The following is a 68,014-nucleotide window of genomic DNA, read 5'->3' on the forward strand; positions in this document are numbered from 1 at the left end:
ACCAATCTCAGCATTAATATATGGTTTGATATTTGTTGTTATTTGTTTGAGTATTGTTGCCCTTTAGATGAAGGTGTGTTAGAACAGGTGTGTGGACTGTTGCTCTCTTCAGTGTTCTCTGCATAGAGGAAAGCAGAAATGCTCAAATGTCTGCTCTGATGTCTTTTTTAAAAAAGCTCCGTCTGTCATACCTTGTTTCTTTTTTCAGTGTGCGGCACAATATTGCTCACAGTTTTAAAGGTTACCACTTACATCCTAAGTCTTGAATAATAACTTCAACATTCTACCTTGTGTGCTTAGGCCCGACTATACATTATAAGTGAAGGTGTCCCAGATGTGAGAAATAATACAAAGTAAGGTGACAATTTTTCTGTTATTGTATTTACAACACGGTCATTACATTTATGTAATCTAGGAAGGAAAGTAGCCACACAAGGCCTGACAGTTATGGTTTTATGGCAAAACCAGTTGGCGACTCATGCATTCATAATGCATGTAATTTACATCAAATGCTTATATTTAGTCAGCTATAGGCTGTATTGAGCTATATGTGTAGTAGTGAATGGTAAGGCTTATCATTTCAAGGAGGGAAGGAAATGCCTTTGGCAAATAACGTGCACACAAGAAGTAGCTGGAATTTCTAGACTGGTAAGTGCACTTACTATAGGTCCCTTTCTCCCTGATCAGTGATCACACCTTGAAGCATGCCATATAGAATACAAAGAGCAACAGGTAGCTAGGAGTACGTTTCCTCTCTTAAAAATATGGCAGCGTTTGGGACAAAGGTCGGCCCAAAAAAAAAAGCCAACTCATGATAAAGGAAGGGGTGGAGGGGGAGAGGTCTTCAGGATATGGACGCATAGAGCAGAGAGAGGATACAAACCCTAGTCTTCATTAACCCCTTAGCGCAGAGCCTATGTTATAACCTTAATGTCACCAACAGTGTTGGGAGTAACGAGTTACAAAAGTAACTAATTACTGTAATGCATTACATTTTTGAGTAACTCAGTAATGTAACTGATTACAGGGAAAAAAATCGGTAATATGTCCTCGTTACAATGCAAGTAACTTGCACATTACAACACATTTTTTTTCACCTACATTTTGTGTGGGTATTTTGTTTTCTTTATACAATGTTCGCGGATCACCGCGAGATCAGCTATTGCATCTGATAGTAGCTACGTCCGCGCAGAGATTTTAAAGTTCCACGCAGAACATTGCTTCCTCCTTCACGCTTCGTCTCTCGAAATGGCAGGCTGACAAAGGATGACCGATCCAGAAGATCCAGCTTGCTCGTTTTCAAGATGGGTATATGCCCACTACTTTGACTTCATTGAAAATAAGGACGCCAAGAACATTTCAGTTAAATGCACACTGTACTTGAAACCCAAACCGTGTTCCACATCGAAAAACAGTAGCCTACAAACAATTTGACGATTTGAAGAGGTGCCATAGCACCACCAAATTAGTCAGGAAAGGAGGGGATGCATCCCATTCTCACGAGACAGGGACACGGCAGGGTATCCGACGGGGGGGATGAGAATAATAGTTCTAGAGTTGTGAGTGAGTGACAAACTGATCTCCACACAAAGTCACATGATTCAGGCGAGCCACGAGCTTGCAAACTGACTGACTGGTATCCTCGCAATCATTTTTTTCGCCTATAATTTCGTTCATTGATAAGACATTTTCCCCGGTGTGCTGTAGGCTATATAATTGATATTCAAAATGGGCCTACTGTGGCAATGCATGCATCTGCTCTTTTATCAATAATAATTTTCAAACTCGTAGTGCAGTGAGGTTTTTAAAAAACGACGCTGGTGTGCATGGTAAGGTGTGGTAAGAAGAGAAAGGATTAATCATTGTATTGGTGAATCAATATTGTATGTGGGTAAGATGCAATTCCTGAAAATGTTGGTTTTTAGTCTGCAGGCTTCCAAAACGACTTGTGGATGGCAGGTGAAAGTCATGCCACCTCATAGATTTGCACTGTAGATTGCCAAATCCTTATTTCCAGTCATGTTGGCTAAAGTAACTAAAAGTAATGCAAAAGTAGTGTAATGCCTTACTTTTCAAAAAAAGTAATGTTGTAATGTAAGGCATTACGTTTAAATGACAGTAACATGTAATAAGTAGTGCATTGCAGTTTTTGAGTAACTTTCCCAACAGTGGTCACCAAATGGTCTTAATCTGTTACTTAAGGCTCTCTGTACAGTCATAGCAATGTTATTATGATGTAGTTGAGTATTTTCAGCAAATAGTGAAAAGGCCCACCTGCACGCCATCTGCAACTAGAAATGCACTCAGAGAGTACAGACCTCCACCAAGGAAGCTGAATTTGTTCTAATATTTGTCAATAAGAGGCTACGACACTGACAAATCCATCAAGATTTTTGTGAACGACGCCCTCTATGCAGGGTGTGGCATTTTCCTATAGCAAAACTCTTGATGGCTAAAAGTCACCGCTATTGTCTTCTACACCCTTCATTATTGTCAACTTTTACACACATCCAATCCAAAAATGAATCTAGACTAAAAGTGCTACACTGGTTATATGATTGAAATAAGTAAGTGCAGAGGCAATAAACCAAAGCTACTGAAGTCAGAATACCAAAGCAGTCTAATAACTTGCACAATTCCTCCAGTGGAACACTTTTTGTTGAAAAATAAAAACCCCTCTTTACTACCATGGTACACTACTACAACATTGCGCTACTCTTTAGTAATACATTACGACTTGGTCATTGGCATTAAAGGGACACTGTGTGAGATTTTTAGTTGTTTATTTCCAGAATTCATGCTGCTCATTCACTAATGTTAGCTTTTTCATGAATACTTACCACCAGCATCAATTTCTAAGTAGCCTATTCATTATGAGTGGAAAAATTGCACTTTTCATACATGAAAAGGGGGATCTTCTCCATGGTCCGCCATTTTGAATTTCCAAAAATAGCCATTTTTAGCAGCAAAAATGACTACTTGGACCATACTAGAAAATATGTGTTCAATACTTAGTAAACTTTCATGTAAAGATCAAATTTGGCAATAGGCAGCCCAATTTCAATAAGCAGCATAGTTGCAGTACCTTTTTTGACCATTTCCTGCACAGTGTCCCTTTAAGGTAGTGGCAAACTTATAACAGGGGTCATGTCTTAACAGTTAAGCAGCATAAAACAAAGTGGCACCAAAAACACTGAAGTCTCAGAGCTCAGTACAGCTCATTGCTATAGCTTTCTGTTTTCAGCCTACATGTAGTCTAGTTCACACACCATGTGCAACACAATTAATGAGTCCCAGATCTTTATCTCACACACACAGGAAATAGTAGTGTTTGCAACACTCAAAACCAAATCAGCCCTCCTGCTCAGACTTGAAGTCAGTCCTTGTAAAATCTCTTATGGTGCTACGCCATTTCAGCAGTAAATGTGCAGCACATTTTCACATATCACGAGGCACATGTCATGTAGATACAATGTCCATTTCAGAGCAATATCAAAATGACCCTGACTAGTTATTAACCATGCACAACTGTAAGAGCTGTTTGCCAGCAACTCCAGACCACACTAACCATTACTGTGGAATGTACACAATGTAAAAGAATGGTGAACAATGGCCAAAAATGAATGTGCACTTCACATTATACTGATAACATGTGACATGGTATACTTTGTGGTAAGTGTCTTATCTCAAACTGTGGAAACTTGTGAAAGTCTCTGCACCTTGAAGTTCAATGACGCTTGCTCATTCAAGTCTCACACACCACATCAGGCACACAAAATCATGTCATTATATTAAAATGTACCTGTTAAAAAAAGTAACGAGTCAATTTGCATAATTCAGGTCTTTTTTGTGCAAAGCTTTACTGGACAAACTTTTGGTTGTACCCGTGGTGGATTATAGTAGGCTATCATTTTCAGAACAAGGCCCGGCATGAAGACCACAGTGAAAGCAATGCAGGGCATGGCCTGGAAGACTGTCCATTTCCAAAATGCGTACAGAAAACATTAAATGCTGCAGATTGCATAAACTGTATATGAAAACGGAGCACAGCATGCATTAACTCCCTCGCTGCTCTCTCTAATGCTTTCACTCGGCATGCCGGTGACAAGCAGTGTCAAGGTTAAGTATGACATGCACTCCCTTGCCGAATGGATGGTCATCTTCCCCTGCTTAGTAGTTTAACATTAATGTAATTAATAGCCTGCTTGCAGTCATTACACTGCCGTGCAGTCCAGATTTAAAAGAGGGAATACCTTTGAGTAGCAAAAAAGCATACAAAACATTTGCTTGCCATAACTTATAAATGTGGACTATTACATTAACAGAAATAGATTTGTGGCAAGCAGGGGCCTCTTTGTAGTCATCAACGTCATCACACGTGGTTATAGTGCTGCCGTTTCTTCACTTACACCTTCCCTGCACACTTCCTCTTTGTAAGTTCAGAGACAACGTTCATTGAGAATGTTTGCACGTGCAGTATGTGTGAGACATAGAGCACCGGAAAAACAGTTAAACACACTGTGAAAAGAAACTAGGCCTACAGGCCTGTATGCAGTCGGCCATGACTGCCAGAGGTGTATGCCCGCAACCCTACAAACCTTGGGTTGGTAGTACATAAAGGTACTGCCATTTTGACAATTTAAGCCCTCCGAAATGTAATCCTGTATCAATTATAGAGTGCATCATACAAAATTAGGTGGAAATATATCCACTAGTTCAAAAGTTATGCCCAAGAAAGAATTGGCCATCTTGAAAGTCAGTCATCATTAAAGAATTGGCCTCAAAAATTCAAACTGTTCATGAATTATGAATTAAAAAGAATATCTGTGATATACAGTATATATCATACATATTTTCGGGTATATATCCAGGGTGCGATTTGTAGGGGGGATGGGGGGGATTGACCCCCTTCTGGTTTTGATATCACCACTTTTACTACATGATTTTAATCACAATTTAATGTAACTCCATTGATATTGCTCGAAATCTGAAACATATCTCCCCCTCTGGTTTTCTGACAAATCGCACCCTGTATATATCTATAAATCATAATATGCCCGACACATCACATTTTGGGGATATAGCAAAATATCCCAAATGCACCCTGTTTTTGGATACAAATAGGGGCCATAATAAAAAAAAGAACATCCAAGATGCACAGTATTATACAGCAAACTGTGTAATGACAGGTTCCATCACAGGACCACCTAATGAAAAAATCAACTGAGAGCCAACGAATAGGACCATCAGTTCTTCAGAAGGTTCTGCGTAAAATATTGTTGCGGACCACATTGAAATAACATGTTTGTAAAGAACCATTAGACAGCCACATGAAATAACATAGCCAGTAGCTCACATCTCAGGGCCAGACTCAGGCCCTCACTCTCGAACACAGTTCAAGACTCTCACTCCTTCAACTCCTCCTGCCTGGACTGAGGCAAGGCAATCCTGCTTGGTCTACTCAACAAGGCCAAAGACAGACTGCAACATGTCCAGACCTCTGCTGCCAGGGTCCTCACAGGCACTGGCCCCTGGCAGCGCATCACCATACTCAAACAGGCTCCCTACAGGCACCCGATGAAACTACAAAAATCACTTCCTTTCACTTCTCACTGCTGTTTCACACTTGTTTCTGGCCAGAAATCTGTCCACCTAAGTTTCATGCTATTGCCTTTACATAATTATTACAATTCATTTTATTTTGCTCAACCCATATATAATTCATTCTTGGTTATATTTCATCTTGTTATAATTTTCAAAAAAATCCGTGAAAAATCAATAATCGTGATTAATAATCGTGATTACGATTTTTTCCATAATCGTGCAGCCCTACTTGGGGGTAAAGATTATTCTCAAGTTATATTTGTGATAGGTTAGGGTTTTGAGAGTAAGGTGGTATTAACACATTGGATGTTTTTTTCTCAGATGTGAGTGGATGTCTAAACTACTCCCTTGAAAGTCAAGAAGTCAATTAAAAAGAATACCACAATATTCAATAGTCCCTGTTACAGTTTTATTTTTCACTATTTCCAATAGCCTGTCCTATTTGTGAATGTCCCAATTTATGAAAAAAAATCAATTGTGCTTGTGCTCTCTTTCTGAAACTGTCAACACTGTCGTTGATGACATTAGCCTAATGGCTGATTCTGAGGCAGTAGGTTGTTTGCTAAGAGATAACTTTGGCAAACACAGTTTGTTCACACACAACCTTCCCAGTGGTGGACATATAGTAAAACAGTACAGAAGCTATGGCACGAAACGCTGTGGAGAGCACGACCAAAACCATGGAGCAGCTTACTACTGTCCAATCACGTGGACATACTGTACATAGATCAATGTTGGCAGACTTGCAAAATGTTGTGAGACCTTGGTCCATGAATTTCAATCTAAAGGAAAGAACTACTAACATTGAATTGGCTGTGCTTGACATACTCAAACACCCTGTAGTTTGGTGAGCCTTGTGTTTTTTGGCTAAAAATGTGAAGATTCATCACTATTTTCAGCATGGTTAACAAGATAGATAATTAATTTTCCTTCTATTTTCAGTACCTACTTACATTTTTATGCACATTACACATTTGGTCAGTAGAATTGCAAGCAGATAAATAAATAAAAGTCTACTCTGCAGTATTCTGCCTCCAGACTTTTCCCCCCACTATACGTTAACTATCTTTGCCTTTAAAATGTAGAGGTATGATAAGCATGTATGGCATGTGCTACCTAGGCATCTCTTGCACTGCAACGAAAAGACAACTTCAAAGGTCAAAAATCTAGCCAGGTGAAAGAGGTTATGTAGTTTGGCTGCCATCCCACACTGCACACCACATCATCATAAAGTAAAGAACAAGGAAGGAAATGGGATTTGACAGGGGATTTTATTCAACAGGACAGCAATCGGCTTTTTGTGATCTAATAATCTAAATCTGTCGAGAAATATATCAGGGCTAGACGAAAAAGAACACTAAATTCACAGAGGAAATGAAAGCAGCTAGATTGTGAGAGACCCTCTACAGTACTTTAGGCCATATACTTAATTTAGTATACATGACACATTACTGTCTTGCTGTTTCTTTCAGAATCAATATGAGGTAGGTTTTAAGTTGCCACCATATCTCTGCCATGGCCCTTTAGGAGACTAGCGGAGGTTCAGAATACATAGAAGGGCCTGAATGAGCTCATTGGGAAGGTCACATCCATTTTGGAGACCAGAATTTCTCCCACTTTGTTGCATTGCCACTTATTATACTTTACATCTTGGTTACCATATCCATACCAATATCTCAAGTTTACGAACATATACCACCAAACTCTGCTTGTTGGCATACAGGTTAGGTGTTCTGGGCACTTCCAAAGTCAGGTCAGGGAGAGAATCAAATATGCAACCCTCTGAACCGTAACCAGCTCTCTAACCATCAGGGCATAGCTGCCAGCAGCACAATACTTCACAGGCTTAGGTTAGAAAGCGAAAGCCCGACTGGGAAACTCCAACTCCCATTGTAATTGTGACACAGCACTCCACAGCACACAAGTGTTCACTGCACACAACGAAATTGCATTTATGCCTCACCCGTGCAAGGGGGCAGCCCCCCAATGGCTCCCCAAGGGAGCAGTGCGACGGGACAGTACCATGCTCAGCAGTGCTTTACACTAACTTTTTCGCTTACCAGCCATTTTGGCTAGTGGTTTTCGTGACTCACTAGCCATTGGGCCTTTTCACTAGCCATAATTTTCTTAACCATCATAGCAGCTTTAATGAATTATATAATAGGCTGTAATAATGTAATGTAGGATAATATAACATAATATAACATAATATAATATAATATAATATAATATAATATAATATAATATAATATAATATAATATAGGGCCTAATAACTAGAATTGTTGTTAACTGGTCCATGCATGCATGCATGCTATAAGAACAGATTAACTCATCTGAGGAATGGCATAGCCGTGCAGAAACACCAAGCACAGTGTTGTGGAAGGGCACAAATGTAAGCTACATGAGAGCAAAATATTTCCGTCTTTGATCTGAAGGGCACTTTCGATGCGCAAAGTAGATAGTGCAAAGTCATTGCCAAGCTTCGCATGTCCTCGGTCATGGATGTGGAATAACGCCTCTTCTGGAATATTTTCTCACAAAGTAGGCTATCTACTAGAAGGCACACACATATGCGGCCGGTAACTACAGAAGGAGCTACGACTTCCTTTCATTCCGCTTAATATTGAGTTCTTTAAAATATAAACGGACGCAAAGCAAGATGGGCACATGCGAAGGGACATGGGACATGATTTTGTACTGTCTGGAAGGCTACTACTGCGCGTTGTTTAAGCCCCGTTTGACAGTCGGGAACAACGGCACAAGAAACATGGAGGAATATTAAGGTATGAAGACATACAGGCAAATCAGAAAATGATTTAAACCTAACATTATTAATGCCGCATGTGTCCTTGTCTTATCACTGCGCTAATTAGTCTCAAGACTTTCTCAAGACTGAGGTGTTCTCCTGGTCATTTTAATGTCCACTACTACTATGCATTGTACTAATGACAGATCCCAAAACAGGTCAGTTGAGATGAACTTCGCTACTTTATTTTCACGTGAAGGTTTTCAGTGGCATTTCCAAACGCGCGCTGATGTGCCGGTAGCTCGCTGCTGCCACTCATATTCGCAAGACTAGCTCTATCAGATTCCTGTCGTGCGTAAGACACAGGTGACACGTGACACAGGTGCTTCATGGGTATTGTAGGCTCGCGAAATCGCATTGCATTGCGTTTGTAGCAAAGACGGTCCGAGGGAAAAAACTACAAAATGCGGTGCCTCATCATTTAGAATAGTGACGGACCCGCCAAAATGGCTAGTGAACCTTCGGTATCTACTAGCCAACGCCGACTTTCACCCGCATTTGGCTACCTGGCGTGTGTTAGTGTTAAGCCCTGATGCTCAGGGTACCTAAGTCAGAGGAGGATGGGGGAGAGCACTGGTTCATCACTCGGGACGGCTACAAGTCTGACGCCCTAACCACTTCTCCATGAGGGTCTGCTAATGAGTGTATGGTACTGGTGCTTTGTATTGGAGCAACACAGAGCCATGCAGATTTTTTTTTTTTTTTTTACTGTACACGTGTCTCACATATCAGTGGTTAGTCTCGTGTAGAGATGCAACAGGGAAGGCAGACACCACGTGAGCCATCCATATAGTGCCTTTGAGGAGTTGTTAAGCTAATTCAATGAATCCCTGTCGAAGTAAGGTGCCTGACAGAAAACCCCAGCCACACTCTCACAAAGGCCATATTGTTGCTGCTATACCTCATCTTGCCTCTCGGGGTCTACAGCCTATGGTGAGGCAGTCATGTTCCTGAGCTGAGGAACTGTGGGAGAGTGATAGTCACGCAGTGCCGTGAAAAAATGCCTTCCTGGTTACAGCATGTTTAGGGGCTGTCTGTCATACTGATGCTCTTACACTCTGTGTGATCAGTTGTGAGGAACATGTTCTGGGCTGTAGTTGATAAAATTGAGAACGGAGCAGTCATAATAATTGTGTGTAACTATTGAATACATCATTCACACTGACAGTAGCCTAGGCCAATGGTTCACAACCTTTTTCTTCAGGGAGCCATGTTTTTTAGCATTGTAAGCTTTGGTAACCCAACCGCACAAGCGCCCGCATGCGAGGGAGTCACATGATACCCTCTGTTTCCTGCAAAAACTCATTTTAGTTATCATTTTATTCCTCAATTTGTCTGCGGTCAAATTAATACATGTTTAATTTAATGTAGCACTTACATTTTATTGCTTCTATATAGGCTATAAGTTAAAGGCTTTGTCCTTTAGTTTATTCAACATGGGCTATATGTGGTATTTAAAATGAAACCCCTTAAAATCAAGAGGGCTTCGCGACCCTCTGTGGATCTTTGGCGACCCATATGTTGGGTCCCGACCCATAGGTTGGGAACCACTGGCCTAGGCTATGCCATGTTCTGAAGTTTCTTGAGATAGGCTATTGTAACAACAACAAAAACAAAAAAGTGGTACACAACTGTGACTAAGTAGTGAAAGACTTTGACTAGGGCCCATTCTGGTCTTCTTTATGTTTGCAGACAGTGGTGGTAAGTGTGAGGCAAGTCTGAGATATTGCCCAGGGAAGGGGTCATTGTTCTCACTGTAAATTGTGTGTAATGAGAAACCTGTAGGTCAAGGGTGTGTGTGTAGCCTAAAGTAACCGGAGATAACCATTAGGTAACTGCTTCTCAAACTGGATTATTTTCTTAATTTTAGCCCCAATTGTGTTCATAGCCTACTTAAAGTGTGGCCATTTTTTTTTTAACAAAGAGAATGATAAATGTTAGGTGTTAACTATTGTTAGGTGTTATTGACTAGGTATACAGAAACGTTCTCATGGGCCTAGGTTATTAACAAACTCATCACAACTAAAAAAAAAAGTTCTCAATTCACTTAAATAATCAGAATGTCTGCTATCTGAATGCTTAGAGTAGGAAGCAGGTGTGTGGTCGTTTATTTGGCGGCAGAAGAACCAGCAAACGACATTCAACAGGTATGCAATTTACCTTCGCTCTCTCTCTCTCAGTCACACTGCGTCTCGAGACTCATTACATAACATGGCAGAGATAGTGCGTGGAACAACAAGTTTTCGAGTGGATTCTGGCGGGACCTCCATCCTGTGGGGTAGGTTGCTGAGGAGACCGTGAGTCATATGGATGTGACGCAGTGGAGAGTTGAGTAATTGCAAGCAAAAGCGCGCGCGTTTTTGAGTCAGGGACCGGCTGGGGTAGTAGCCTACACACAGCATGCCGGTTCACGTGGACCGCTTCACGTGGACCGGCTGCGTGTATGTGGGAGCTGTGGACTCGCAAGGGGTGGGATCGAAAACACAATTGGACAATTGCTTGGAAGCGGGTGATTCAGAGGTGGGGTTCAAGGAATGACAGCGCCTGGGGCAGGAACAGCGCTGCGCAGCTTTACCATTAATGGCAGAAACTCGAGTGTGGACATGTGCATTGTTTGAAGAAGTTTATGAAGAGATTGACGAAAATTGTTCACATCTTCAGGTTTTCTATCATTACGACAGAGCATTTAGGCAAAGTTTAATCAGAGTACTATTAGGCCTACTGTTTGTTTATTTATTTGTGTATTTATTTTTAAGATTTTGCGGCATTGAAGATTTACAAGCCTATGCTTGTTGTCTTGTTTTCAGAAATATTCAGATTACATTTATGGACATTATTAAGAAGGCATGTGACACCCCCCCCAAAAAACACACACACCAACACCACCACCACCACTACCACCATGCCTTACCCTTGAATTTCACTATAATGTGTAACAAACACCATTTTACAATTAGGAATTATATCATTCAGAAGAGTAAATTGATGGTGTGATGATCTCAGATTGTTCAGAGATTGAGTGGACAGAACAGCCAAGTGACTCTACTGAAGTGAACTGCCCTGAACTCTACTTAAGGCGAGCAGCAGAGTCATTCTATGCAGAGCGGTGAAGTCTAGACTAAAGTGACTCCTCTCCTTGCTGAAAGGGTTAAGTTCCCACTCCACTCTGCTCCCGAGGTTACATAACACACCAGGCGGCGTGGCGAAGAACTCTCCCCTGTTCAGAAAAATGGAGGGAATTCTGCTGTCAGAGGACTTTGAAAGTCACTGCCTTTAAGTTATGTTACGTAACTAGGGCCTACTATCTGTCTTGTGACCGAATGTTTGATTAGCTTTTGTATAGTGTCTTTATATGAAGCAAAACAAAAAACAAAAAAAAACAGACCATCATGGCTTATCCATCTCAATGGTAGCCCATAGTCCCACTCACGCCTATAACTCTGAAATATAAGGATAGATTTCCATAGGACAGAAGACTTTACTTCCACACAAGTCTTTCAACACACACCAATAGTAACATCATACTGCTACTGACATACACATCTAAACACTCCTGACTGTTATAACATAATCATAGTAATCATACCACAACCTTTCAAATTGGAAAGCAGCTCCCCAAATTCTGAGTTATCCCTTGATATTCAGCAAGGTGATAGGCTACTACATCTGACAGCAAAAGGGACAGCAGCATCAAACTGCAAACAAAAAGGACTGATTGTTGGCAATAGGCCTATAGGCTGAAGTGTTTCTAAAATGACATTACAACAATTTAAAAATATCACCACACAGGTATAATATATGAGATGTCAAAATCAGTGCAATGCAGCCCCACTACAAAAAGGAACAGTCCAACCCTCGACTACATAGTGGGCCTTTCTCAAAACCTAGTACAGTGCACTTCCAAGTGTATCAGCCTAATTAGTCACACCCAGTGATTGGATACTCTTTATTAGTCACACCCAGGGATTGGATATTCCGTAGAGTTCACCAAAGAGTATCCAATCACTGGGCGTGACTAATTAGGCTGATACACTTGGAAGTGCACTGCACTAGGTTTTGAGAAGGGCCCAAAATCTCAGCTCGAGTTTTCTCCCTCAGTGCGCTCTATGAGAGTGGGTCATGCAGTTCAACCCCACGCTGGTCTCGGCCTGATTAGAGAGTGATGACTGCCCCCTGTTGGCTATCTTAGAAAATGCATGCCTTCACTGCCACCTGGTGGTTATTATGTACAGTATGCAATCAAAGGGGGACTATAAATATAAACTATTATATAAACTATAAATATAAACTACTAACTGATAATGGTTTCTTATAGCCTATGCATTCCCTTTCAGCCCGTGGGACTGTTAACCATTCTTTGAAAAAACTTGACTACCTTAGTACTCCACCACTATTACATAGTTACTCTACTCTACATTACACAGCAGCTTGATAATACACAACAACTTAGTCATTGCCACTGGCTATTATACATTTTGCTCCCAACATGGCAATGTCCTAACAGCACCTTTGTCTCTAACTTGTGCAAGGGGAGGCTAGACTATAGCATATGGATATGATAAAATGTTTAGTCACGTGTGCATAAAAAACAAATGGAAGAAAATGACACATGTTCAAAACATGTCCCTTCTGCATTCCTTCTGTATGATCACTACCATCACACAATATTTCAAGCTTCATTTAAAGGAAATTGAGAGATGGAACCCATTACCTGATTATGGGTAGGTGCTAAAAGTAACCTGCCAGGGAGGGGCATAGGTAGGCCCAGTCCAGCCCATGCACTGCCACTAGAGGGCGTAGGTGGGCATGAAATACCTTGTTCACAACTCTGGCCTTGAAAACAGATGTTATGTTAACTCCTTCACACTCTGTATTTCATCCAGTGTTAATTTCGTCAACCATGACTATGACTAAAATATTTCGTCAAAGCCCTTTTTTGATTTTCGTCATTTAGACTAAGACTAAGACTAAATTGGGAAGGCAATGACTAAAATATGACTGAGACTAAAATTGATTTTCGTCATTGTGACTAAGACTAAGACTAAATTTTTAAAAGCTGACTAAATTAACACTGGTATTAAATAAAATAGAGAAAAAGAGAAACAGTGTATGAAGAAGTTTCATTTTGCACAGTGTGATATGTTAAAAAGAGAAGCAGTGTGCGGAGAAGTTTTATTCTGTACAGTCAATGATAGATGTTAAAAAGAGAAGCAGTGTGTGGCGAAGTTCAATCATGTACAGTGTTGACTAAAATGAGTAAAAATTGACTAAGACTAAAATTGATTTTCGTCATTTAGACAAAGACTAAGACTAAATTGGGAAGGCAATGACTAAAATATGACTAAGACTAAAATAGATTTTCGTCATTGTGACTAAGACTATGACTAAATAAAAAAAAGCTGACAAAATTAACACTGATTTCATCTACTTTGTTTTTAATAAAGTGGCCTTGAGAAAATGTGTCAACGTTTTTGGATTTGGCCAGGAGTCTGTGGTAGGCATAGGCAAAAGGTATTTATTATACTGTGTATGTTTTTATGATTATCATGTGGCTATAATAATAATAGTTAATTAAGGTTTTTTTTTAAATTATAGTTAAATTATACCCACACATCATAGTAGAGATAACATTCCTCTTGTGATTTTGTTGTGTTGTAATGTCGTTGTTTTGTCCTTTCTGGATCTGAGAGCTACCCAAAGAATAAGAAATTGTAAAATTGAAATTGTCAAAATGTTCCGTTCAAAATTAATAATTAAATCACACCATAAGGGCATACTTGTTTATAGCCTGGCTCTGCCGGAGAGTGACTTGGTCACAAAATGTGGTGCAGCAACAGAGGAAATATGGGTAGACCCAGACCAATGACATGCTTTTAACCTTTTAATCTTTTTTTTTTTTTAACTCACTGGTTTACCACCACACATGCTTGACACCATCTAAAGAAAATTTGTTTATCTTGGTCTCAAGAGAGATTAACAGACCAAGGATATGGATCACTGGAACCATGTTGTGTGATCTGAAGATCTCAAGATAAACAAATTTACTGTACTGTATTCCTCTCAATAGCCAAGCATGGTAGTGAGACTGACATGGTTTGGGGGTGCATGGATGCTGTCAACATTGGCAATCTGAAATACACCTAAAAGAAACATGCATGTCAACATGCACTGTGACTACTGAAGCAGATCATGATATTCTCCATAGGATTGCATTCAAATCTCACACCAGTCTATTTAAGCCAGGTGCACACTCAAAATGTAAAAGTTCAATGCAAAGAAAGGTTGAAACGCACACTGATGACCTCCCTTTTAATCCCTTTTCATTTTGAGACGATTCGAGCCAACACAGCCCCTTCTCTACCGGATTTTAATCTGGGGTGTACTCACTTTTGTGAGTACATGTTCAAACATTAATGGCTGTATTTTGTTTTTTTCTGAGTGAACAAGAAATTTAAGCGGTTAAATATGTTGGTAAAAGGTCACTAATCATTGCGTCAAAGTGACATTTCTGTAATGCTTTCCTATGAAAAGATATACTCACAAATCTGCAAAAACTGAGGGGTGTACTCACTTTCGTGATATACTGTATAGCGATGGGATACAATAATTTCCAAATTACAGTAGCCTAGGACCTATAGCCTATGGCATGACCAAGCATATTTGCCAATCCCACGATGACAAGGGAACTAATACCAAAGCTAACCAGGTGACATAAGCCCTAGCTAATAAAAGACACATAATTTGGTTAAAATTAAAGGTTCACTTCTCTGAACACGTATGTAGGCCTAGCCTATATGCCTGCATGGATTACACCCCAACATGTCACAAATATTACAAAAAATTCAGCTTCCTTGGCGGAGGTCTGCATTCTCTGAGTGCATTTCTAGTTGGGGTTTTTCCCTTAGCTGTTTTCTCTGTTACTGTACTAGTAAATATATTGATCCTGAAAGAAATTATTACATCAATTATATCAATATCACTTTCACAGACACTGGAGGGGACAATACAACATAATACATATTGATCTACGAAACACTTAACGCAGGACAGGCGTAAAGAGAGCAGCCTGAAGGTGTATTTAGAGGGTTTAGTGAAACTGGATTTACCGCCACCCTCAGGCCATTGTAAACCTTATAGAGGAGCATTATGCCGCAAATTACTGTATGTAAGAACAGGAAATGTATTATAACGGTTTATTGCTTTTGCTGTAGGCCTAATGGTATTGCAACTGAAATGCAAATTATCAGAAGTCAATTAATCACTTGGAATTGCTTAAACTTTAAAGGGTAACTTCTGCCAATTTCGCCATGCAGTTGCAATGCTCACACCACCCTGGACTTGTCAGTACCTGAGACCTGAGAGAGGGCAGGTGTTTGTTAACATTTCAAAAAAATATCTTGATTTATTCCCAATAACATCCAAAAGGTTATGCAACATCAGCAGAGAACTAGCAAACAGTGATACCTCTTGGGATAATATTTGGAGTAGGCCTATGTTAAGAACGTTTTAAATGTAAACAAAATCATTAGCTCAGATCTCGTAAAGGGCTGGGTCGAAAAATGCAACGTTACCGGGTACTGACAAGTCAAGGGTAAGGTGAGCAATACAACAGCATATTGAAATTGGCTGGAGTTATCCTTTAATACCCTGTATTAAAAAGCACTAAGAATGCACTGACCAAAGTATTCCAGTCCTGCGTCCCTGTCAAGCACATGGATTGACTTTGGAGTGTTTTGACTTCTTTACAATTTCACATGACATCACCTCCCACGCCATGTCACTAGGCGAGTTTATGACTAAGACTTTCACTGCACCTGTAACCAGCACCTAAAACAACCAAGTACACTACCTTTTTACAAGTACACTTACCAGTTACTTTTTGCAATTGAAGTTGTAGATCTCAGTTGAATAGGCTTGAAAAGGTACAAAGATAAGTACTGGACAGCCAGAGGAGTGTGGTGACCCTACACCAGGGGTGGGGAACCTATGTTTCGAGGGGAGTTTACGGCCCTTGAGGCAGTCTTATCTTAATTTTAATGCTTTGCAGTTTCACCTGAAATATGACACGTTTTGTAAAAAAACCCAAAATGTTAGAAATTACATTTGCAATACAATTAAGTTATATTTTCAGGGGACCTAGTGAAGGTGGGGTCTGTTTTAAAGGTGGGTGCCTTCAATATAGGCCTAAGGTGCAGTTGCAAATCCTGGTTTGTCTTCATAGTACGGCCCTTGGAGGGCTTCGAAAATTTGAAGTGGCCCCTGAAATGAAAAAGGTTATCCACCCCTGCCCTAAACTGTTGACAGGTAGTTTATCCAGAGATTCTTTAAGTATATATTTATCTACTCTCTCTGGTTTATCTGTGAAGATCCTCATTCTTCCAGGTCAAGAGTTTAGTTGTCGTAAACTGCAGATCTTTTTGAAGCTTGAACATAATCTCTCCATCATTGCCAACAAGGAAGTTCTGAAGCCGCTGAATGAAGAACTACTGAGGGCACTGATGATACTTTTCGCAGCAGCGGTTTGTGGGCATTTGGGAAAATATAGATATGGGGCCTTTGAATTAATTTTGCTGGTATTTACCATGGTGGGGGCACACTGTTGGGGGGGGGGACTTTTTGGACAGACTCACTTAACCAGAGGCGCATCTTGCCACCAGGCAGCCGCTTGGGGCCCCCAAGCTCCAAGATAGTAAATAACAGCCCACATTTTACCACAGTAGTGGCGATTTTAGTTCAAATGCTCATTCTTTTGTATTTTCGCTTGGGGCCCCACCTGACCCTTGAATCGCCTCTGCACTTAACCAATAAGTCTGCTTATTGGTAAAAGCGGCTGACTTGTCGACTGCAGCCAATAACAGGGAAGGGCGAAGGCATGCAGTGTTGCGGAGGTGGATGATGGGCATTATGATGTGCTTGACGTGTTAAAAAGGATAGGGAGCGGCAAAAAACAAAAGGATTCCGAAGCCAATAGTGCGGGTGGCGGCAGAAGTTATAGTAGGCGGTGTGTGTGCCAGGGAACTGGCTTCTTTTCTATTTGGGCACATTGTATGAATTCCAAGTCAGGAGGTTGAGTAGGCTGGGGCTTTGTTGCCCTTTTGGTTTTAGGGAGTAAAGCAGAGCTTTTAAGTGGGTCTTTGACAGACACTGATCAAGACTGACAGACTTGCAGAGGCTGGAGCACACTGCAGCTTAGTTTTCAAGACTTTATTTTGTGCACACACCCGACTGTAAAGGTGTAGCAACACCGAAACGTTAGTCGGGCACAAAATAAAGTCTTGAAAACTAAGCTGCAGTGTGCTCCAGCCTCTCCTTTCCAGTGATGTCTGTCCCACTGTCCCACTGTGACGCACCGGCAAGCTGAGTGAGGGATGATGCGTAGAGTCCCAATTCTACTCAGACTTGGTGAGGCTTTTGTTTAACTTAGAGCAAAGAAGAATGCAGTAAATCAGTGCCACGGACAGCTATGACCAGGCCCGGGACAACATCATCTGAAAGGACCCCCTTTTCAATACATACAATGTAATGGGCTTCAAATTTGACCTGCCCCCTTCCCTTGGCCCGGGACAACTTAGCCCTTTGTCCCCCCTGCCTGTGGGCCTGGTAATAGTAGTGGATGCAGGTATGATAAGCATAGCAGTGGATAGAATGGATGTGTCGTCAAGTGTGCCGCCTCGATATCTGCCAAGGTGCAGGAAGTGCAGAACAATAAGATATGAGACAAAAGAATTGAAATCTGGATATAGCAATGCGTGACTGGGATGTTGAAGGAATGCTTAAGATGTGATGAGACTGGTTCTGAAGGAGGCCAGGGTGGTATCAAAGTTATATGAATGGAGGGCAGAAAGTATACAAGTACAAGAGAGGGAGGGAGGGATGAAATGCCTTGATGGTATCAGACATGGTGCTGCCAATAGGGGGTTGTTGAAGAATGGCTGACAGGGTTTATGCCAGGAAATAAGAGAGATAAATATACAGAAAATGGCTGGGGAGATCAGATCTCCTTGCCCAGTTTTGGAGAGGTTCTCAAAGGCACATGCGGGTTTGGAGTTGAGGGACCGATAAAAAAAAAAAAAAAACCTTGTTGCCACAAAATAAGATCAAGGGGTTTAAGATGTACTTGATTGTTTTGTCGCATCAGGTGTCTTCCCAGTACACCGATACTATTGTGAATTACAAACTCAAAGCAATTTTACTAATGCAACATATTAGCCTTTGCAGCATGAGTAGCATTACTAGGCTCACTCAGCACCTTACTTCAGTTGGGGATGATTGAATACAATTTTTGGACCAACTTATCTGGCTGTTTTACTGAAAGCCTTACAAAGTCATTAAACAGAGTTTGTGCTGCAATGGTGTGCTCTACTAATATTAATGGTATACCGTCTTTGGGGTGCCCACATTTATGCACAAGCCTATTAGTTTAAGTCCACATAAAATTGTTGGTTACACTATTTAAGTGTTCACAACGCAATTGTGTCTTTTCCCAATATGGTTCCGCAATTGTTTAACACAGTTGTTCTTAACCTGGAGTGTGCCAAAGATTATAGGGGGTGCACGGAATTTTGTTTGTGTTGAGGTTGTGATCAAAACTCAGCTTGCGAACATTATAATTAGGCCAAATCAAAACCAAATTAATACATGCTTTGGTCCCCATGTGACAGCATTAAGATTTTGATTAGGGTCTCAAGCAAGAATCATTATATTGAATCACTTCAATCATTTTTCAATGCGTACTACACACGTGTAGAAGTTTGGGGTGGGGGTGTGTGGCTTGTCTGGCACAGGTAAGGTGGTGCTTTGAAAAAAAAGAACCACTGGTTTCACATATGAAATGAAGCTGCTGCGTCAAAAGCTCAAAAAGAGATAAATCCATGTAATGATTTTCTAAAAGGGTGCCCAAACTCTCATCGTACTTCTGTATGTAAAAAGTCCCGAAACAAGAAAGACAGAAAACCCAAGAGCAGCAGACAGTACAGTGAGAATAGGTGCCATGGGCGTGGAAAAGTTGAAAAGAGTTGACCTGATTTACAATCTTTTGACATCCATTGTTTGGCTTGACAGCATTTCAACATTGTAAGCAATGTCATTTTGTTCATTCTTTGGAAACAAATCACACTTCAAAGACAAAATATTTGGCTTTGTGCGACCAGATTTAATTTTGATAACATTATAAACGGTACAAACACGGGGGTGAAAACCTCCATGGTGTTTTTTGTTTGTTTTCATTAAAAGAAGCCATTACATGGTTCCAACATTTTCATACATTTCCCTTGTGTGCGCGCAAGCAAACAATAATGACAAAACAGAACCTTCGACATGAAATGGCTGAGAAAAAGAAAAAACTAAAAATCATGAAGTTTCGGACCAAAATTTCACATGCTTGCCATATTACAGCTGCACGACAACGCACACTTCGAAAAAAATGCACAGACTACAGTTATGCGATTCTTACATTCAGACTATGATGATCTATATATAAAGACAGACGTCCAAGACGGAACTGAAGGTGTGGAATGCTGCAGAGTGGTGATGGGACTAACAGTAAAGCACTGACACCTGAGCACAACAACTATTTACAAAAATCACAGATGATCAGGTACCTTGTATAGATCACACAACGGTGGGGGGAAATGCCAAAAAAACGAAGATAAAATCTAACATAGCTCCATTAAAAAAGGCTCTGAGGGGAGGAAAAACAGACACACACACGCATACACTCATACATACAAGACTGTGGGGCAGTAGTGCCCATTGATGGTCGACCGTTCTGATGTTTTTTACTTTCATTGTCTAGAACTCTGACCAGCGAAATGTTCTTCAGCCACAGCAGACCGTCCACCAGGCGTTTACCTCCGATCATTGGACCTGGAACGGCTGCAGGAACAGAGACACACACAAGAGATACCATCAGATCTTCAAGGCTAATACACAAAGGCAAGAGCCATGAGACTACTTGCCACAGGCGTGGCACTTTGGCATCTGTCATTAGATGACTGACAGGATTATAGGGGCACATGCAAGCCTCCAGGCGAGAGGGAGGTAAACCTGTTGAGTGTTCCATGACAAGCAACTCAATGCGTGTTGAAGACAGGAGGATGTGTGTGGGGTGCTGTGGCGCCAACACACCTGCCCACCTACAGGCTACATGATTTACCCATGGGGAACCAGGCTGGACTCTGGCCTGGATCATTTCTAGGGGTGTAAATAATAATCGATATGTATTGATGCATCTATCCTACGGCCGACGATTGCATCGAATCGTAGGGCATTCTTAAATATCGAAAATAATCAAAATCACAGAAGTGGAGAAGAATTTGGAAAAAATCGAATCATATTGTCGGGCATTCTTAAGCATCCAAAATAATCAAATTGCTGCCTTAAGAAATCGATATTGATTTACACCTCTAGTCATTTCCCACCACTACCCCATGTCTCTTCCCCTGCTTCCCATCTGCTCGACAACAAAAACATCTGTGCTTACCTGCGTGACCGAGAGAAAGATCTGGAAGGTTTATGGTTCCTGTCCCGTGAGAGGGACCTCTCCCTCCTGCGTTCTCTGGAGACCGACCTGCACAAGACAACAGAGACAAGTTTCAAGCACAGAACATCAGATCAGATCAGATCAGTCTGCTTGCTCCAAAAAAACACATGTGTAAAGCATGTGTACATACAGGTAAAAGCCATGTGAAAAATTCAGCATGTACACTAAAACCGTCAAAGCACTACAAAGCTGTGGTGTGTGCATGCAACTCAACACACATACAGCCCTAGAGTGCTGGAAGCCAATTCCTTGTATGCACGAGCACACTTGGCCGAAACAGCTGTCACAGCCAGGCATATTATGAGAATTTGTTTTGTGCAGCTTTGAGCTTCAGGCAATCCGCCTGCTCCATTGCATCAATCTATCTAGGAACCTATGGGGCGTAATTCTCAGCTTTCCAGCTGGAGAAAAGGATGGAACGGGACATGATGTTAGGCGGTGCTTACCTGCTACGACTCCTACTGAAGCTCCTTCTCCGTGGGGATCTGGGTGGAGGGAGGAGGAGGAGAGGAGGGGAGAGGAGAGTGTGAGAGAGGGCACGAGGTGCCATGGCTTCCCTGTCCTGCAATGCCAGCTCATGTCATGTCTGTCCTACATGAAACCCTACCCCCCCACACCTACACAATTCTGAGGGCTGCAACAGCTAACCACCTGGTAAGCACAAAACTCCCAAACCATCCCTGTTAAAAGATGGTGGGGGTGGAAATGTGGGTTTTTTGGGGGTTTTCTTTGGTCTCCGTTTGGAGGGGGATGCCTGGAAGCTCAACTCTTGTCTGAATGGCCAACTATTATCATACATGTGCTCAATTGCAAGGATGGACTAAAAGCACTAAGGATTGTGTGTTCATAGAGAAGCAGAGGATAAAAACAAACGGTTTTGATTTGTTTTTGAGTTAAGCACCCAGGTCAAGGCGTCGGAGGGAAAAACACACTAGGACCCCACCAAGAGAACTGAAAAAAAGGCCGTTTGTGTCAGGAAAGCCAAAAGGTACCCAGTGAGCTGCAAGGATGCCATCCCCCACCCACCCCTTCTCACGTCATACACACACACACACACACACACACACAGACACACACACACCACCCAACCCCTGAACCAAATGACAAGGAAACAGCAAGAGTAGCTCTCATCAGGACCGCTCCTCATAAGAGTCTCCAATGACTCGCCAAGTCTTTTTGTTGTTGCTATGTTGCAATACACAGGGGTAGGTTAAACCATCCTCACCTTGCATTAGTCTACTGGGAGGCATTTACAAAGAAGTTGTCAACAGCTATTGCCTGTCAAACACATCTCAACCAATAAAATAAAAAAAAGTTTAACTAAAGAAATGACTCAAAACCAACCCTCTGCCTGACAAAAACAAAAAAAGGGAGCAGCCTTTTCTCTGCACTTTTACAACTGTCATCAGCAGTAAACCGTATGAATCAGGAGGAACTTACTAGTCTTTTGGTTTTCAACAAGCTAGAAATGACGAGGGGGATGCAGACTGTCGGCTGGGTAGGAGGTAGAATTGGCAGAATTGGGCTGGCCTGATGCAGCGAAGGTGATTAGTTGGTTGACTGGTTGGTTGGCGGATGTGGGGGCTGGCTGTGGATTTTTCCTGCTTTTATTGGTTAGCCGAGGGCTGCAGCCGCAGGCAGGTGGGCGGGCGGGTGGGTTGTGGTGTGTAGACTTTTGGGAACGCAAAACGGTGTGCTGATTGGTTGGATTTGAGAGGTGGGCCGGGTTGCCTGCTGACTGGGTGTTAAGGTTGGAGGAAGAAGGAGGTTGGAGGAGGAGGAGGCTGAGAACGGCATGCTCAGGAACCAATGGGCTGATGGGCGACCTGAAGGTTTGCCATGCCTGGGTCATGTGACACAGCACCAGCCAAGCTGATTGGGGCACGCCGATCAGCGGTCACATGATGCTGAAAGGACTAGTTGACTGAGTCACAGGTTGGTGAGAAGAGGCATGGTGGTGACTCTGTAACGGGTTCATTTGGGTCAATTAATATAGATGGTAAATGAAAGCAACTTTTTTTAAGTAAAAAAAAAAAGAAAGAAAGAAAAGCTAGCATTTCAACCAACCCAATATATCCTGTAATAAATATTCAACCCACCCCTTTCCCAAACTGTTAGAAAAATATTTAGAAGGTTAAGATCAGGGCTGCCAACTGGCAAATTGCTAAGAAAAAAATATATATTTAAAAAAAAAAAAAATCTAAAAACGTCCCTACACCTTTTTCAGAACGGGTTAATGAAAATATATTTTTCCCTGCTTTTTCAGACAGCCCAGTTACCATACAATCCACCCTACACCTACCGCACTTGGTTTGGAAAATGATCTGTATAATATTCAATGACCAAATGAAAGGAAATGAAGATGATTAAGTCCTTAAAAGTAGACTACATGCCCTAATCTTTCAATAAATAAACAAAGGAGAGAAAACATTTCACATTCTGGGCTACACGATACAAAAAAACACTACTTTGAGGAAACAGTAACAAGTCATAAGAGACGCAGCATGAGGATAGCAGGGGAAGAATAATTTAACAAAAACAAAAACGATAGGAGAGTGTTAAACTTGGGAGATGTGAATTTGAGGGGAAATGGGTTAGTCACACCCACAGATCTCTAAATTGAGGACTGAAGCCAGGTGATTTGAGAGGCAGTGAGCGAGTGGGAGCGAAAGGGTGTGTGCGCGTGCATGTGTGGTTACCGGCGACGGGCTGGCGGACTGCGTCGACTGCGGTACGAGTCATCTCGTGGTCGTCGGCTGCTCCAGGAGGGCGGCGGGCCTCGGCTGCGAGAACGCTTCTCACCGGAGGACAGTTCCACGCGCACGCGACAGCCACACAGCGTCCTGCAAAAACAAACACCACACATGCCAAAGAGCTTCAGCACAAGCTCCACAAATATCATGATTGAGAGGTTTAAAATAAGTAGCACTATATAAATAAAAACACTATACAACCAATTCAGAAAAAATGACAATTTAATGACAAATGTGTTTAATGACAAATGTGAATTGGGCGATTTTTCAAAAACTTTACTTTTGAACCAATCTTTTCCCCCTCTACTCCTCACTTAGCTGACATGCTCACGGCAGCAGCCAGTCATGATCTCAGCATTTCTGATGGAGGGCTGTAACGCAAGCAGTTTTTTTTTACCTTCCGTCGAGCTCCCTCACTGCGTCTGTCGCATCCCTGGGATCTTCAAACTCCACGAAGGCAAAGCCCGGGGGGTTTCTGGCCACCCAGACGCTGCGCAGGGGTCCGTAGTAGCCAAAGGACCGCTCAAGCTCTGTCTTGTTGCCATTGTTCCCAAGGTTCCCCACATACACCTTGCAGTCGAGCGGACAGTCTCTGTGCATGGTGGCCTGCGAAGGCATTAGCACAACAGAGGACATTTATGAGGTTATGCACGCAGCAAGATGTTTCACGCACACTGGCACCACGGTGCCTTTTCAGCTGCATTTATAGCAGCGTAGAATACCTTCAAGCTGCACTTGGAGAAGGTGTGGCCACTGAAGCCCTTGCATAGAGGCCTGGTTTGGTCTCATGTCACGGCTGTGTGAACCTGTCAGATGAATAGATGGCACTTGTATGGGGCAAAGTTCAGGTTGTTAACAAAAGGGGCTGGAAAGGCAAGTTTACATTGCCACAGGCTTCTTGATCAGAACATGCAAGTCGGTGCTGAATGCTTAGGCTCGCATTACTGAAATTACATCAAGATCACAATGTTTTCTTTAGAAGAGGACCACAGATGAATGGGGCCAGGAGTTACAGGTTCATCAACAAAATAATTCCTCAGAGGCACAGTCAATTGTTACAATTCTCTCATGAGCTACCCTTTGTTAAACGGAGCGTAAAATGATGAATCACCCAAGCAGCAGCTGAAATCCAGGGTGGCTCCACTGGTTCATTACTGGAGCAACAAAGAGGAGTCATTAAAAACGGCTCATATGTAGTTCTCTAGTTCAAAGCAATTATCTCGTTAGTTGGCACTACTCCACTTTTGAACTGAAGACATGCAAAGTTGGAAGCTTCCAGTGGGAATTAAATGGGTTGCTATATGCTCAAGAACAGGGAATTTTCAGAGCACAAGGTTTGGAAATTGAAGAAACATGTTGAAACGATTAGAACTGATACACATTGTTTAGTGTCTCATAACTAACCCACAGACACAGAGCAGACTACTAACTTTTACTGCAGAACTGTTTTAAGTCACACAGCCATTGCACATTACTCCAAGAGGAATGGACAACTTTTGTGCATCTTGACAGCCTCTCTGGGTGCAAGATTGAATGTCAACACCACATTTTACCCCAGAAACCAAGTGCCCATCTATGTTTTAGGCGTATAACAGTGTCTACAAACCTCAAATCATGGTGCACTGGGTGTTCATATAAATGTTTTTGGAGCAATACAATTAACAGTCATCACTTTTATTGTTTTCTCACTGTCCATTCTCATACTAATGACTTTAGTCTCTGCACCATGAGAAATGGCAACAAGTCGGCAACTGGAACAAGTCAAAGTGAATGCGGCTAATGACGGTGAAATTACAAAACTACAGAGAACTGTGCTATGCGTGTTGGCAGCTGTGCCTGGACAAGAATGTTTGCCAATTTAAGAGGTGGTGACAGAACAATAAAAATGATAGCTGTAAATTATGTTGAGTATTACTTCAGGTCAGGATTAATAACCAACCACTTACGTTAAAGTGGTTTTGGGTGTGTGTACATTTATGAGACACCCTTTACGTGTAATCTTCTCACTGTCATCAAAGTGTGTCCTGGGCCTTTTACAACTACCCTGGTGACGCCAGCACTTCCCCCCAAAGATCTATTACAATAACTGGAATGCTGTGGCCATGGCCTTGATGTGGTCATGAAATGTTTGCGATAAGACAACGGGAGTGCGTGGCAGTGAAGTAAGTAGATTCCTGCTTGTTAGTAAAGAATTACAGCTTCATTCAAACCAGAATTGCAAATTAGCGAGGCAAGTATGTGCTTAACTAAAGGAAAACAAAAGGTAAAGTTAGGTACATTCGGACAAAATGTCACTTGTGTCACGCACGTGAAACCAGTTTGACTTTCGCTTAGTACACAATTCCCAATATACGATTCCCTGATTGACGCTCCCAACTCAGGACGCTCCCATTTCATATCGCTCCCACTAGCCAGACTATCGGTACCACCGCCATATGACGGAGCCAGTTATCTTGTTGATGTTAGTTTTTTGTTTCTAACCCTAACCCTAACCTTAACCCTAACCCTAACCCTAAATTGCTTGTATGTGGCAGTATATGATAATACGTGAAATATAATCGGGTGGGACCGCACGTCCGGGAGTGATAGAAACACCTGGGACCGCACGTCCGGGAGCGATCTCAGTTGGGAGTCTCCATCCCCTTACCCCAATATACTATGAGTTGTGTGTGATTGTGGATGTTTTCAATGTGCTAGCTAGCACAACTCGACAGAGAAGCAGAGCAACGTTATCAACAACTGAAGACTCCTCCATCCAAAAATCAGATAAGTTGAGAATCTGCAGTGCACACCTTTATATTCTACAAACGATAGACATCATACCCCGCCTTTGTCTAACATTACATTCCAAAATGGCGGTGAATGCTTTTCTCCTTAGCGGTTTCCTATCTGGTTCGCTCGTTTTAGAATAATTAGAAGTCGGTTTCATTTGGTTAACTCTATTAGAATTGCCACATTTTGCTTTATACAGCGAATAACATTAAGTTATAAGAGCTAGTCCGCCACTCTTTTCAGTTTGAGCCTGATACTAGTTCTCGTAGCAATTACAGCATAGCCTAGCATACTTTATGATTGGCTGCAACACGCTTATTTTGGAAATGGCAGCAGCTATAGTAAAATCCACTGTGCATAGTAGATACGCACAACCTTCAGAGGGCAATTAGATGGGAATCACATCGTTAAGATGATTCCATAAGGTATATTATTGAAGTTATTTACCGTCAATGTCGCTTCGTATAAATCTCCGTTACTCTCGTGGTGCGAAGGGTGCGAGTCCTGAATAAAATGGCGTTGGATCGTTGCATACCACGGATATCCGGTCTCAATATGGACACGACTTCCGGCTCTTTGTGTCAATCAATTAATCAATCAAAATGAGATTTACACTGGACACTGACTCTGTATTACATTAGGCTACATTACATATTTTATTTGGCAGACGCTTTATAACCAAAGCGACTTACAAACGAGGACATAGGCCCAGCAACATCACTAGCAAATACACACACATAGGCCTACAGCTACATAGGCCTACATGTTTCACACACACACACACACACACACACACACACACACACACACACACACACACACACACACACACACACACACACACACACACACACACACACACACACACACACACACGCACGTCAAAAGGTCTGGCATGGGTTTAGGGCGCAGCTCAAGCATTAAGTAGATAGTCACGAAAGAGGAGAGGCCTCTAGGCCTGTAGGCCTATACGAAAATGCTGTCTAGTAGGCTAGGCCTAGGCCTACACATAAATTGGATTATCCTATATTACCTTGTGCAGAGGTGGAACGTAACTAAGTATTTTTACTTCGTTACTGTACTTAAGTAGTTTTTTCTGAAATTTGTACTTACTTGAGTAAAAATAAAAATGCAGACTTTTACTTTTACTCAATTACATTTTTTGACAATTACTTGTACTTTCTACTCCTTACATTTCTAGGAGAAGACTTTGTTACTAGTTACATTTATCCTAGGTTTTCCTGTTGTGTTTCGTGGATATTTCAGTAGCCTCAGCTGCGGGCAGGGAGGCGGGACCAAGCCCCTCTTCCAAATTGACACCCAGACAGAAAATATACTTTTAAAAACATTAACAGGACTCCATAGTCATGTTCAAATGGAACCGAAAACCGTTGCAGACAATTTTTCCTATTGTATCAAGTAGGTAGACATGGAGAAAGACAGCCATTGCGCGTGTAGGCCTACTTGTACTTTTGTACTGAAAAGTACATTTAAAAGTTAGTACTTAGGACTTTTACTTAAGTACGTTTTTGGTAAACAACTTTTACTTTCACTTGAGTAATTTTTTCGCAGGGTACTTCTACTTTTACTTAAGTACACAACTTCAGTACTTCTTCCACCTCTGACCTTGTGTGATTTAATGGCTTTAGCAGCAAATTAGGTTCAACATGAGCTAGGCCTAGGCCTATGTTGGTTTGATTTGCTGAATAGGCTATTGTGATTCCAATTCAGAGCCCAATGGCATATTGTAACATGAACTAAGACATGTCCAGCCAGCCAATGAGGTGAGGACATGTAGGCTTACTATTACATTTCTTTGCATGGCCCTGTTGCTAGTCAGAAGCGTTAAAACAGGCAAGAATTTTTTGTGACTCAGATTGGCCAGGCCTTCCTCCCTGACTCTCCATCTCCTTACCACCTCTTTGCAGAAAGTAATCAAAGGTCGTCAAGGTGATGGTTCCTGTGCTATGGCTATGCATTCAAGCTGAGTGATTAAGTTATGAGGATGATTTGACAAGTGTGCTCAGGCGTTGCTCTTCATAGCAATTGGTCCTTGCAGCAATTCCATGACAAAAGAATTTTAATGAGTGTGAATCTAGGCGGATTAAAGCCCCATTATGTTCAAGGAGTGCTACCAGTGGAAAGCGATGTTGTTTTGATGATGTTATTTCTATCCTCCTATAGCCTACTGTATAGGCCTACCTAATTTTTTTCTTTAACAAAAGCAAATTGAGTTACTTCTGGAAATGTATGGAATTATGTAAGAAATGATGCAATGCATGCATAACGAAAATGTCTTTGACGTTCTTATGGGATAATAGGCTATTTTAATCCCCAAACAGGGTCAATAGTAGATCATAATAAAAGGATATGTCAAAGAAAGCCCCTTAAATTGTATTGACTGCATGGCTATTGATATGACTCAGGCCTGAGCTATAACAAACATCTCAGTAAACAGTGCATTGTTCAGTTGCATTAATTTTGAAACTGGCCTTAAATTCACCTCTTGAGATATTCACACTTCAATAGGGGAGAGCATTTCATTACCTGTCTACAGTTGGGCATGAGAGAATCAGAATGACGCATGGGCTTCCAGGGTGGAATGGATGGGATGTGTGCGTCAATCCCTACGTACAGCATTTAAAAGCCAAGGTGCACCACTTGAGCAGTGAGGTTTGTCAAAGGAAGAAGGGTATACAGCCTGTTCACCTGTCACCACTCAGGACCAGGTAGGTTTGTGGAGAAACGTTTTACGGAGAAACTTTTTATTATAATAATTCAGATAAATGTTAATTCACATGCAAGCTGAATTTTAAAATATCGAAAACATCAGAGCACCAAATGTACTTGTTGAGAGAATTATCCATTTTTTTGAGAAATGTTCATGTGAGGATACTATACTTTTTTCTTCTTGCATACAGACAATGCTTGCATCCCAGTCGCAGTCTGTAGCAGTGATGGTTCTCGTGGTCTTGACAGCTGCACATTGTCAGGATGACAGACGGTGAGTCTGAAAAAAAATAGTCTGAAAAGTCAGTGTCTGAAAAAAAAATAGGGTGGCGTATTTTACATTATGTTATACATATGCTTTTTTATTTTCCTCTCCTGGACTGGATTGCATGTGTGTATGTTCTGTATATCCTTGCCATTTCCATACTTTGTGAACTGTTCTGATGTTCAGATAGGACTAATTTAATTTTAACAGTTTTTTTTTTAATCATAATTAAAGGAAATTAAAAGCTTTTATCCATTTGAAATGTGGGCTCTGTTGAACATGTCATCAATCAGGATTTTCCTGCCAATGCAGTTGAACGACTGACTGATCTTTCACATGATGACAACAGATTTGCAATGACATGGTGCCAGATGTGTTGCAATTAATAATCATGATTACCATGTTTATTAAAAATATTCAGTTTGTTACTTTTCAATACTACTAATATAGATATTCAGACACCTTAATAGTTTGTGATATTGCGCTACTTTGTGCTACTGTTTTTTTTAACTGAAACATTTTATCACCATTAACTCTGTACCAAACCACAAACACTCACGCAAGGTAAAGAGAAGTTACAATGGGCACACTGATAATTAGAAGGCAGAATCAAGTTGTTTGACAGGATTATTACATTTTTGGTGGGAAATGGAGGGTGCTTTACAATTTCAACCATTTGTCAATTTTCTTACTTTTGTTGTGATGTGCAATATTTGCATTATAAATAGACTCAACATTTTTTTTCTTGTTAGCTGACTCTATATGTCTCGTTCTCTCTCTCTCTCTCTCTCTCTCTCTCTCTCTCTCTCTCTCTCTCTCTCTCTCTCTCTCTCTCTCTCTCTCTCTATTGCTCCCTCTTTCCTTCTTGGTACATTATTTGAATTAATTACTATTTTCAATTGTCCTTTGCTTCATATATTTCTTTCTCCCCCTTCCTCCTCCTCTCTCTCTCTCTCTCTCTCTCAGGAGGGCAGTGACTGAGCACCAGCTGCTCCATGACCGTGGCCGCACCATCCAGAGTCTGAAGCGTCTGATCTGGCTCTCCAGCGCCATAGAGGGTCTTCACACAGCTCAGGCGCGTGACGCCTCCACCAGCAGCAGCGAGCAGCCATCCAGGTGCTGCTCCAGAGCACAGCAGCAGCAGCTTCTGTCCGAAGGCACCAACGACAGCAGAGACCACAGAGGAGCAGTGGAGACATTGTTTGGTGACATCTTCAGACCGCACATTCCAGCCGTGTTGCCCAGCTCAGACAAATAGTTTTGTCATATCAAATTCGTATTGTACATTTCTTGGTTTCTAAAATATGTCTTACCAATTCTCATCTGTGCCAACTGGTATCTTGTTACTCTAGTCTCCTCTATTAACTGTACAGGGCATGCCTATGTATGAGGATCTTAATGTGTCTTTATACACATCCTTTGAGCCACACTTGTTTTCAGACGATTAGAGGAAGTGGCAGAATGGTCATCGGTCCTGCCATTGCTGTAAATATGCTTGGGATAATATATTGGGGCTATACGCGTGGGAAGATCTGTGTGAAAATGTTAAATGCAAAGCAATGCAAATGTCAATGTCTAAAAGAATGATTTATTGCTTTCAACAGCGCTGTTTGACAGTGTAATGTCATTGAAACAGATGAGGGTCGATTTGAAGGTGGTGATTGATGATCGGGTGTGTCAGATGAGAATGGCATGTGGTCGAGCAGTTTGAAAACAATAAAAGGCTCTTGGTTTATGTTTGGGGTTTTTTCTACTTCTTTTTGCACTGCTTGTTTTGGGAGAGGAGGGAAGCAAAAGCTTTTGTACAGAGCTGGACTGGTAATCTTGCATGCATGTAATTTTCTCATTGGGCAGACACTTTTTTGTTGTTGTTGTTTCTTAGTTTATTCTTAGGTCCTGGCCGACAGTTTAGAGGCCAGGGGGCTGAGTGAGTCAAGCGGGCTATAGTACAAAATCAGTTTGTACTGTATGTGTGTGAGGTGCCAAAATGCCTGGATGATTTTATTGTCCCAGGCCTGCCCTAGCTCTGTAAATTGCAATGAATTATACACGTAATACCACAGTGATAAAGTGTTTATTAAAAAAGTGATTCAACTTCGGATCATACATTGTCCTTAGTGTAAGTTTAGAAAAAAAACACAACTTAACTTGAATAGTTAACAAATCTAAACACTTTGTCTTATTTAAAGGTGACTGATAGCACAGTTCATCAATAAAACCTTAACCTTAAAATGATTAACTGTTTAAAATATAGATTTTGCAAGAGTAATATTTTTTGTCCTGAATTCAGCATGGGGATTTACAGTATGATGATCAATGACTGTCAAACATAATGTATTTCAGTATATCAAAGTAAACTTCAAAGAAGATTTAGACATACAAAATATATACAATTTATAATGTTAAAAGTAAATATTTAACTATAAATTGTATTCATATACAATTTATGATGTTAAAACGTAAATATTTCATACAAATTATGAAAGTTTTGCGACAGGACAGCTTGATAGGTCAGTGCAAAATGTACAGACAATATATTCATTTAAGTATCACAAATTGGTGTACAGTGAACAGACCAACTCTCTCTCACACACGCAGTCGTCCAAATGCATACAGGTGCACACACGCTAACAGATGTACATGAAAACTTCTTAGTTGGTCGACAGATGTTTTCTCTCTCACAGTCCTTTTCTACCACCTTTCTTGTTCCTGGTTCACAAAAGAGAAAGAGAGGTCAGTGAAATATTTTTTTAATGGACCTTTTGGTGACTCTCTGATAGGAAATAGCAGTAGGCCATGTCAACAAGTTCTTTAAACTAGGATCTGCACACTCCTGTTTGACAGTATCAAATCTCCAACAGCCCTTTAAAATCTGTCCCATATAACCCAGGGTGGGCCTTCCCCTGAAACATATACTCTGCTACAACATGACTCCCTTCACCATTTAAAAATACACCTCTTACCAAAACGTAGGAGGGAACAGTATTTGTTGAGTAGACGTAGGCTAATATAATATACCTCACAGAATAATAATAATAATTCAGACAGAATTATACAGCCAAGGTTGGTTGCTTGCTTTGCTGGCCTGTACCCAGGATGCCAGTCAGTGTAATGTGATCCTGCCACACAAATGTGTCTACACAGGAGTACGAGGGCAACATGTGCAGCATAACCAGCCACAGCAGGTATACTCTCACTATCAGAGTTTACATCTACTTTTGCATCAGTATGTTGAGTATGTATGTGCACTATATTTCATTTTCATGTGACTATCAGTCATGCAGGCGGGTCTGTGTTCCTCTGTTGAGGCTCTGTGGTTCCAGGTAGAGGAAGGAAAGGGGCAAAAATGGGGTTTTCATATAGTTTCTATGACTGGAGGGGCTCAAGAGCAGGTAACACACATTTGGACAAAAGGAGTGGAGTGTGTGTGTCATCGTGAGTGTCTGAGTGGATGAGTTGGTGGCTGGGAGATAATTATTGCCAACTTTTCCTGCTGCTTTTTTCCATGTTTCTGACTGTGCTGCAATGATAAAATGTACTCCAACACTGGCAGGTAGTGTAGTGGGCTGGACAGGGTATCTGGCTGACATATTTGTGGATGGGGGGGGGGGGGGGGGCTCTATGAGTAGAGGGTCTCGAGAGCAGGTAGCACACTTTTGGTTCTCCACAAGGAGGCGAGTGTGTGTGTCATGGTGAGTGTCTATGAGTGGATGAGTTGGTGGCTGGGAGGGCAGGCATGGGCATTACAGAGTCTGCTGTGGTCTGCTCTAGGCCTCCATGTAAATGTTGCTTCCATCAGGGAAGCCGACAGGCCGGGGCAAAGGGGCCAGTTGTCCCGGGCCCAGGGAGAGAGAGGGTCCAACATTGGGTCATCATTACATTGCACTGTAAAAAAAAAAATGTTGTTTTTACAGGGAATCGCTGGCAGCTGTGGGTACCAGGGGATCCCTGTTAAAAATACAGCTGCACAGTATTCCACTTTACTGATGAAAGCTGTAGATGAACATACAGTGAAGATAATCACAGCTAAATTTACCTTGAAACCCTGTTAATTGTACAAAAGGAAATAGTTGATTTTGCATGAAGGCGTTGTGTATTAGTATATAATTTTCTGTGTTTCTTACGGGTAATAACAGTATTCTTTGCGCTGACAAATAGTAAAATACACAGGGAAAAGTCTTCGCAAAAACCATATTAAAACTGTTAACAGAACAGTTTTTCTTTGTATTATATACATGATATTTTATGATATACTTGATTTTTGTTTCAATGTTACGTACAATTCTCTTACACCTTAACAAAAAATGAAAGATGAAAATGGTAATTTGCAAAACTTGTTTTTTTATTGTCCACAAACATGATGCCCACAAGGCAACTTCTTCCAACATATACAAAGAAAAAAAGTCTTCATTATTTTTACACATATGAAGAAATCTCTTTTAAAAAAACATTAAGGCGTTAAGGCATCAATGTATTTTGCTCATATCTGTACATTTGCATTGTTTGAACTTAGTTTTTGAAAACCTTATTTTCCACCATATAACAAAGGCAGGCCTGTACGTAGAATAAAACATGTAGCCTGAACCTTTAACACTTTTAATACTTATTGTAAACAAACCAAGCCTGCAATCAGGCACTCAGCCCTACAAAGGCCTAAAATTAAAACGTTTCCATGTCAGTTCTACCTACAGTGTCACGTTTCTGTAAACTAGTAGGCATATCTTTTCATGGGACAACATTAAGGAAATTTCACTTCGCTAGAATAAGAAGAAGCCTTTGTACAATTTGTGTAACCATTGTAATTTCACTCAAAGAAATGTCAGTACAACCCCATGTTAAAATTCCATACGGATTCACTGGTCACAGTGCATGCTGACATGCATGTTTCTTTTGTTGAAGTAATGACAGCATTCATGCAGCCCCAAACCACGTCACTCCCAATACCATGCATGAGGGTAAGCATTATACACTTTCCTATACTATTCTCTTTATTACCACCACACATGCTTGACATAATTTAAACTAAATTTGTTCACCTTGGTGTCATCAGAAAATAGGACACGCTTTCAGAAATCCATATAGCTAGTCTGTCTCTCGATAGACCCAGATGAACAAATGTACTTTAGATGGTGTCAAGCATGTGTATGGGTGATCAAGTGAGTAGTAAAACGAAAAATGTTCCAGGCTTACGGTCAAGTTTAGTACTGTGACTGACATGATTTGGAGCTTCATGAATGTCGCCAACTTTGGAAAGCTGAGTATCACCAAAAGAAAAACATCAACATGTACTGTGATGACTGAACCAAGGCCATGAAGGTGTATTCACTTTTCTTGAGACATTAATTGCTGTATTTTACAACGGTTTTGAGAGAACAATGGTTTAAAACAGCGATATAAGCTGTGAATAGGCTACTTTTTATTGTGCGTCAAAGTGAAATGTCTTTATCTTTTCATGGGGCAACATTCTCACAAATCTGGAGAAAGCTGAGGTTTGCACTCACTTCTGTGATGGATTGACTGTATACTGTGGAGCTACATTAGCAAATGTAAAAACGTTTGACAGTGGGGGTGACAGTTTCTGTCCGTTTGAGTCACTTCCGTGTCACAGTACGACACAGTACGAACAAAATGATTTGACAGCTGACAGCTGACAGAACATCAAACAATATACAACTTCTTGAAAAAACATCAACATCTTTACAACAAACTTGAAATATCGACGAATGTGAAAAGACAAACCAGTCTATGTTTACTCTGCACGCCACTCATGATCAGATATGTCCTGAATCAGGGTTAGGACGCGAGGGTTGACACTGTGATTGCTCTTGGATTTTGCCACTTTGGTCCCTTTCTCTGGATTTATAGAGAAGAAGCACCTGTAAAACAAAACAAAAAAGGAAAAATGAACACACGCCAAGCTTCTAGATCAGTCTTTTTTGTGTAAAGGTCACTCCTGGTCAATTCACATGTTTCCGCAGAATCTCCCTGGATGACATTCTTCAATTTGCCCAGTTCTTCACGTTCATGCACTTGACATGTACAGTCAATGCCGCCAGCTGAATGAATACAAAGTGCATCATCTAACCTAAAGCACTGATTGTGATCCCCTTTCACAGAGAAAATGTTTATTGCAACACCCGACCCCTTCCCACCCTGCTCGCACGCACACACACAAATATTGCTTAAGTATGACTAATTCACATAAAATACATTTGTTAACACAAGTAACACGGCTACCGACCTATTTAATTAAGGAATACTTACTTATACAATGTGCCACATTAAATAAATTTCACTTTGACACAATGAATAGTAACCTGCGCACAACATACAGCAGTGGTTCTTAACCTGGGGTGCGGGCACCCCCTGGGGGTGCGCCAGAGATTCAAGGGGGTGCGCAGAATTTTGTTTGTGTTGAGGATGTGACCAAAATTATGCTTACAAACTTTATAGTTAGGCCAAAGTAAGACCAAATTATAACATGTTGTGGTCCCCATTTGAATTCATTAAGGTATTGATTAATGTCTCAAGCAAGAATCATTGTAATTAATCACTTGAAACATTTTTTAGTGCATATACACGTGTGGATGTTTGTGTTGGGGGTGCACGGCTTGTCTTCGGCACAGGAAAGGGGGTGCGTTAAGTAAAAAAGGTTAAGAACCACTGACATACAGTATATCACGAAAGTGAATACACCCCTCAGTTTTTGCAGATTTGTGAGTATATCTTTTCATAGGAAAGCCTTACAGAAATTTCACTTTGACACAATGATTAGTGACCTTTTAACAACATATTTAACCGCTTACATTTCCTGTTCACTCAGAAAAAACAAAATACAGCCATTAATGTTTGAACATGTACTCACAAAAGTGAGTACACCCCAGATGAAAATCCAGTAGAGAAGGGGCTGTGTTTGCTCGAATCGTCTCGAAATGAAACGAAATGAAAAGGGATGAAAAGGGAGACCATCAGTGTGCGTTTCAACCTTTCTTTGCATTGCACTTTTACATTTTGAGTCTGCATCTGGCTTAAATAGATTGGTGTGCGATTTGAATGCAATCCTATGGAGAATATCATGATCTGCTTCAGTAGTCACAGTGCATGTTGACATAAACTTACATGTTTCTTTTGGGTGTATTTCAGATTACCGATGTTGACAGCATCCATGCATCCCCAAACCGTGTCAGTCCCACTACCAGGCTTGGCTTTTGATAGGATACATTTTTTTTGTAAAACTCACTTGTTTACCACCACTCATGCTTGACACCATCGAAAGTATATTTGTTTATCTTGGTCTCTTCAGATCACACGACATGGGTCCAGTGATCCATATCCTTGATCTGTTCATCTCTCTTGAGACCAAGATAAACAAATTTGCTTTAGATGGTGTCAAGCATGTGTGGTGGTAAACAAGTGAGTTTTTTTATTTTTTTAAAGTGTATCCTCTCAATAGCCAAGCATGGTAGTGGGACTGACATGGTTTGGGGATGCATGAATGCTGTCAACATTGGCAATCTGAAATACACCTAAAAGAAACATGCATGTCAACATGCACTGTGACTACTGAAGCAGATCATGATATTCTCCATAGGATTGCATTCAAATCTCACACCAATCTATTTAAGCCAGATGCAAACTCAAAATGTAAAAGTTCAATGCAAAGAAAGGTTGAAACGCACACTGATGACCTCCCTTTTCATTTCGTTTCATTTCGAGACGATTCAAACCAATACAGCCCCTTCTCTACCGGATTTTAATCTGAGGTGTACTCACTTTTGTGAGTACATGTTCAAACAATGGCTGTATTTTGTTTTTTTTCTGAGTGAACAAGACATTTAAGCGGTTAAATAAGTTGTTAAAAGGTCACTAATCATTGTGTCAAAGTGAAATGTCTGTAATGCTTTCCTATGAAAAGATGTACTCAAAAATCTGCAAAAACTGTGAGGGGTGTATTCACTTTCGTGATATACTGTATATACCACTTCAATTTGTTGTTCACTCAAAAAGACAATGCAGCCATAAAAAAAATGTACCCACAAAGTGATTAGTACACCCCAGGTTAAAATCCCCTAGAGAAATGGTTTTCAAAATGAGGGCCGGGGACCACTAGACTCGTAGTTGCTGGGAAAGAGGGGAGTCACCGGACTATGTTCAGATGTGGAAGTTTACTGGTGTCAACGTTGGAACTTTAGTGTTGGCCCTTGTCCAATAAAACCTCTTCCACGTTGACTCTGAAGACGAGACCACGTTGAATTTGAAAATGCTCCAGACGAGACAAATGTGTTTTAGATGGTTTCAAGCATGTATGATCACAACCAAGTAAGTTTTACAAAAAATATCTGATATCCCTGTACAGCTCCAGGCCACTTTATTAGAATAGCATGAAAAAGTTGATTTATTTCCATAATTCCATCAATAATGTTAAACTGTCATGGATTGTAGATTCATGGCCCATGTTGTTTAACTATTCCAATCATTCATTTTTTTCTTTTTTCATATTTTGGTCTTCCAGCTAAAAAAAACCCATGAATTGGGGAATTCGCATCATTAGAATATTGTAATAAAATCACAATTTTCTTCATCAAAATTCGTTTCACATCAGTGCACATCAAATCAGTTGAAATTTGGTACTTTCTACATAACATGCAATGTTCAATACTTGGTTAAGACTCTCTCTGTCTTAATAACGTCCATGATGCGTTTAACATTGAAGTCAATGGCAAAAACAGTGCATGGGAGTTATGGAAGCCCAGATATCCTTGATGCTTTGCTGTCAACTGTTCTTGTTTGCTGACCTGGTGTCCCACACTTCACTCTTCAATATACCCTGTAGATTTCCATGCCACGTTTTGGCTCTAACTCACCAGTTTAATTCTAAATCACCAGAAATGAAACCCCATTGAAAATGAATGGGGTTTTATTTCTGGTGAGTTCGAATTTAACTGGTGAGCTAACACCAAAACGTAGCATGGATATCTACGGGTACATTGAAGAGTGAAGTGTGGGTCACCAGGTCAGCAAACAAGACCAGCTGACGGCAAAGCATCAAGGATATCTGGGCTTCCATAACTCCCATGCACTGTTTTTGCCATTGACTTCAATGTTAAACGCATCATGGACATTATTAAGACAGAGAGAGTCCTAACCAAGTATTGAACATTGCATGTTATGTAGATAGTACCAAATATCAACCGATTTGATGTGCACTGATGTGAAACGAACTTTGATGAAGAAAATTGTGATTTTATCACAATATTCTAATGATGTGAATTCCCCATTTCATGGGTTTTTTGAGCTGGAAGGCCAAAATATGAAAAAAAATAAAAAAAATGAATGATTGGAATAGCTAAACAACTGGGCCATGAATCTACAAACCATGACAGTTTAACATTATTGATGGGATTATGGAAATAAATAAACTTTTTCATGCTATTCTAATAAAGTGGCCTGGAGCTGTATGTTTTGCTGTCAGCCGTTTCCATTTGTTGATCTGGTGACCCACACTTCACTTTCCAATATATCCCGTCGATTTCGATGACATTTTTTGGTGCTTTGGTGGTATGGACATTCTAACTCACCAGAAAATTAAACCCCATTCATTTTCAATGAGGTTTCATTTCTGGTGAGTTAGAATGTCCATACTACCAAAGCACCAAAATGTGACATTGAAATCAATGGGGTATATTGAGGAGTGAAGTGTGGGTGACCAGATTAACAAACAAAAACAGCTGAGAGCAAAGCATCAAGGATATCTGGGCTTCCATAACGCCATGCAAAGCCTCTGACAGTGCCATTGACTTCATTGTTGAACGCATCATGGGAGTGATTAAAGGGGTATGCCACTATTTTAGGGCTTAATACAGTTAACATCGTTGGCCAGGGTTTATAAAGGTTGTAAAGTGTCTTATTTTTCATGTTAAGCGTTGTCTTGCTTTAAGACAAGTTAAGAGGGAGCATGTCGCTAAGCTAGTGAAAGTCAATGCATTCGTGTAGCATGTAGCATGCTACAGTGATCCATTGACTTTCACTAGCTTAGCTACATGCTCCCTCTTTTAACTTGTCTTAAAGCAAGACAACGCTTAACATGAAAAATAAGACACTTTACAACCTTTATAAACCCTGGCCAACGATGTTAACTGTATTAAGCCCTAAAATAGTGGCATACCCCTTTCAGACAAAAATAACCCTAACCAAGTATTGAACATCGATATGTAATGTAGAAAGTACCAAATTACAACTGATTAGATGTGACCTGAATTTCTTTTTCTGAAGAAAAAGGTGGTGATTTCAAAACAGCATTCTAACTACGTGAATTCCTCACTTCATTATTTTTTTTTTAAGCTGGAAGGCCAAAATATAAAGAAATGAATGATTGGAATAGTTCAAAATGTGGGCAATGACTTGATAATCCATGAAAGTTTAACATTATCGATGGAATTATGGAAATAAATTCACTTTCATGGTATTCTAATAAAGTGTCTTCATGCCAAGACTGTTAAGGACCCACCAACAGTGACCAGGTACAGTGCATCACTGTTCCCCAACCATCCCACCTGTGCACTGATACACCTATAGAGGGTTGTAAAAACTGTCGGACTGAAGTGATAGCACTTACCGTTGAAGAAATTCCAATGTGGACGCCAGCTCGGAGGGGTAGTGGATGTTCAGGCAGAAGTAACTCCCAAACATGAGGCACACGGCGGAAATGAAGGAGGAGATGTTCCCGTTGACGACGCTGCGATCCAGGGCCAGCATGTACCTCTTAGCAGTAAAGCAGGATTGTCCTGTGAACAAATAAATATGAAAGTAAGTGATCACTGAAGTGAAGTCACATGACAAAAGACACTTGGCAGTCCATGTGAAATCTTTGGGGCCCGTAGTAGTTCATTTCCAGAATCCATGCTGCCCATTCATAAATTCTACCTTTTTAACAAATACTTACTACCACCATCAAATGCTTAGCATTCAATATGACTGAGAAAAGTGCACTTTTCATACAGTACCGGTATGTCACGTCAGTGAGTACACCCCTCACATTTTTTTTGCAGATGTGAGTATATCTTTTCATAGGAGAGAATTAAAGAAATTTCACTTTGACACAATGATTAGTGACCTTTAACATATATAACCCCTTAATTTTCTTGTTCATTCAGAAAAAAATACAGCCATTAATGTTTGGACATTGCCCACAAAAGTGAGTACACCCCAGATTAAAATCCGGTAGAGAAGGTGCCTTGTTGGCTCAAATCGTCTCGAAATTAAACGGGATTAAAAGGGAGGTCATCGGTGTGCGTTTCAACCTCTTAACATTGGACTTTTACATTTTGAGTCTGCATCTGGCTTAAATAGATTGGTGTGGGATTTGAATGCAATCCTATGTAGAGTATCATGATCTGCATCAGTAGTCACAGTGCATGTCATGTTGACATGCATGTTTCGTTTAGGTGTAATTCAAATTTCCAATGTTGACAGCATTCATGCATCCCCAAACCACGTCAGTCCCACTACCATGCTTGACTATTAAGAGGATACACTTTTTTTGTAAAACTCACTTGTTTACCATCACACATGCTTGACATCATCCAAAGCAAATGTGTTTATCTTTGTTGGTTTCGAGAGAAATGAATAGACCAGATGGTGTCAAGCATGTGTGATGGTAAACAAGTGAGTTTTACAAAAAAAGTTCATCTTCTCAATAGTCAAGCATGTCAGTGGGGCTGACATGGTTTGGGGATACATAAATGTTGTCAACATTGGAAATCTGAATTACACCTGAAAGAAACATGCATGTCAACATGCACTGTGACTACTGAAGCAGATCATGATACTCTCCATATGATTGGATTCAAATCCCACACCAATCTATTTAAGCCAGGTGCAGACTCAAAATGTAAAAAGTTAAATGGTAAGAAAGGTTGAAAGGCACACCGATAACCTCCCTTTTAATCCCTTTTCATTTAGAGACGATTTGAGCCAACACGGCCCCTTCTCCACTGGATTTTTATCTGGAGTGTACTCACTTTTGTGGGAAATGTTCAAACATGAATGTCTGTACTTTTTTTCTGAGTGAACAAGACATGTAACCGGTCATATATGTTGTTAAAAGGTCACTAATTGTGTCAAAGTGAACTATCTTAAATGCTCACCTATGAAAAGATATACTCACAAATCTGCAAAAATGTGAGGAGTGTATTCACTTACGTGACATACTGTACATGAAAAGGGGGATCTTCTCCATGGTCCGCCATTTTGAATTTCCAGACATGGACATTATTAGCTGCAAAAACTTAAGCTGCAAACTAATTATTATTGGTTTATTATTCAGAAAATATTAATGAAAGGATCAAATTTGGCAGTAGGCAGCATAGTTCCAATGAGCTGCATAGTTGCAATACCTACTCTGGCCACCCTGCGTCACCATCTTACCCTGTACACCTTTAGGTTTGATTTCAGACGGAATGACCACAATGAGATTAAACACAATGAGATTAAAAAAAGAAATCAGAAGGCTACTTACCACAGACAATAACTGCTGGTGTTAGAGGCAAATTCTCCAGCTCGACCTCCTCTGGCGGGCAGGTGTCCTCCACGTAGCAGAACAAGGTCTCCTCTCTCTCATCGAAGTAAGTGAGTAGGAGCAGAATCATCTCCTTGACGTCGTCGGAGCAGCCGCTGTCCGGTCCCCGGGCCCTCTGAAGTCTTCCATACGCCTCCAACAACTTCTTGTTCCTCCTGACGGAGATTGTGGTGATGAAGTTCAGAAGCCTCTGTCCCTTCAGATCCAAATTTCTTAGGAAACTTCCTTGGAGGTCATTTGCCGTCAGTTCCTTATAGTGGACAGCCATCCCGAGAATCTCGAACAAAAATGGCCACTCCTCCCTAAGCCACTTCACACTTTTCCCCTCATTGATGTGCTTGCGCTGCGTGTAGTAGGTGCACTTCATCAGGTCCTTCACCTCATCCATGTTGGTACCAGTTTCTTCATACAGCAGCTTCAACCTCTCCCACTTCTGCTCCTGACTCTCCTCCGTCTCCTCAAGGGGTAGGAATTTAACACTCCATTTGACGCATCCATAAGTGTCTTGGATGGTTGCCCTTGCCTCCATGGATTCGTCTGTAGTGTCCGAGTCAGCAGTTAGGGATCTTTTTCTTAACTTCGGTGTGTCACTACGTCTGGCATTTTCAATTCTATACAGAATTTGCTTTACTAGGGAATGGTAGCCGGCGCCCACCACATCACCCTCGATGACGTCTTGCAAGGAATCCGGATACTTGGCCACCATTTTTTGGGCAACTGTTGTTGCCCCCCTTTTCCCAACTCTATTATTTTTTGCCATCATGTCAGACACCACAATCCTCACCAACTGCCTCCTCAGAGTTGGACTAGGTCTTCTCCCTCGCTCCAAGCATTGTAGTAGTTCTTCGGAGCATTTCCTCCAAGGAATTTGAAATCCATCCCACTCGAAATCGCCTTGGGATGGTGAAGGGAATGGTGAAGGGGATGGTGACGGGGATGAAGTGTCCGGTGAAGCGTGGTGACTGGCCTGGTGAAGCGCGCTGCCCTCAGAAGATTGGTCTATGAAACAATAAAAAATAAGGAAACAATGATTCAGAAGTCTACAATACCATATAGTGTTCAAGTAATTAAATGCAGTATTGTGTGTATGAATACAAGTTTGGCACTCACATTTTTGCTTGCATACCAAAATGAACTTCCTGGCCTGTACAGGTCTGAGAACTGTTAGGAGGTCGTCTGCTGTGACATATTGAAGATCACTACAAGTCCCCACTCCAATGCTCTGTAAATGCTCCTCAAGAATATCTTGGTTTCCTCTGGAAAGCTCTGGCAGGACTTCCCTGATGGCACCGTCTAGATACACTTGCTCCTGGTCACCCATATCTGAAATGAATAAGAAATGCCATATTTAACATGCAGTAATATATATATACACAGATATACATACATAAAACAATGCTATTTACAGATATATACATACATAAAACTATGCTATTTACAGTGGCGAGCTCATTTCTCAACAATACTGTGTTTCAGTGGAATTACTTGGTATCCGTTCAGAATATAGGATACCAAAGGATAAAAATCAGGCAGGTCATCGATTCTTATGCACTTTAAGCCGAGGCTGTCTTTTGACAAAGAATACAGATGGTACTCTGAGAGCAAAGTCCCTTTGTGGATATCCATTAAAAGATACACGGACATGTCGTTTTGAATTAAGATGAGTAAGAGTTCACCAAACTTCATGCACTCATCATCTCTGCACACAAGGAACTGCCCCTTTTTGTATGCAGTACCCTTGTACTGAATGCCGGTAGCAACTGTTGTGTTGCTTTCTGAAAAGCCCAACTCTCGGACTGCATCCTTGATGGAGTCACTGTATAGGTTCAAATAAAATGCACAGCCGTCATTTATTTCTAGTAGTTTGCTGTATTCCTGCCCAGCTAAGAGATATGCCTGATACATTTGATGACGCTCTGACAATGTTTGGCAAATGTTTTTAAAGTTTTTTAAGTGCCTGGCACATCTCTTGAAATAGCTGTGTTTACTTTCGAATCTAAGCGTCCATAACCTCACCAGAGGGCCAAATTTCAGCAACAGCGCAGAATAGTGACGCAGAAAGTGATGTTTTGGTTTCAATTGAATTTCAGGAAACAGCTGTTTTCTTGACTCCAGATATTCTTGGATCAACACATCCAGATAAGCAACCTGGGACAAGGAAATTTTCTGGGCACACACAAGATCTACAATGTCTTTCAAGTGAAGAGCCAATTGCCAAACCTCATCTTCGTGATTTTGAATTTTGTCCCCAATCAAAACAGGAAGCAACCTCAAAAGGTTCCAATTCTGAATGGCTTGCCCAGATAATTTTGCACCATTAGGATTAACAGTCGAAGGCTTTGTAAGTGCTTCTGACCCTTTATACTTAAATTGTTTGATGCGACGGTTTAAGAGGGAGTATGTGAACCACTTTTTCTTTTTGATCATGTTCTTCAGGCACAGTGCTAGATCATATGACACAACTCCTTCAAATAGGTCATGACCTAAGCAAGGTGGCAGGCCAGGCTGTGCGACATGAAAAGACTCAAGAGAATTAAAGACAGAGTTCTGCTTTATTCCTTTGATGTCTTGGATGCCTTCAGCAAGATCGCCAACTGCTTTGTCATACTTTTCAGGAGTGCGTGGAGGACCACATGCAAGAGGATCAGCCTCAAACTCATGCCTTGGGAGTTCACAGAATCTACAGAAATACTGAGAACGGCTGAAATTCTCAGTAAAACCTCCAATGCAATGAGAACCCAAGTTATCCCCAGCAATGCAGTAAAGACTACCCTTCACAGTTTTTCCATCAAGATCTATTCCCTCTGTCTCCAAGGACTTCAGATCAGTCAATAAATCAGAAAACACTTTGGCTGGTCCAAAATGTTTCATATCATTCTCAGCGCACAATAAGACTAAAAACATGTTGTCAGTGTTGGAACGCAGATGAATTGGCAAATTTGCTAGAGAAAGATACACCGCCAGAACTTTGTGAGTCCTTTTTGCAGATGCTAGAGGGTTCACAATTTCGAATGAGTCCTGGTACAGAATAAATTTTAGGCTTTCCGGGTTTTCCTTAAAGAATTGGTGGCATTTGAAATTTTGTCCATCAAAGAGATCAGTGAAAATCTCTGGATCTGGATCGCCACACTGTTCTGGCTGTGCAGTCTTCGACATATCTGACTGTAAATAGTTCTTAAGACTTTCAGCCAATGGAATGTAGTAAGCAAATTTGTGCGTCATATTAGCATCCATCCCCAATGCCACTTTTTTGGCTGATGTGTATTTAAAATTCTTCGAGAATGTTTGATTTCTTGAGTAAGTGGTTCTTAATGGACCCCGGTGGCAGGCTGAGAACAAATCTGACTCTTTGATGCAGTCACAGATTTTAGTAACTACTTCATCTGATAGGGTCATACTTTGCAGAACAGATCTCAATTTATTTAATGTGTAGACTTGACCCAACTCGTGCACTGTTTGCATTTCCTCCACAATGGTTTGTATAGTAGAGGCAGGGATAAGCAACTGGCCTTGCAGTTTAAGGTAAAATAGACACAAGTTTCTGAAGTATGACTGACTATCGATCTCTGAGCCATCAGTAGCTGCATCCGCGGCCGGCATGGCTTCGACTGTGTTTTCTGCATCAAATGTGTCGTTACTGACATTTGGTGGCTGAGGACAATGTTCCTTGTACAGGTCATTGATGCCTTCGGGTGCAAAGTTTTTGTGCTTTCTAGACATATGAGAAGTAAGCGACGATTTATTTGCAAACACGTGCTTACATCCTTTCCCTGGACAGGGCACATGCCTGCCTTCTCCTATATGAACTTTCAAGTGAGCCACTAAATCTTTCACCGAGTGAAATTGGCGCGAACACAACGAAATGGCACATTTGAAATCTGCAACAACTGATTTAGGGGCTGGCTGCACATTGTGCTCTCGGTAAAAATGCACCTTAAAAGAGGCATAAGTTGTGAATGTTCGCTTACAGTTGCTTCCAGGGCATTTGAAAAAGCACCGCGGCTCATTTCTATGTATTTTGCAATGCAGGACATAACCTTTCAATGTATGCAAATTCGTTTTGCAAAACACACATGTAATCATTTTCTAACAACTTCTAACTTTCTCGCATGTTCTCATAATCTGAATCAAAGACACCACATATTTACCATCTGTCAGTACAGTGACTTTCTCCAGGTAAATCGTTTGAAGAAAATGGTCGTGTCAAGTTGAAGTACAATCACGTTGTCGGCAAATTCGTTTGAAGAAAATGGTGTCCTGCTCAAGTTCACCTTCTTCCAGGCAAAGTCAAATACAGGAAGTGACGAACATTCTTCTTCTTTGTGCTGGATATTTTGGCTGTTGACATCTATTGTAGATATTATACCGCCATCTGCTGGACAACCAGCACATCTGCGCAACAGTTGCAAATGCATCATAATGAGTAGTCTGGCTCCAAAAAAGAAAACGGTAAAAATGATTATAAAATAGAGTAGAGTAGAGTGCTTTTCATTGTCACTATATAAAGTGAGATTCTGTTTGGAAGCAACCCACAAATGCTCACAAAATAAAAGATATATTAACAGTTGTAAAAATAGACTCACCATTATGCATCTCACCCATTCCTCACAATGACAATTAACAGCATATCATACAAGATTTGAAACACAACACTAAAAAAATCACAACATTTGTACTTCTTTAACCGTATGGATATGCAATGTTAATGCAGAGCACCCTCCATGGCGGCATCAAGAGGCACATGCCCCGGCTGACTAGGCCAGAGAAGACACCCCACCGTTAGACCCACACAGAGTAGTGGCACTTGACACAAAGACTATGATTATGATAATAATTATATATATATTATACATTATAGCATATTATATAATATATTATATAATATATTTATATATATATATATATATATATATATATACACACATTTCAATGAATACACGAGTGAACACAGGTGAATGAATGGTCCAGCAGGCAGGAGCTGGCCACCTCCGTGGCGGCCTCGAGGGCAACTGGCCATGGCTGACCAGGGCAGAGAAGTGACCCCACACTGCCCCAGGCACCAGCACATGAGGCCCAGTGGGGGGTTTGCCCTGCCTCACTAGGCCAGAAAAATACACCCAACATGCCGTTAGACCCACACAGAGTAGTGGCACTTGACACAGAGATTATGATAATAATTATTTAATAATAATTGATAAATAAATAAACAAACAAACAAACAAACAAATAAATACATTTAAATGAATAAATTAGTGAAACACATGTTAAATAAAGGCTCCAGCAGGACTGAGCTGGCCACCTCCGTGGCGGCCACAAGGGCCACTGGCCCTGTCAGACTAGGCCAGAGAAGACGCCCCACACTTTCCAGGAACCAGCATATGAGGCCCAGGGCAGCGGGGGGCTTGCCCTGCCTCACTAGGACAGAGCAACCCAAATACCTTTAGACCCACACCGAGTAGTGGCACTTGACACAAAGACTATGATAATAATTGTTTTAACCCCTTAAGGCACGGCATTATAAATTAGCTGTTACCAGAATGGCAATGACCAAGTCGTAATGTATTACTAAAGGCCCCGTGCACCGTCATAGTAGTGTAGTACTATAGTAGTTAACTTTCAATGTCTATTACAGCGTGCCACAGGAGGTACGGCGTGCATTAAGGGGCTACAATAAAACAAATAAATACATTCAAATGAGTGAAACACATTTTAAACGAAGACTTCAGCAGGGCTGAGCTGGTTAGTGTGTGAAAGCACTTGTTACAACCCTCCCCAACACTGTCATCCACGGGCAGGTGACGTATTGTGTTCAGAAGTCTAATGGCGGTAGGATAGAAATGTCCTTCATTCTCGTAGTGTGGGCACAGAGTCCTAAAGCACCTGCCAGGTTGTGTGTGGTCTTTAAGGATGTGTAATGCTCTGTTTGTGTGTGTATGGTGGATCTCCTCAAGTGTGGGTAGTTGGCAACAAAGAAAAAAAAAGGAACGAGTTTAAAGCTGGATGGATAAAATGCATGGATGGATGTTACCTTAATGTATTACCTTTTTAAATTACATTTTCTTCTGTAAAATGTCCTCATCTAATAGGGCCTAGTTTCTGCTTATGCTCAATAACAGTGACAGTCACGGAACATGACTCTGCCTGGCCTACCACAGAAATCACAACTTTCATCAGGAAGTGAAATGGCATAATCAGACAAACAAAAACTCTAATTTCTGCACCAAAGGCATGTTAAAGTAACACAAGTTCTGTGTTACTGTTGTTACAATATTACCCTGTTGTTCTATCAGTATTCTGTGGTTTTAACAAATATATTTGATTAAAATGACATATTGGTGTTGTAAATATAACATAAACATTACAAATTGTAGTTTACAAAATGTCACTGTAGTTTGAACAAGTAGTATATGTTAATAGGTTTACTGGGCTTTTCTGTATGCATTTAACATCATTTTACTGTCAAATTCACTGTGATTTTTTACAGTGTGTATGAATTGGATCGGCGCCCCTTTCAAATGACTTTGTTTTAGCAAAAGCTGTCAGCGGCCCTGGCTGCCATATTGCCTGTGACACAACTCCCGCCTCAAACCAATGCAGGTGAATGGCTATAACTTCTTAAACTGCCTTTCCATGATTTTGTATTTACGTATATACTGTATACGTATATTTCAGTTGTATACATACATATAGTAGCTTATGTACGTCTATGAGGTCAGGTATCCCAACATACAGGTAAGCAGAAAGGAAAGAGGATTGTGTTATGGTGGTGGTATGATCGGATGGACGGAAGGGCAGGTGACACAGAGCGAAAGAGAAGAGAGGAGTGTGTGGGGCTTGGTGGATGTCTGACTGGGTGTGTGCGGTAGGACAGGCAGCACACGGGAGGGCAGAGAGAAAGACAAGTGTGGGTGTGGGTGTGGAGCACTGGTGCCCCCTGGTGTGTGGTGTGTACACTCACTCTGTCAGTCACTCTGTCACTAGGACTCCAGGATCTCAGCCAGCTTCTCGTGGTAGAACTCATAGTTCTCCTGGCAGTCCTCCCACAGCGTGAAGGTGTCGTTGTCGTTCTCCACGAACGTGTCCCAGGTGTAGGTGAAGTCCAGCGGCTTCATCATGCGCAGCTTGCAGCCCGCCGCCACCAGCGCCTTGAGGCCTGCCTGGATCTCCGGCTCCTCCCAATTGAAGAGGCGCGCCGAGAAGATGGTCATGCGCACCGTCTTCCGAACCTTCAGGATCTCCGCCACCTTGGTGAGGCACGCCGCGCAGGGGCTGGACGACATGTACCAAGTGACCACGTACTTGTGTTTGGGGTTGTAGTAGGGCAAGATCTCCTTGAAGAAGGCCTCCTCCACGTGGTCGAACAGGTGCTCGTCCTCCATGTAGCCGCGCATCAGCAGGCCGTCTGTCCCCGGGTCCACCAGGTAGCACAGGAAGGTCTTGTTGCGGCCCGAGGAGTACTCCACGTTCTTGAACTGGAACTTGAAGAAGAAGGGGTCGATCCGGTTCCTTTAGGGGTGGAGGGAGAGAAATGAGGAGAGGGGAGAGAGAGCAGAGGAGTGAGTTATGGGCTATGAATGAAGAGAAAATGGGCTTTTGGAAAACATCAGTTGGTCATTATATCAGACCAGACTCTTCTAGGTGGGATGGTCTAGAGCAGTCATTCTCAAACTCTATAGACCAGGGGATCGTGGCCCACCTGTGGGGTGTTCCAACTGGGCCTTGAAATATTTTTTTTTCTCACAAATCTGAGTAAAATGTGTTGCCCTGTTATTGACTATTCATTTGAACTGTGTCGTGGTTCCCCCAACAGAGGTGGGCCCCCCACAGTTGTGAAAATGTCAAGTGGGCCCCATGTTGGAATAGGTTGGGAACCCCTGGTCTAGAGATGAGCAGGGCTGGACTGGTAATCTGGCATACAGGGCATTCTCCTGGTGGGCCGACAGTCCTCAGGGGCCGTTGCTGTTGTTGTTGTTATTTTCCTGGGGATTGCCCCCCCAATTTAGAGGGAGAGGCCATCGTCAATATAGACAGGGGATACAGCGAGTCAAGATATAGTATGGAAGTGGCCTGTGTCCATAAGGGGCCGATCTATGCTTAAAATGCACGGGCCATTTTTCAGTCCCAGTACAGCCGCAGAGAGGAGTGACATGTATGAAAAACAAATAGGCCTTTGAAATGACGTCTGTGGGGCAACATTTATTGGTCGGTCATTATTGTCAGAATAGAAAAACACAAAATATTATTAATCACATTTTTTTTAGCAATTGCCGGTATGTTTTCAAAAGCAACTTTGCCGACAAATTGAATTTCACTTAAAACCTAATAAATATGGAGAGAAATGTCAAGCATTATTTCAACATTAAGCAAGTCAACATTTGTCTTTCATCAGTTCTATATGTTTATGATTTGTTTGTAATATTTAAAGCTGTTTGAAACGTAAGAATGGTTACATGCACCAGTGTCCATGTCACATTAACTGTAAATTCTCATCTAGGTTACTGGGGCAAGAGTGTACATGAGTGATGGCGCTGGAGACATTCGAGTAGCTTCTACACATAGTGACCTGACGATGAGAGCCTGCTGTAAGTGTGCTTGACCGATTGCTCGTTACTAAATCATATCGAAGGGACAGTCTAACCATACAGTATAAGTTTATGAAATGCCACAATCTTAAAACTATTATTGTCTAATCTTATTTCTGAGGTATTTTAAAACTAAGGACTCGATTCGAAATTCGTAGATCATACACTCACTCACTGACTCACACACACACACACATACACACATACACACAACACACACACACACACACGCGCACACACACACACACACACACACACACACACACACACACACACACACACACACACACACACACACACACACACACACACACACACACACACACACACACACACACACACACACACACACACACACACACACACACACACACACACACACACACACACACACACACACACACACACACACACACACATTTTACTTCTTTATTTGGATTGACAGATATACAATTATCATGGCACAATCCAAATTTGGTTTAAAAGGAGTCCAATACAGCACTATAATCTTCTGTTCATAAGGATAAAGGTAGCACCTGAGTTTCCATATGAAGAGGCTCCCAATGATGCAAGATATTGAGCAAAATGTTGTGTATTGCTTGGCCCTTCTTTTTGTCAGTCCACAGATCTTTGTAGACCACGCAAACATAGTTTGTGCACATGGCCCAGACTACCAAAAAGGAGCACAATTACTTTACATGAGTAATTGCAGTTGTTTAAAGCAGTGCACAGTGGTTGGAATTTCAGAAGCTTCGTTGAGTAGCATATATCCATATATGAATCAAATGAACATCCAATTTCTACAACTATAACTTGCCTATTGTTCTCATCAATCAATGTAAGATCAGGCGAGTTTGGTGAGTGATGGATAACATCTCCCAATGTAGTGCACTGATCAGGTGACAGGACAAACCAGTCTGTTTTAAAACTTGTTTTGTGATGAATGGATGTGAAGTTGCCCGTTTTGCGCAGCTCTTGCAGTGTTAGCGCTACGATGCGGTCATGACATGCACACACACACACACACACACACACACAGACACACACACACACACACACACACACACACACACACACACACACACACACACACACACACACACACACACACACACACACACACACACACACACACACACTGTGAACCTGTCACCGCACACCATGACCCTTTAACCTTACCACTAAACATGATCACCAGGTCTTCCAAACCCCATGCCCTCACTGGACCTTTAGAAATGAGTTGGCTAAAACACAACACTGCACATAGGCTCAATTGTGAATGCATGAATTGAAAGGGTCTTTTTTCAAACGTAAAATAATCTCTGCAAAGGTTTTATTTTGTAAAGTTTTGTTTCAACGGTGCATTAACTTTACAAATTCTACTTCCAACCTTTAGGCATGGTGGGGGTGGGGCAATCTTGTAAATTTCATGTGTAATACAAAGTTGTATTTTCAGAGGACCAGTGAAGGTGTGGTCTGTTGTAAAGGTGGCAACCTTCAATATGCAATAAGTGCATAGGGACCCTTCCTGGTTTGTGTTCATAACGCGGCCCTTTGAGGACTTTGTAAAATTTTAAGTGGCCCCTCGAATGAAAACGGTACCCCACCCCTGCTGTAGGGAAACCAAAGACAGAACCAGCTAGCCTAGTTTGAGCTGTATGTATTGCACACTGTGGACAGTGGAAATTCTAAACCATTGACATTTCAATTGTTGAACTTTGGGTCCTGAAAACAAACCCCTCAGACTTTTGAAGGGAAAAGCCCCAAATCCTCGCCTCTCTGAGTCGGTCAACCCCAGAAACTTCAGCCACCCCCAGTGTTGCCAGATTTGTCTGATCAAATCCCGCCCAAAATGCGCTAAATTCCGCCCAATTTCAACAAATTGTATTGGTTCCTATAGGCACAAAACTGCAAAAAAAAAAACGCCAAATGGCCAATTTTCCCGTTTTTACCAGCAGACGGCCATCCCAAGTAGCCCAATCTGGCAACACTGGCCACCCCCTGTCAGTCAGCAAGCTCCCTGCTGAGGTGAACAAGGGTAACAGGTGCAGCTGATCCTCTCACTTCATTGGTATATTCGCGTGAGACGAATCTGATGCCAGGGGACTTCATGAAGGAGCTACTTCAGCAGGCCTGTTTGGTTGGGCCGCCCCCAGCACTGCTGTCACTGCTGGAGCTTTTAAGATATAAGAGCCGCCCCGCCTCGCCTCGCACGCCGGGCCTCTGGCAGCTATGGCTGGGCCCGGGACAAAGTCATGTGAAGGGCCCCCTCACAATGTAATGAGGACCCAATTCTGGGCCCTGCCCTTTCCCTGGGTTCGGGAAAACTGACCCCTTTGTCCACCTACCCCTGTCTGCTTCCCTGGCCTTGCATGCCGGGCCGGGTGGGACAGATAGAGTACCTCTCTTTGGGGGGGAGGAGGAGGGCCCAACGGGGTCAACATCTAATTTTGGAACCTAGCGCCCCATTTAACTTTTCGCTGCTGACTCCGTAACACCGTTTCCCCGGGCTACTATGCTGCACTATACAACATTTACAGAGTACTCTGGGACCACGTACAATCTAGAAGATTTTGAATTGACTCTAAGTGTTGAATTAATAGTACTGTATTTGTTATGTGTACCGAGGTCTGGTTTTTCACTGGGGATTGCCGCCCAGTGTAGTGTTGTGTGGTATGGGATGAGGGGGTTGATGGTGAGGGTGGTGTTGGTGCTTGAGGCTTTGGGGAGTATTAAGTTTGTCCCATTAACACGACAGCTGCCTGACCGTCAACCTTTATAGGCACGTGGGACCCAGTGCCAGCAACACATTATTCATAATAGCCTTGATTGATTATGATAAACAGATGAAGGTTCCTGTTGCCGAGGCTGCCCAGGCCAGGCCATGGCTGGGGTAATGGGGTTGCGAATGCAGGGTGGCGCGTCCGGTTACTGCATTGTCAGACTGCCGGAGTATCCAGTTGGAGCCGATGAACATTCTCCCATGATGCAGGAGTAATTGCGGGATTTAGGGGAGCAGTGAAGTGATTGAGGGGCTTTAAGACATAGACCTGATGGGGAAGTGATAGGCCCAAAGTAAATAAATAAAGATTATTAAAGCAGCGCTAAGTAGTTTTTGAGGAACTTAAAATAGGATAGTTTCTATTTTCCAAAATGTTTCAGAGGCATTGTCAGAGGCATTTCTAACATTGTATGTAACAGGATGAGTGGTTACCTGGCTGTCGCCAGATGGGTTCCACCTTGCTCCACGAACATTCATCTGGAGCTATACCATATGCTTAGGTCTGCAAAGGCGTGGTTTTATTGTTTTTTAAATCCTTGCACGTGATTGGAGAACACCACTCATCTAACATTTTAATGTGGTGCTTGCGTTCTTTGTATATGATTCTCAATTGAGTGCATTGTCAGGTCAATTTAAAACAAAACAAACATCTGAAGCAGGTTGGTGTTATTGCTTACTGTAAAAAACTGAAAGATCCTCAAGGAACCTTTAGTTGGAAACTAAACATTACTGTATGTAAAGACCATGAAGGTTCCTGAGAAAAGTAGTGTTTCTCAACGGGGGCGCTACAGCCTCCCAGGTGGCGTTGGGGAGCCTCAAGGGGGTGTTGAGAAGGGTGCAGTTGAGTGGGGGCGGGGCCTAGTTCCCATTGGGGGGTATTAGTCTACCGGTATTTTATTTTTCTATAGGCCTACATGGGTTCACCATGTTTATAAACACGATGTTGTGAGGAGGGGCAAGACACTGGCAGCCAACCACGTGAGCTAATTTTCAACCGACAGCGGTTTCCAACAATCAGAGGTTGAGTTGTGCAAACCAAAAATGTAGAACCCATGTACAGTAAGGAGGGCATTGGCAGGCTTATGATGAGGTGAAGGGGGCGTTTGTCCATGAACGTTTAAGAACGACTGCTTTAGGGGTTCTTTCACATGTGGCAGTCAAAGGGTTCCTTGAAGAACTTTTGGGTTACTGGCTTCTCTGAGGAGCCTTCAAGAGGACATTGGGGTCCTTCCAAGAACTGGTTTGTCTCATGTAGACAGCGAAGCCAACAGGGGGTGGGGGGTGGGGGGTATGCGATGACGGGGTTAGTTGTCCCGGGCCCAGGGAGAGAGGGGGCCCAGAATTGGATTCTCATTACATTGTTTGTATTGGATGTAGGGCCCATTCAGATTAATTTGTTTCAGGCCTGGCAAAAGCTGTCAGCGGCCCTGCATGTAGATTCTGCACTTTTAGGGGTTCCTCCTCAGGGAACCTGTAAAATGTACAGTGTAGGCGTGTCTATCAGATGGGTAGGGTAGTGTTGCCTGCTGGAATACGTAGATGACATATTATACTGGACAGAATGGGTAGATGATGTTTGAACACAATAATGTCATATCTAATGGGTTTAATTTTATGTGGTTAGATTACATTACATTACATTACATACATAGTGGTAGCTTTTGTCCAAATGTCTCACAGTTATTTCAGTTCAGGATATTGGTTACAGTCTATAGTGCAAGGTGGGGTTCCAGTAGTGCCTATACTCAAGGGCGCTTCAACCATGGATGAGGGTGTAGACCACCCACACACTCCCTATTGATGTGGGATCTGAACCTACAACCTTCTGACCCCAACACTAACTCCATAACCATTAAGGTATGCTAGGCAATTTTTTAGCAACACTTTTGGGCAATGATACTACAGTATACAATTTTATTTGGACAGTTTATCACTGTCTTCAACACTTTCATCAGGAGAACGTGGATCAGCATCATCAACTTGCATCTTAATAATTAGAGGCGAAGGCCCCATAGAACCGTAGGTAGGAAAATGCTGTAAATCGGCACACACATTTGGTCCCAGCTCAGCATTACCCACAGCAATTTATAGGTCCCCAGTCCCAACGCTCTAGCGCCACCAGCAGTTCAAAGTTGCAGGTACATTTCTGCTTGTAACTTTTGAACCACTGGGCCAATTTTCATAAATCCTTGGGCCAAGATGAATCCAATGTACCCTATGACGTCATTTTCCGCCTGGATAGTTTTCCCGCCATTTAGAATTTTGTGAAATTCTATAAAAATGCTAATTCTCCCACAATTTTTGACCATTTCGCCCGAAATTCAGTACACTGTATCTCTGTACTGAGCTTTATATGAGGTCTCAAGGAATATTGGATATCTTTTATCGTTTAGCCGTGACAGCCAATCAAAATTGTCGTAAAAGTGGCAAAACAGGAAGTGAGGTCATATCTCAGCAACCCCTTGTCTGTTTGGGCTAGGATTCTTTGCACACATAGTAGTCTATCTCATGACCTCCCACAAAAAAAATCAGATCCCCAGCTCAAAGTCTGTAGCGACACCAACAGGTCACACTTTTAACTACATTTTTGCCTGTAGCTTTTAAACCATATGCCCGATGTAAAATATATTACCATCACTAGAATCCTTGCGCCAAGCCGAATCCAACGCACTATATGATGTCATGACAACTCAGAAGAGAAATTCCGCCATTTTGAATTGTGTAAAATTCAATAAAATGCTACTTGTCCCACATTTTTTGTCAGAATGACCTGCAAAAAGGTACACATCATCTTCAGACGGATAGGCATTAGGGTATTCAAAGAATTTTTGATATCTCTTATCGTTTGGCGGTGACAGCCAATCAAAATTGTCGTAAAAGTGGTGAAACAGGAAGTGAGGTCATATCTCAGCAACCGTTTGTCAGATTCTTTTAGGATTTTTTTTGCACACATACTAGTCAGTCAATCCCATGACCTCCCACAAAAATTACAGATCCCCAGCTCAAACTCTCTAGTGCCACCAACAGGTAACAGGAAGTGAGCTTATATCTTCGCAGCCCTTTAACGGATTCAAACTAAGCTTGGTTCACGTGATCACACTCCCCTCCAAGGAATGCACACCGACATTGGCGAGATTTGGGCCAAAGGGGGCGCTGCAGTTTCTTCTGTTGCCGTGGCGACTTTGGCAAGTTTACTGCTTGGCCCCGCATGGCTGCTTGCAGCTATATTTTCATCAGAAAATAATGAGCCAATCTTGCTGTTGCCCAGCAGCATTGCTCAAAAAATTGCTACGGATGTGTATGATTACCTCTAGGCTTTAGCAGAGATGCTATAGGCTACCCCTGACAGATAATGTCTAGAGTCAGATAGAATGGGTAGTTAATGTATGGCATGTAAAATGGTACAGTGAGACTAAATGTGTGTAGATTAGGTGTACACCAGGTATACTACACATGTTATTTTAGAGTATTTGTTCAGAACTTAGTGGATGGGACCAAGTATGCTAGGGACTAGAGTGTCTCTAGAGTCTAGTCTATAAGATGGTGTGGAACACTAGCACTGCAGAATTGATCAGTTGGTTTACCAGCATGTAACACTATTACTGAGAATGTATTTGGTCCCCCTCCCTAAAGGAATTAACACAGCAAAAGTTACTGTTTAGTAGCCAGGCCACACCCTCCTAGTGCCCTCCTAGTCAGGCCAGGAGCAATATAAATATCATTTTTGACCTCCAAAAAAAGTGGGAACTCCTCTTCCACTTTGTAGGGAAGCAAACAACCAGTAGAAAACCAAGGGAGGCGGGTCAACGTTTGGGCAATGAAGAGATTTGAATGTCTCGAAGAGATTTGGAAGTCGTTGATAATGACACAATGGGGTCATCCCTATGTTCCCCAGGTCCTATGTTCCCCGGGTCCTATGTTCCCTGCAATCGGGGAACTTAGGAGCCTTTTTTCAGTAGACTGCCGCATGGCAAAGCACAGGTTGTTGCACTTCTGACAGGTTAGGTTTAGGGATAGTTTTGGTCAGGGCACAAATGTACAACTCAGAAACATTGCATTACTGACAGGTTAGGTTTAGGGATGGTTTTGGGAAGGGCACAATTTGAAAACTCGGAAACATACAATGCGGGGAACATAGAACCCTTTTTTAGAAAAAGGGTCCTAAGTTCCCCGGTCCCATACAAAGACAGGGGAACATAGGACCCGGGGAACATAGGACCCGGGGAACATAGGACCCGGACCCGGGGAACATAGGACCCGGGGAACATAGGTATGCTCCCAGGCTAAGTGTTTAGGGTCAGACTGGGTAGTTGATGGATGGATTTGGGTGGAGTGCCAGAAACCATTGGGCCTGTTCTGGGGCCTCCATCTTGGTCTCCGAGCCTGGAGTCTCTCAGCTCTCTTCAATGGAGGCCGTGGATTAGCAAAATAGCTCATGCCACAGAAATAGGTCAGACACGCTAACTGTTAGCAGGATTTATTTTTAGGCTTAGGTTTTATGTCTTACATGTTCACAAGGTTAGATTTTATGTTTTACTTGTGAACAAGGTGAAGAATTATTCTACAGTATGGTTTCAAGTTTTATATTGTAAGTGTTCAGGGTTTGATAAAGGTATAGCCTATTTGGATTTGTAAGAAATTATGGATGGATTTTTGAATGTATTGTTTGGATTTTGTGTAAGGTATTAGGTTCAGTATGTTACATGATTTTTTGTTTCCAATCACACTTCATGATATGGCAGGAACAACAATACTTCCTCTGTGGCTGACCCAGCATTGATGACAAGATGCTGGGCTACACATTTCTCATGTCATTGGCTAACAGTATAATCCAGTAGTAGTAGTAGTTATTAATTCCTCCCCATGCAATGTATGACTTTAACCAGCGAGGCTAAGTGCCATTACAATAAATTGGCATGTCATAGATTTGACAGTTATATTATGCATTAGCAATTGCCTAAAACACAAGTGAAAATGTATTGTATGCCTTTCTACTGAAAAATAAGTCTTATTGCAGTAGGCCTAGACCTGGGTGATGATAAATAACAATTGTTACAATCTACAATATTTGCAACTCCCATTAAATGGGGAAATATATGTTTCTTTACCACAACAAATCAAAACGACTTCACTGGGGTACAATCCCTTGAAATCATTTACATTTTCCAGTAAGTCTTCATATTTCCAGCTGAGAGAAAAAGATCACAAGGGTACAGCGCTCATTGACTTGTACTGTTACTTACCCTGAGATGATATCGAAGGGCGTCAGCACGATGGGTTCTTTTTTGGCCGTCTCCACCGGGTTCCCGTCCTCGTCCACCTCGATTGCGTCCCCGTTGGCGTCCCCGTTGGTGGCCCCGTTGGTGGCCCCGTTGGTGGCCCCGTTGACGGCGGTCTCGTCGTCAGCTGGAGGGGCCTGGGTATTGGCGGCATGCCTTGCCTCCCTCGACTTCAACCTCCTCTGAGCCCTGTCGGACATGTCCAGGAACGTCTCTGCCTCCGGCGCCGCAGCCTCTTTGGGCTTATCAGCCGCCAACCTCTCCTTCCTCCTCACCACCGGTGCACTCTTCTTGTCTGCCATGACTAGCCTAATGCTGACAGCTGGCCTGGGTATTTATATGTGTGAGTCTGGTGTGTGTATCAGTGGTCTGTGTGTGCGTGTGTGTGTTTGAGAGAGAGAGAGAGAGAGAGAGAGAGAGAGAGAGAGAGAGAGAGAGAGAGAGAGAGAGACAGAGACAGAGACAGAGACAGAGACAGAAAGAGAGACAGAGACAGAGACAGAAAGAGAGAGAGAGAGGTGGGGTCTGTCACCATGTGTATGGTCATGTGTGCTGCTTGTGTGCATATGACATCTGTGAGAGTGGCAATGCTGAAGAACAGGGGAATATACAGCATGCATGCATGTGTGTTTGCATAAAGTGAGCTATGTGTGTGTGTGTGTGTGTGTGTGTGTGTGTGTGTGTGTGTGTGTGTGTGTGTGTGTGTGTGTGTGTGTGTGTGTGTGTGTGTGTGTGTGTGTGTGTGTGTGTGTGTGTGTGTGTGTGTGTGTGTGTGTTTGGGTGGGTGTGTGCATGCCTGAGTGCCAGAGCACGCATGTGTGTGTACAGTGCATAGTCATTGGTGTGTATAGAGTGAATAGTGTGTATAGTCATTGGGGTGTGTTGTGTGTGTGCCTGCAAATGTGAGTGTGCGTGTGTGTGTGTGTGTGTAAAGTGTAAGTCAGTGGGGTGGGTGGGGTGTGTGTCTAAGTGTGTCAGTGGGTTGTCAATGGACAGCAAGGCAGCTGCTGCCGTGTGGGCTATAAAAAGGCCTGAGGTCTCAGGCAGGAAAGAGCCGAGAGATAACCGATCCTCAGAGCTGACCACCCCCCCCCCCTGGAAGGCCTCTTAAAACAGGTCTAAGAGCCTCCCATTGCAGCTCCACTTCTGTTGTTTGAGCTTGTTTTTATTCAGTTGTAATGTGAATCCCTGACTGGTCTTCTAATTGCTCTAATGTCGTTCCATAATTGTTTACACCACAAGTTTGAGCAATCAATGCCTTTGGGGGCTAGTGACCCTCACAAAACTGTAGCAACATCAGCTATATAGAACTCAGATCAAAAGGATTGGAAACATACACCTTGATGTGTTGTTGTATATTGTCCAGAATATGTTTTGGAACAATTAGTCCTCAATATCTATCCTCCCATCCTCTCCTTTTGCTTGTTAGGTGGTGGGCCCAGTCTCATATCTTGTCATTTCGTTGGTGTTAACGAGTGGCAACTTTATTTTTGCTTATATAACCCCCTGACAACCCATTAATCAATATTTTGGCTGTTGCCATTCTCAAAACTTGCACATTGATTTATAAAAATGACAACAAAAACTAGCCGACCGAGTGACGTCACGTCAATGCAAAGTCAACGAGGCAGAATACAGCTAGCGCGTGCATGCTACCCGGAACCGTCAGATTTCATGGCAAAAAGTTACAAGTTGGGGGGTAAGTGGGCTCACTTATTGTGAGCATGCAAACAAAAATATTTTTCTCAAACTTTCAGAAGTGCTCTTTTTCGCTGTTAGTGTTTGACTTTCTGACCATCATTGGGCAACGAGAGATAAATGTCAAAAAGAGGACAGGTCTGTTCCCTCAAAGCAATAGAGCAATGAGGTGACGGGGGTAGATCAATTCGCCAAAAAAACTACTTGTCAGTAAAGAAATGCAAGCTGTGTTATTTTTTCCAGTAATAGGAAAATGGTCAGGAATGAAATGCCTACGTTGTTTCAATGATTAGGTGAATTATCTTCATATGAAAAAAGGCCGATATGCGGATAAATATTCCCTTTTCAACTTTGAGGGCGGAGACTTCCCATTGACTGTGCATTATGTGACGTCACCCCCAGTCTTTTTTATTTTCGTTATTTTTTAATATCAACGTGCAACTTTTCAGCGTGGCAACAGCCAGAATAATGCTTTACATATTGTCAGGAGGTCATATTAGAAAAATCAAGTTGCCACTCGAGAGTGAGAACGAAACTCATTTTCTAAAGGAGCTATGAAATCTAGCCCACCGTCTATGTGGCCTCATGATGCGAGGCAAGTCATTGACGATACACTGATTCTTGAGAAAGTGGCTAAAACAGGTTGTAATCTTGAAAGAAAAAAATGAAGTGAATTACAAAATAATATGGTATATCCTCGTAGACAAAGGTCTTGGCTTTTCAGAAATGCACAAGGCCAATCTCCACATTTTGATTTTTTTTCAGAAATCAGGTTTTCCTCCGATCATACCTTGTTTTTTGTCAACACCGTTAGACACAATTAAAAGCAATAAAAAGTGTATTGATTTGGTTGCATATGTATCTGGAGTTCTTAAGTGATTGTGTGTGTTTTTTGGTTCACACATACGCCTTTAAATGTTGAAAAATCACTTTCATTCTATTTTAATACTGCTTCATGTGTTCTAATTTAAAAATATGTGCTGTCAGACAATGCTTACTTAATGCCTAAATAGATCAAACCTTTTTTTGTAATTTCACAAATATTCGTGTAGGCTTAAAGTTGCTATTACTTTGATAATTCAACATCTCCAAAGGAAAATGTTGTAAGCACATTCATTTAAAATGTCCAAAACTCCTTCTTACGGTGGTGATTTAAGAACTGACGGTGGTGACAGTAATCTGAAGGTGGTGAAAGTGACCTAATTATTACCTACATTTAGCAAAATAAATACCCCTCTCAAGTCAATGACATCTAGTATAAACACTTTATTTTTGTGTGTGCACAGTATGTTTGTGCATGTGTTTTTTCTTCATTTATTAGATACTTATTGGAAGCATATTCTTAAAACTTGTTAAAAACATGTAAAACACATGCTTTTTTGTGAACTACATAAGATGTCACCACCGTCAGGTTTTGTGACAAAAAACCCTCCAAATGCACCTCAGTGGAGGCTGGATTGTAAGTTTGGGTCACAATTATTACTAACATGTCTGGTAATGTTTCATTAACCAGCACAATTTAGTAAAATATGGAACAAGATGATGAGCGGAACAAAATCTGACGGTGGTGACATCTGACGGTGTGAGACAAAAAAAACACTCTTTTACATATTATGCATTTTTTGCTCACATTAGCCACTTCCTTTTCGCTCTGTTTCTTAGGGGCTTCATGCCGCTTCTGAAAAAGTATATATAATTAACATTAATGTAACATAATAGTATTAAAACCCCCGACGGTGTTGACAGTTTATTGTTGGGACAGTACCAGTGTCCAAACAAATTAAGAAATTGAGGAGAAATTAGTAAACTTACAGGAGCTTCAGTGATGGTGAAGTATTCAGTAGAGCTAAAGGTTTGAAAAGGGGTCCTAAGTAATGACAATGACCTTGTGCATACCTGATTTTATTGTCTTTTTAAAAAAATCTGACGGTGGTGACTAATATGCTGGACAGACTTTGAGCAATCAGAAAATAGTAGTAAATATTGCTTTACACACACTATGTGCATATCTGCAGAACCACTTCAATATGGACTTTCACATCATGGTGATATTATTCAATAATATCAGTGATTTTTACATTTTAAGTCAATTGAAATGATGATGTCTTTCCTTGGGACAGCTGTTTTTACAGGGTGTGGGCAGGTTTATAGCCATGAAAAGTAATAAAATTACACTTAAATATTTCAAACGACTGTACATTTGTGTAACAGACCCCTGGGTCTTTATCTGGATTCATTTTGTTCATGAAAATATAATTTATTTTCATCAGAATTGGCAGTTTATTGCAGAGACATGTTTTAGCCGCTTTCTCAAGAATCAGTGGATAGACGTTTTATTCAATACCAAAAGCATTATTCAACTTTCCTCATAGGGATGATGGAATGTTGTCGTGCCTAGGCTGACTGCAGGGAAACTTCATTGTTTTCTCCACAGAGTCGGGACATCAGAAAAAGATGAGGCACACGAAGCAAAAGGAGAGGACACGAGGTTCAATGTTGAGTTGTACCCCTGATGTCCATCTGCAGCCTCAGAACATGCAATTTCAATGGCTTTCCACCAGATGGTGGCATGTGCATTGGTACTGTGATTGACAGGGGGAATGGTGTAGTGATGCAAACTGGAAAGAGAGGGCAGTATAAGCAGAGAGAGTAGAGAGAGAGAGGTTCCATTGGCCCATTGTTTCCGGGTTCTATTATTGCAAGGGGGGGGGGATCCCCCTTTAGGCAGACCTAAGGACTGTTCTATTCAATGCTAGGAGTATTATGACACGCCCCTTTAGGCAGACCGGAACCTGGTCATGTTAGGTGCCCATAGCAACCTATTACATTGGCATATCTCTTTATACTTAAATAATCTCTGGTATAATCAACAAGAGGATCCAATGTGATATTTTTTGAATGGCGTTACGGTTAAGATTCAAGATTCAAGATTCAAGATTCAAGATTAGTTTATTACGTCTTATTATAGGTTTGAAGCCTATAAAGAGTAAAAATTGTTGTGTTTTTCTTGTGTCCTCAAAAAGATTTTAAAAATAAAAAAGAGAGGGGGGGGGTGGAAAAAAGTGCAAAGAAAGTGCCTTGTTGTCTTCAGCATGAATTCAGTAATCTTATTGCTTGGTGGAAGAAACTACTTTGGAGTCTGGTAGTATGAGATTTCAGGCTTCTGTACCGTTTCCCAGATGGTAACATAGTAAACAGTCCATGGTTGGGGTGACTAGGATCAGCCAAGATTTTCTTTGCCTTCCTGATGCTCCTTCCCTCAAATAGCTCCAGTATGGAGGGTAAGTCACAGCCGCATATATTCTGAGCTGTACGCACAACCCTCTGTAGAGCTCTCCTGTTGGCTTGAGAGCAGTTCCCATACCATGCAGTAATGGTCCCCGTCAGAATGCTCTCGATGGTGCCTCTGTAAAACGACCTCAGGATCTTGGGTCTCATCCCAAACTTCCTCAATCGTCTGAGGTGGTACAGACGTTGCTGGCTTTTTTTTAACAATGCGCTGTGTGTGACTGTCCCAGGTGAGGTCCTCTGAGATGGTAACGCCAAGGAATTTAAAGTCTCTCACCCTCTCCACTGTCTCACCGTTGATGTTAATGGTTTCAAACTGTTAGCGTTGGGGAAAAGGGTCAGAACTTTGTGAAACTTTGATTGTTTTGGATCTGTGCATTGATAGATTGCAGAAGTTGGTTCAGAATGATTAAGGACATTACCGTGCTCTGTTGTTACATCTACATGTTTGGTAGGCGTACATTCCTTAACAAATATCAAATACTTTAATGTTGTGTTCTGTAATATGTTTCATTGAAGTCCAGAACGGAACCGTTCTTTCAGCGCAACAAACAAGCCCACCTGGGAAACTCCAACTCCCAATGTCATTGGAACACAGAACTCCACAGCACACAAGTGAACACTGCACACAACAAAATTGCATTTATGCCTCATCCATGCAAGGGGGCAGCCCTCAATGGCGCCCAAAATTGAGCAGTGCGGGACGGTACCATGCTCAGCGTACCTCAGTCATGGAGGAGGATGGGGGAGAGCACTGATTAGTCCCCCCACCAACCTGGTTGGTCGGGAGTCGTAAGTCTGACTATTTATGAATAATAGTATGTACTGTACCAACATGGCCGAGTGGTCAAAGTGTTGGACAAAATGGATGAGATATCCACATAGGCTATAATCCCAGCACAGTATGGGCCTTTTTCTCGTGATGTCAAACACCTTTGATTTAATGTTTTTAAAGCAGTTAGTCTATAAATGGCATGGTAACACCTTCTATACCTCTTCATAAGATATTGGCCATTGACACAAGCATTCACAACTAGTTGTACATGCTTAAGACCAGGGCTGCTCATAGTTTTGGCCGGGCCCGGGACAAAGTCACCTAAAAGGACCCCCTACCTGCAATGTTGATGCCGCAGTTCTGGGCCCCCTCTCTCCCTGGTCCCGGGACAAGTGTCCGGTCAAGTCAAGTCACGTCGGGTTTATTATCAATTTCTTTACATGCACTGGTCATACAAAAAAATGAAATTACATTTCTTACTTTCCCATGCAGTGCAGTGCAGTGGTCGGGATCCTGGCTGGCTAATGGGAGGGGGGGCTGTCAGGGATGGGAGAGTGGGTGGAGTGTTCAGCATCCTGATTGCTTGGTGAATGAAGCTGTTCGCTCGTCTGGTGGTACGGGAGTGGAGGCCCCTCAGTCTCTTACCAGAGGGCAGGAGACTGAACAGTTTGAGACCCATGTGACCCATTTGTCCCCCTTATCGGCCTCCCTACTTATGACTACAATTATAAGACAGGGATGGTGGAAATGTTGCTATGCCACTGTTCTCTCAGGATGCTTTTGTTTTCCACACACACACACAGTTAGACAGCTGTAACAGAGAGCTAGACAGCAACCTAATGGATAGGCAGGTGGTCTTTGCATCTTTGTCACTTTGGATGGAAAGTTCTTTACAGTATAATGTATGGCATATCACAGTTCTTCTTCTCACAGAGGAACGATGTTAAAGTTAGTGAACCAAGTAGTCCCATAATATATGCCATTCCACCAGTGGAACGCTGTAATAGCCATTAAACCTTTAAGAGTGTACCGTCACACCGGTGTGACGGGAACGTTCGGACAGTGAAAGTTCTATAGAATTCTGGGCGCCATTCAATACAATTTTGAATTTTAGAATCTTACATTGTTATAGAACGCATTCTTTTTATAGAATGTTCAAAAACCCACACAGGTTAAAAGGTGAACTACCTACACTATGACATAACACAGGGCCTAGTACTGCACTACAACTGGATCATTGCCATTCTGGTAACAGCTAATTTATGATGCCAGCCGTGTTTTAATTTATAATGCCATGTTTTAAAGAAGAATACTAGGTGACATATTCTACATTGCGCATTATTCTGCCAGTGGCACGCTATAGTTACTGAAAAGACTTATCATAGCTCTACACACCATGACACATTACGACTTGATCATTCTGGTAACAGCAAATTTATAACAGGGGCCTTAGGTGTCTGGTTAAGGCAGCCCACAGTTAATAGTGGGCTGTTTACTCTTTAAATATTATTAAAATATTATTAAATATTACACTATTGCAGTGTGTTTCTGCTAAAGGTCCTTCTGCATTTTTTAATAGGTCTATAAAAAGCAAGGACAGTGCATGTGTAATTTCACGTGGCTTTTCTTTGACCCGGTATTGTTTTAAAGATGTGTCTCATGCGTATGAAAGATGCCCTCTTTGTCAAGGTGCTGATTCCACTTGACTTGGCAACAAGGGATTCAGTTGTCAAAGTCTGATAAATGTGGCGTTGCTCAATTTTGTGGAATTCAAAGATATTTTTAAAACAAAAGCAGACCTTAGGTGAAGACCGCATTGTTGCAGTGACACAATATGCTTTAACGCAACGACTAAGCGACTCTTTAGTTGAACTTTTTTTTTTTTACGAGACTACAGTTTGTCACAATCAGAAAACCCCCTTTGTGTCCAGAGGCCCAAGAATCAGGTGTGAGGTTTGACATCATGGTCTGATCTCTAACCAGACTTCAGGGAAAGACTCTAGAAAAAAACACACACTTTATTAATTCAGGTGTACTTGGTCACCTTGCTAGAAGGCACTTCTTTGTTTACTCTGTTCTGCTTCACCCCCCCTCCCCCTTTATCGTTCATGCTCCTGTTCATTCATTCCCAACCCCACCTCTCTCTCTCTCTCTCTCTCTCTCTCTCTCTCTCTCTCTCTCTCTCTCTCTCTCTCTCTCTCTCTCTCTCTCTCTCTCTCTCTCTGACAGCTTGGGGGAGTTTCTCCAGTACAGATCTCTCTCTATATATGTCTCCCTCTCTCTCTCTCTCTCTCTCTCTCTCTCTCTCTCTCTCTCTCTCTCCCCCCTCCTCTGGCCTCCTGAGCTGACGGCATGGCATGGGGGAATTTCTCCCGTACAGATTAATCTCATGACCCTCATGAATGTGTAACCAGCTTGCTGTGGGCCACACACAGGTCACACTATAACCCATGAGGGTGCCTGCCTGCCTGCCTGCCTGGTTGCCTGCCTGGTTGCCTGCCTGCTGATGGGAATTGTTGTCTAGCCTTCCAGTAAACCAGTCTCTACTGTATATTGATTAATCCAGAGACAATATTGATGGCAGTGTTTTCCAAAACTTTTTGTCTGATGTAGTGAAGTGAAAGCCCACCTGGGAAACTCCAACTCCCATCGTCATTGTGACACAGCACTCCACAGCACACAAGTGTTCACTGCACACATCGAAATTGCATTTATGCCTCACCCGTGCAAGGGGGCAGCCCCCAATGGCGCCCCAAGGGAGCAGTGCGGCAGGACGGAACCATGCCCAGGGTACCTCAGTCATGGAGAAGGAAGGGGTAGAGCACTGGTAATTTACTCCCCCCACCAACCTGGCAGGTCGGGAGTTGAACCGACAACCTTTGAGTTACAAGTCCGACGCTCTAACCGCTTATCCATGACTGCCCTAGGCCTACCCTCTGAGCCCTTTGTTGTCATACCACAACAACCCCTTTTCTTATGATCTTTTTCACTTCCTCTATCCCAGTGGTTCTCAAAATTTTTTTTAACAAACACCTCCTTGGCCTTATCACAAGCCTCCCAACGCCCCCTCGACATCATCATAAGCCTGACAACCCCCCCCCCCCCCCCCTCGGCTTTATCCTTCTCACCGTCCTCCGCAGAGAGAAACACTACTCTATCCCAATGTGACTCTGCTCCATACATTTTCTATTATTACATTTTTCCATGTAACCTTTGCAGTGTGTTTGCGTACCCCTTGTGGTATATGTACATCTGGAAGGGAATCACTAGCCCAGGGGTTCCCAAACTTTACCATGACGAGGCCCCCCATACACTGATAGATTCCACCCAAGGCCCCCCTGACACGGGCCATGCCACACTATTTTTTTTCTGTGCACTCTTTCACAACCATAGTCTCGGTCTATGTGTCAGTACCCCATTGGGATTTATAAAATACTGAATTCAGAGATGAAATAGATTTATTATAATGCAGATCTACTAATGGAAATAATGTTTAGTTTATTTTTGCTTTTTTGTGTACATTAATAAATTATTATTAATATTTGCTACATTTCCAACCTG

At 41.9% G+C, this 68,014-nt stretch overlaps 4 protein-coding genes across 5 annotated transcripts; 1 reads left to right on the top strand and 3 right to left on the bottom strand.

Annotated features, from left to right (window-relative positions):
• Nucleotides 1-19,540: 19,540 nt before the first annotated feature.
• On the bottom strand, nucleotides 19,541-27,037 carry srsf3b (serine and arginine rich splicing factor 3b). Of its 2 annotated transcripts, XM_063215940.1 has the most exons (6): nucleotides 26,925-27,037; nucleotides 24,103-24,311; nucleotides 23,652-23,795; nucleotides 21,399-21,437; nucleotides 20,893-20,979; nucleotides 19,541-20,285 (listed from the first exon to the last, which is right to left on the bottom strand). In XM_063215940.1, exons 2-6 carry the CDS (start codon nucleotides 24,303-24,305, stop codon nucleotides 20,258-20,260), a joined length of 501 nt encoding a protein of 166 aa, XP_063072010.1. In that variant the 5' UTR covers nucleotides 24,306-24,311; nucleotides 26,925-27,037; the 3' UTR covers nucleotides 19,541-20,257. The 2 variants fall into 2 exon arrangements, with proteins under 2 accessions (XP_063072010.1, XP_063072011.1); XM_063215941.1 differs by lacking the exon at nucleotides 21,399-21,437.
• Nucleotides 27,038-28,855: 1,818 nt separating this feature from the next.
• pth4 (parathyroid hormone 4) lies at nucleotides 28,856-31,207 on the top strand. Its single transcript, XM_063215942.1, has 3 exons — nucleotides 28,856-29,206; nucleotides 29,399-29,481; nucleotides 30,439-31,207. Exons 2-3 carry the CDS (start codon nucleotides 29,402-29,404, stop codon nucleotides 30,728-30,730), a joined length of 372 nt encoding a protein of 123 aa, XP_063072012.1. The 5' UTR covers nucleotides 28,856-29,206; nucleotides 29,399-29,401; the 3' UTR covers nucleotides 30,731-31,207.
• Nucleotides 31,208-31,530: 323 nt separating this feature from the next.
• Nucleotides 31,531-59,057, bottom strand: apobec2a (apolipoprotein B mRNA editing enzyme, catalytic polypeptide-like 2a). Its single transcript, XM_063215939.1, has 3 exons — nucleotides 58,657-59,057; nucleotides 49,008-49,555; nucleotides 31,531-32,181 (listed from the first exon to the last, which is right to left on the bottom strand). The coding sequence occupies exons 1-2, from the start codon at nucleotides 58,992-58,994 to the stop codon at nucleotides 49,027-49,029; spliced, it is 867 nt and encodes a 288-aa protein (XP_063072009.1). The 5' UTR covers nucleotides 58,995-59,057; the 3' UTR covers nucleotides 31,531-32,181; nucleotides 49,008-49,026.
• On the bottom strand, nucleotides 35,184-46,653 carry LOC134463367 (uncharacterized). The gene is made up of 5 exons (XM_063216579.1): nucleotides 46,198-46,653; nucleotides 43,160-43,372; nucleotides 41,990-43,048; nucleotides 40,088-40,256; nucleotides 35,184-35,348 (listed from the first exon to the last, which is right to left on the bottom strand). Exons 2-5 carry the CDS (start codon nucleotides 43,368-43,370, stop codon nucleotides 35,222-35,224), a joined length of 1,566 nt encoding a protein of 521 aa, XP_063072649.1. The 5' UTR covers nucleotides 43,371-43,372; nucleotides 46,198-46,653; the 3' UTR covers nucleotides 35,184-35,221.
• Nucleotides 59,058-68,014: the final 8,957 nt, after the last annotated feature.

Source organism: Engraulis encrasicolus, chromosome 14 (assembly GCF_034702125.1).
Source record: "Engraulis encrasicolus isolate BLACKSEA-1 chromosome 14, IST_EnEncr_1.0, whole genome shotgun sequence".
Classification (NCBI taxonomy): Eukaryota; Metazoa; Chordata; class Actinopteri; order Clupeiformes; family Engraulidae; genus Engraulis; species Engraulis encrasicolus.

Excerpts from the sequence above, each read along its gene's own strand:
- srsf3b (XM_063215940.1), bottom strand. The coding sequence starts at position 24,305 with ATGCACAGAGACTGTCCGCTCGACTGCAAGGTGTATGTGGGGAACCTT. Across the intron at positions 23,796-24,102 it reads GTGAGGGAGCTCGACGGAAG|GACGCTGTGTGGCTGTCGCG; the intron begins GTAAAAAAAAAC and ends TTGTTTTTGCAG. Across the intron at positions 21,438-23,651 it reads AGTCCGCCAGCCCGTCGCCG|ATCCCCACGGAGAAGGAGCT; the intron begins GTAACCACACAT and ends CCCTCCACCCAG.
- pth4 (XM_063215942.1), top strand. The coding sequence starts at position 29,402 with ATGCTTGCATCCCAGTCGCAGTCTGTAGCAGTGATGGTTCTCGTGGTC. Across the intron at positions 29,482-30,438 it reads CATTGTCAGGATGACAGACG|GAGGGCAGTGACTGAGCACC; the intron begins GTGAGTCTGAAA and ends TCTCTCTCTCAG.
- LOC134463367 (XM_063216579.1), bottom strand. The coding sequence starts at position 43,370 with ATGGGTGACCAGGAGCAAGTGTATCTAGACGGTGCCATCAGGGAAGTC. Across the intron at positions 43,049-43,159 it reads TTTGGTATGCAAGCAAAAAT|ACCAATCTTCTGAGGGCAGC; the intron begins GTGAGTGCCAAA and ends ATTGTTTCATAG. Across the intron at positions 40,257-41,989 it reads ACCAGCAGTTATTGTCTGTG|GACAATCCTGCTTTACTGCT; the intron begins GTAAGTAGCCTT and ends ATTTGTTCACAG.
- apobec2a (XM_063215939.1), bottom strand. The coding sequence starts at position 58,994 with ATGGCAGACAAGAAGAGTGCACCGGTGGTGAGGAGGAAGGAGAGGTTG. Across the intron at positions 49,556-58,656 it reads CCCTTCGATATCATCTCAGG|GAACCGGATCGACCCCTTCT; the intron begins GTAAGTAACAGT and ends CCACCCCTAAAG.